This window comes from Candoia aspera, chromosome 1 (genome assembly GCF_035149785.1).
Source record: "Candoia aspera isolate rCanAsp1 chromosome 1, rCanAsp1.hap2, whole genome shotgun sequence".
Lineage (NCBI taxonomy): Eukaryota > Metazoa > Chordata > Lepidosauria > Squamata > Boidae > Candoia > Candoia aspera.
The window spans coordinates 154,983,989-155,056,077 of record NC_086153.1 but is presented as its reverse complement, the minus strand read 5'-3'; positions in this window follow the sequence as shown (position 1 = coordinate 155,056,077).

Below are 72,089 nucleotides of genomic sequence, written 5' to 3'. Positions count from 1 at the left end.
AGATAGATTATGGCGCCCTCTAGTGCCTCAGGAAGGTAAAGCCATTAATGCTGTAACTGAACACTCTCTCCAGCCTTTTTATCTCCGGTGTGGCCAATTGGGAAAATAAAAAGTAATAACAAACAACATTCCCATGGGAAAGTGAAAGCAAATAGATCAGAACTCCAATCCACAGATTCAACAAAGAAGAGGAAGTTTTATATTCCTCAAAAATCACTTTAATAAAAAAAGCAATAAGGAAAAACGAAATTCTTTAAATCTCAATTTAACAAATTATATATAAGAAGCCAAATTACCAAGTTAATAATTTTCAAAAGTAATGAGAATCACCAAGAGATTCCGCATTTCTTTCTTGTAGAAAGTGTCTCTTTGGTAAAATTCAAACAAAAGAAACTTAGTGCTGTAGAAATGGGGGGGGGCAGCTTTAAGGTCCATTTTGGCTTCAGAGCAGTTTGGGAAGAAGATGATGGCCCCGCCTCTCAGCTGATCGCTTACCAGTCGATCGCAAAACATCATTTTGCGGTCTTCTGGCTGTGACCAGCCACCTGGAGAACACATGGGGTGATTCCTGGGGTTCTCCTTAATCTGGAGAATGCTTCTGGGCTCCAAGGAAGCCTGCTTGAGCCCAAGAAAAAAAGCCACTCTGACAGGTCAGTCTGCAGACAGTGGAAAAAACCAGATCAAACTGCCATTGTCCGCACCAGAAGCCAGCACGGTGCACTCCTGATGTATTGCAATCCAAATTGCTAATGGAAGCTGTAGTCCCAACAGCTTTGAAGGGCATCAGGTTGAGTAAAGGCCTTTTATCAAGATATGTGAGCCTCACTTATCCAGGGCCTGTCTGGAAATGATGTTTGATACATGGTACTGGAAAGCTGATTTTTGTTAATCTAATAACTGGTATGAATATGGCATGAGAAGATAGGCCCTTGAGTCCTTTGCCCATGAATACTTTCCAAATCATTTCTCTTTCTGTTACTGGTATTCACAATGAAAGTAATGATTCCATCGGCACCAAAGGGTATTTTTGTTCCATTCTGCCTAAAAAGAGGAACATTCCAACTGAGTCTGTGAAGACAGCAAAGGTTAAAGCCTGTCTCCCCCAAGTCATTCCAATTCAGCTCAGGAGATATGAATTCATTAATTAAGGGGGGAAAGTCAGCTGTACAACACAAAAGGATCTGACAACTGTTTTATCTCATTTGATTCTTACAGAGTCATTCAGTTAAGCACAAATGACATAAATTATGTAATTTGTGTCATTTTCTCAACAATGCCATGATGCATCTGATGCAAGTTACAGAATTCATAGCATTTGCCCAATAATACCATGATATGAATGGTGTCATTCTAGCTTCTACTGAATGCCTATGCATGTAGCTCAAGACATTCCAATTATTCAAAAAAAAAAAAAAAGTAAAACAGGATGGTGGAACAACTTACCCTCAAAACAATTCCAAGTGTGCTTCCCTCTCCCTCCTTCTGTTGCTTGACCTTTGTTGCTTGTGAGCTACATGGGACAATGATTTCTGCATGCCTTGTAAAGTATTATGCATATTATCACCCCTAAAACCAGTACCCCAAAATAACAATAATGTGATTAGAGAACCAGAGAATGTAGTGTTTAAGGCAGTGGATTAGGAACAAGGAGTCCTACCTTAGGTATGGAAGCTGGCTGGGTGACTGGGCCTATCACTCCCTCAGCCCTAGACTGGGAAGTCAAAAAACATCTAACCACCAATCTGCATTTGACCTGCATGGTAGATTATGGTTTGTAACTTCAACAAAGAGGTCTTAATGCTGCAGTAGATTGCCAGAGACAACCAATCCTTCGAGCTCTCAGCCATTGCAGAAGAGTCCTTACCTGCACTGGATGCCTTTCCTGTAGCCAGAGTGGAACCAGTGCCAGTGTCTTCTACCTCTGCAGAATTGCCTTCAGCACAAGCTTCTCCAGTGGATCCTTTTCTTGCCGTCCCTGCCGAGCACAGCCTTGCGTCTAGCTCTGGACCTCATCGCTGCATTTTGAAGCAATCCAGGTGTGCATCCAGTCTTGCTCCCAGCTCTCAGCCTTGCCTAGGATTTCCAGTCCAGTCCAGTCCTGCTTCAAGGCCCCAGCCTTGCCTAGGATCTCTAGTCCAGTCCAGTCTTGCTTCAAGCTCTCAGCCTTGCCTAGAATTTCCAGTCCAGTCCAGTCCAGTCTTGCTTCAAGCTCTCAGCCTTGCCTAGAATCTCCAGTCCAGTCCAGTCCAGTCGTGCTTCAAGCTCTCAGCCTTGCCTAGAATCTCCAGTCCAGTCCAGTCCAGTCCAGTCCAGTCCAGTCTTGCTTCAAGCTCTCAGCCTTGCCTCGGATCTCCAGTCCAGTCCAGTCCAGTCTTGCTTCAAGCTCCCAGCCTTGCCTAGAATCTCCAGTCCAGTCCTGTCCAGTCCTGCTTCAAGCTCTCAGCCTTGCCTGGGATCTCCAGTCCAGTCCAGTCCAGTCCTGCTTCAAGCTCTCAGCCTTGCCTAGAATATCCAGTTGAGCCCAGCTTAGCCATCAGAGCCAAGCCTTGCCCAGCGGTTCCAGTTCAGTCTTGCCTAGCCTCCACGTGTCAGCCCGGTCCTATCTGCATGCCAGCTCACAGAACCTTGCCTCCAGCTTCTGCCTTGCCATGCACTCTAGCTTCACCAAGCCTGACAGCTTCAATCAGAGAGTTAGCTGAATTCTGCCTTGCTGTTCTGCCATAGTCTGATCCTGCAACCTTGCCTGTTCATCCGTGCTCTTGATTGGAATTGCTTGCCTTATTTATTCACCCAGACTTTACTACTGTAAATAGTTGTTTTGAATAAAGAGTTTTGATAATAATTCTATCTGGCCACCCCATAGTCTGAACAGGACAAAACCAAGGCCTACAGTCTGAAAGACAGTCATTGGTATTAGTAAATCTCTCCCTAGTCATGGAGAACGGGAAGTAGACCTACAGAAAGTTAACTGAGATGACACCCACACAGTACTGAGCAGAACAGCCTAAGAATGGTTGCTTCATAGTAAAGCATTCCAGCACAATGCTGAATTGTGCTTGAATGGCAAAAATAATAAAATAAATAATACAATAAATAATAATAATATAAAATAAAATAAAAACCATCCATTAGTTTTAGACTGTAGAGGGAGCAATTTCATTATTAGCCAGAACATAGGTGTATACCCATAAGCAGACAGACACACACCTGATGGAATGAAATGAATGGGTGATCACAGTACAGATACTATTCAACTTCTCTGTCTTGGCCTGATTCAAACATCTTCATGACAAACCAGAACTATGCTGCTAACAAAAGTCAGAGCCAGTTTGGTCTAGTGGTTAAGGCTCCAGGCTAGAAACCAGGAGACTGAGAGTTCTAGTCCCGCCTGAGGCATGAAAGCCGGCTGGGTGACCTTGGGCCAGTCCCTCTCGCTCAGCCCAACTCACCTCACAGGGTTGTTGTTGTGGGGAAAATAGGAGGAGGAAGGAGTATTAGGTATGTTTGCCTCATTGAGTCATTTATAAAAAATAATAAAGGAGGGATAAAAATAAATAAAATATTCTCAAGGTAGCAGAGGAAGCATATTCTATTCATTTCCTCTGTTACCTTCCATTTCAGTGAAAAAACAGCATCTTTCAAGAACAGGGGAAGCAAGTTACATTTGGAAAATATTTGGCTTTCATAATGCTAAACAGACAGACAACTGGAGTCAGCTTTCAAAGCAACTGCATGAACCTTGCAAATGTTATAGCTCCTTTAACATCAGAGAGTGCTTTGCTCATGCTAAAGAATTTTGCAAGCTTCCCTTGCCTGTGTTCTGGGCAGCCCATAACATCAGTTTCCAGATTCATGCAGCTCTGTCTTGAACTCCATATGTTCTTTATTTACAAACCTGATCAATTTATAAGCAAATTTATATGATATGTTCCTCATGTTTAAATTATTAACTTTTTACTCTGTAGCAAGGAAAATGTTCAGAAGTGCACTCTTGACTTAAAGAATCTAATCTAATCTAATCTAATCTAATCTGTTCATCTGATAACATACCACTCCCCCCACATGCCATTTCTAACCTTATGACAAACCTGTCAAATAGTTTAGGCTAAGGAGAAAGAATTTTGCCAGGGCCCTCAAGCAAATGTCACATCTGTCGGGTAATATTAATTGCTAATACCTTTAATTATTAGATTTGGTTGGAAACACATTAATCTAAGTAATGGCAAACTAGTATTCCAGTGCAGAAAAAGGCTTTTTTCTGGAAGTGGGGAGACTGTATTTCCCTCCCTCCAAGTACAAGAAAGTAAAAGTTGCAAGTCACATAAGGATTCCAAGAAGACAGAATAGTTAAGAAGGGTGGTTTGCACTTAGCCAGCAGTGGCTGATTTCAAAAAACCTAAGCAGAGTGGTAGGCTAGATTGGGGAAAAAATGTGTGTGTGTGTCCATCCCAAAAGAAAACATTGACAAACCACTTCCATATTGCTCCAAAGAATGATATATGGATGCGTTCATGAAGTCACCAGGAGTTGATTGAGACTTGAAGGAGACTTTGCCTTTAATGTAATAAATGCTGGAAGCAATGTATAAAATACCTAAAGTGGTCCCTGTTGCTGTCTAGACAGAAAGTAGTCAATTTGTACACAAAAGCCCTAGCTTTTTCAAATGATAATATCCCTTTAAGAATAATTTCAGACAGGTAAGGCAGGATGCAATTTTGGGGGGATCCAATTTTGCATATCACAAAGGGTCCCTATTTTGAAAGGTTTTTACAGTGGCTGTGAAAACTGCAGCAGTTTGCGAACTTTGCCCATGAACGCAGGAAATGGCAAATTACAGGGCTGTTCTTTAAGAAGCAGAAATAATCCTCTCTTTGCAGTGAAACAGCACCAAGTGGAGAGGACATGGTTGAAGGCAGCTTATTTTGCGGCAGAATTGTTTCTTCTTTTTTCATCATACAGATTTGAAATAGGCCAGAGTTGTTCTCTGTAAGCGGTAGCTAGTTGTTCATGGCTGCCAGTATTGTTGTTACTGTTGTTGTTGTTGTTGTTATTATTCATCACTTTATACAAAACAGCATTCAATCCAAAGTATAGGATTTCAGACACATCATGTAGCAGTGTCAAAGAAATATAGTCCATTACATTTAAAGAGTTTTATTCGAATGATGGCAGTGCAGGGACAACTTGATTTTCCAGACAACCTGAGGTATGTAGACTTGGAAATTTGTTCCACTGTGTGCAACAGGTCTTACTTCCAGATAACTGCATGTGGGCAGGCAGGTAGCTTTAATTTCAAGCTATTAAATGGACTTGGGATACTGTGGTTATTCAGGATTTTTGCATCCTGACTGAGATGGACAGCCTCATCTTCTTCACCATGTCCCTCTTCTGTCTTGCCTCAACCACTTACTCCCGGTTAGTATATATTAAGTCCAGTATAGCTGCTTCCTTTAGTTCCCTCTTCCACTTTTTGGACAATGAAGTTCTCTGCAAGGGACATCAAGAAACTGCCCACTTGCTACAGAGTTTGATTCCGAGCTGATATTGGGGTAGCTGAAATCTTCCATTACTACAGTGGTGTGTTCCCTGGACATCTCAGCCATCTGATTTGCAAAGATGTCATCTAAATCTTCTGTTTGGTTGTGTGGCCTGTAGTATATGCCAACAACTATGTCATTATTGTATCTTTTTCCTTCAATATCCACCCAGAAGAGTTGGCAGGCTTTTCATCCTTGGTGTCATAAATTTCCATACAGGTGTAGTCATTCATTGCATATAATGCAATTCCACCTCTCCTTTTGTTGGATCTGTTTCTTCTGAACAAATTATATCCTTCCAGTACTATTCCAATCATGTTCCATCCCACCAGATTTCAGTAATACCAACAGTGTCATATTGGCCACCCCAAACCAAGCCTTCAAGTTCTCCCTGTTTGTTCCCCACATTCTCTGCACTGGTATGTAGGTATCTGAGTCTGTTAGTACTGTCCTTCTTGGTTTGCCTACTACATGTCCTGGTGTATTCTTAAGAACCTCTTCCTTCTAACCCCTTCCTTCCTTGTTCTAAGGTTTACTGCCTTTGGGCCTATGTTTTGAGAGTGGTTCTGGGTATTGGTCACCCTTCTGCTTCAGATTTAGTTTAAAGCCTGCCAGATGACTTGAGTAAGATGTCTTCAAAACATATTCTTCCCAGTCTTTGTGAAGTATACCCTATCTCGTTTCAGAAGCACCCCCTATAGACAATGTAGACCTTGATCCAGAAATCCAAGTTCCAGGGCCATGGTTTACATTATATGGTCCCTTGAGCCAGTAGTTACTTCTCTGTTTCTTCCTTGGGCCATGACCTTCATTTGGAAGTAGGGAACAGAAAACCACCTGTGCTCCAGACGCTTTTGCCTTCCTGCCTAGCATCTCGTAGTCATTTAATATTCTTTCCAGACCCTTTTGGCAGTATCATTTTTTCCAATATGACAGAGAAGAAAGGGATAGCGGTCAGTAGGTTTGATTAATGGAATCAGCCTCTTTGCCACATTCTGAGTCTTCACCCCTGGGAGATAATGGACTACTTTTGATACCATATCTGGTCTGCAGATTGTTCCTCTCGGTAGTGAGTTTCCCATCACCACCACATGCCATTTTTCCTTTTGGACAGCTGATGGATTCCTCACCTTCAAGGGAGCTTGAGTTTCTCTCCTTCTTGTCCCTGGGAAAAAACCCTACCCCAGAAGTTTGTGAGTCAGTCTCCTGGGGGAGGACCTGAGATTGACTGTGCAGCTCCAATGACTGTCTCTTGGTTCTCTTGGTCCCCTGAGTAACATGCTGTCAGCTCACCTCCTCAATAGGTACCGCTTCGGCGGGAAGGTAACGGCGTTCTGTGTCGTCATGCTGGCCACATGACCCGGAAGTGTCTACGGACAACGCCGGCTCCAAGGCTTAGAAACGGAGATGAGCACCGCCCCCTAGAGTCGGACACGACTGGACTTTACGTCAAGGGAAACCTTTACCTTTTTACTTCTAGGTTCAGTTTGCAGACATCCATCTGCCTTGTTGAGGAACTCTTCATCTTCCCTGATCAGTGTCCCTGTCACTAGATGTGTCTCTAGACCCCCCACTTTTTCCTCCAGCAACATAAAGAGTTTGCACTTGATGCAGGTGTAGTTGGAATCCTCCTCAGGCAGGAACACAAACATGGCACATACCTCCCACAGTACTTTCTTCTTTGTTTGTGTCTATATGTCTTGTGAAGGTTTTGCAACTCCAGACAGCTCCTTCTTTTGTATATTCCCTTGTCTAGACTCTCCTGGGAAAAAAAAAAGGGGGGGGGGAGGGAAGGAGAACCTACATTGATTTGTTAAGTTATGTGTGCCATTCAGCAGTTTGAGCTGATGAGACAAAATCCAACTTCTCTGCTGCTTGCAGTGATCTTCTGCTGCTTCCCGGAATACTCTAGGAGTATGTAATTTATCCCAATGAGTTAATTCCATTTTTTTCTCTTATCCCTGCTACTGTGACAATCCTTTTTTTCCCCTCACATCACCATGGTTCTGTCCTTTGAAATTTGTCCTCTGCCACAATGTATCATAGTAGTGCAGTTATAGACCGTGAATTCGCTGCCATCCAATAACAGGTGAAGGAGTGAGCAGTCTCATGCCCTCCAAATATGTTAGACTCCACCTTCTATAGTCTTGTCCTTTTAATCATCCTGGGTGGGGCTGACGGGAGACAATGGTTCTTCTGCAGAGCAACCTTGCTTGTCTCCTGTGCTGGAAATAAAGCCAGTTTAAGAAACCACTGTCCTGGTTTCAATCTGATCTTCAGATTTGGTAACATACTGACCAGGTATTCTGTCTAGATGGCAGTTATCATTACCATTCCCCATTGGTAGATTCTATTTCTTTCCCCTCCTACTTATGCAAGAAAGCAAATGTCAATTAGCATTCCACTTCATGGGTAGATCTTTGAGGACATGTGGCTTCCACTGACAGACCTCTTGTAAGAATCCCATTCTGCTGACTCACCCTTGTACTTCATACTCTTCCATCTGGCAAATCCACTGATGAACCATTGGAAAAGCTACATACCAGGTTTTATTTTTCTTCCTGTTACTTCCACTAGAAGGAGAGACTGGCAGAGCTCTTGTGAATTTCATTTGGTTAAAAAAAAGAAAAAAGAAAAAATGCCATTATTTCACGGGTGGGCCAGGACTTCAGACCTTCACTGATCCTTTCTGATCAGCTATCCCTCTTCCTAAACATATATACACACCTGTAAAGCTGTTGCACATGCAAACAGGAAATGGTGACCCAGTGTTTCAGAACACCACTTACCAGAGTTACAGAAGGAACCAATGTAATCCTAAGACTTGCCTCACAAAGCACAGTGGGATTCAGGATTTGATCGGCCTCATTCCTTTCCTCAGTTTCAGACATCCTGAAAATGGCAGTGACCACTGACAAGAGGGGAGGGGCACAGTGGCAGCTCCATATAGTGACCAGTAGGAGCACTGATGTTGCCTACATTGAATTAAAACGAGTGATGTTGTCCATTCAAGTGCTCTCAGCATGACTGCTGAAGCCCTGCCAGCTGTTGTTAGCAAATCATTTGGAAGAGTCCAATTTCCCAAGCATCTCTGATTTAATGGATTCATTTAAAACACCAATGCACAACTTTGGGGGGACACTTTGCCTTTGAATGCTGCACTAAGTCAGAGGGCTAGGACAAAGAAGTGAGTGCTGCCCTGACAAAAAAAATTAAATCTGATTTCAATTAAATACATTAAATAAAATTCCCCCTTCTGTCACATTACAATTTGGTGCCACTTTTGGAGTGGTTTGGACTGCGCTTAATTTTTTCAGAGAGTGACCTTGGACACTCAAACTATGCATCTCTGATTTGAAACTGGAATGTGCCAAAGCTGTCGATATATAATATTTAACATCACTGTACTGCTGCCCCATATGCAGAATTAAAGTACTAAAGGCAATGAAGCATAGAATTATTGTGCAATGGGTGTTTATATTTTGACTCCTTGGCAGATTTTCCCTCTCAGAGTAGAGGAAGACAAGTTGAATGTTAAGGCTTTCTTGATGCGTCAAGAGAGAAGGAAAAATGTCATGTTGCCATAAGGAGACATGGCTGTTTTACAACAGCTTGAATTAGCAGGCTTACTGAGTAGCAGTTGCTATGGTTTGTGGCAATTGTAAATATACCCTGAAAGGAGAAATCTATTTAACTTTCCTGAAATAACTGTGAGCACACATTATGGATAAAGGATTAGCTTACTTGTATTAAGGAGACTTGGGAATATACCTTTACAGTTTTGCTGAAATATTTCAAACGACAAGTGCAACAGGAAGTTCCTTTCCTGCAAACACATAGAGGGCTTTAGCTGAACCTTGCTGGGGTAGGCCTTGATGTCTGAATTCCTTCCAATTTTATTCCCAAGGGGAAAAAAGAAAGGACTGCAGGACATTTTTCTTAGGACCAGTGTAAAATCAAGTATATGTTCTGCTATCATGGGTGCCAATATACAAGACACTGACTCTGTTAGGTGAGCTGTGGCCTGTAGTGAACATTGACATTTATTCTTCATTTCCTTCAGCTGTCTTGTCTTCCTGCTCTCTCAAGTTACTTATTTGTTTTCATATTGAAAAGGAAGAGGATGAAATGTTGGTTGGATACATGCTTTGATCAATGGTGTTCAAATGTTGATCACTCTTGGACAAGACTTCTTCATCACTACAGATTTATACAGTGGAGTAGATTAAATTGGAAACTGCATTCTCAAGACCTTTAAATACAAAGTTATGGTAGGGACACTTCCATATTGTTATCCCCAGATGCTCATAGCTTTTTCTGTGTGGTCTCCAGGAGCTCAGACTTTAGTTACTTTTACTTAGCACTAGAGTGTTTTTGTATTCCAAGCTACCATAATAGGTGGTATTGTAGTGGCCATAGAAATGGAGTTTGCAGCTTTGGATTGCTCTCCTCTGAGTTGTAAGGGCAGTGCAATACACATGTAGGTTTCTGGCAACTCCTTGTTATAGATAGGTATAAGCTGCCAGCTACCAAATCACATTTGTGTTTTAATTAGGCTAGAACTGTCTGCACTTTTATTTGGGAATAAATCCTACTCAAGAGGAATTGTGAGTTAACAGCAGTAGGATTCAGCAATTAAATTGCATTGTGAGGATAAAATGGTGTGATATTAGATATAACTGCAGGCTGCAAATACAGCACCTGGGCTTTCCTGGCTAGCAGATTGTATACATTGGCAATCAGGTGGTGGTGGTCTTCCTCACAATCAACCCTCCTAGTTAATATGATATAGTGGGAGATGTATAAATTGAGTTTTACTGGCTATAATATTCACAGTCAAGTTTATTTAGCAAAGTACATTATAGTGACAAAGAAAGTTTAGAGATTCAAGAAATTGTACTCCAGTTTGCAGATTTCCCATGCATCCCTTGAAATATCAGCTCCTAATTCAAGTTTAACTACAATTAAGATTTCCATTAATAAAACCATAGGATTACCATTTGTATCAGTGGGATGCCCACCCACCCATTCAAACATAAACTTACCACAACAGAGACAGAATAATTGAATCATTGGTATCTTGATGGCACTATTAGTGTTGACATGTTCTTTGTCACCTACTTATCACAGACCTATGCCTATGTGTGTGTGCCATCTTAGAAGCAGATACAGCCAAAATGGTTTTCAACTGGCAAAAAAGTAGATACCTGTAGGGGTACATCACAGCTGATCAAGCAATTTTTCTTGCCCCCTTGTAATGAATGGTTGCTAGTTTCTTCCCTAAACTAGGACTTTCCAGATATGCTGGAAATCAACTTTCAGACTGAAGTTCAGCCCATCTCTCCAGCTTGACTGGGCTGGTTAGGCAATACCAGTTGTACAGAATCCAAATCAAATCTTCATTTAGCATTAAGTGAGAATTAAGGACTATGTGGTGCTAAGTAGGAGACAGTCCACAAGGGCAGAGTTGCCCTTTGGAAGGCTGTTGAAGCAGCTTCTCTTGGCAATGAAGAATCATATGGCACCCACAAAATTAACATGTTTCTTGTGTCATTACATGTTCTAATTACATTTTAATGCATTCATGTATTCATCTGGCAGTAGGCTTATTGTTTTGCTGTAAGAGACTAACACAGTTCTCTGTTGGAAATCATCACAGTCAGGTTTCTCACAGGGTAAATTCAGGGACATGCCTCAAAGAAAAGTTGACGAGCCAATTATCCATATGAAATATGCAAAAAATAGAGTCATTTTATCTGAAATCAACAATTTAGATGCAAAATAAAAATAAGTCAAGACAAAGGTGAATATTTTTCTCACCTTAGCCTTAGTGGAATGTAAATTTTGTTCACTAATGGGTGGGCGTCTAAAAAGAGAAGTGTTGATAGAAAGTATAACCCTGTCTCTCAAAATAACCATGCAAAATGTTAACAACAGCATACAAATCATGCAACCCTCCCATTTGACTTCCATGTGGATTCCTAATTGTTCAGGATCCACCAAAAATCCAAAGAAATATTGCTTGTTGGGTTTTTTCCTTACATACTTCTTGCCCCCCCCCCCTCCCATTTACAACTGCTTAAATTTGTCCTTCAGTTTCCTGATTATTTTCTTCCTCTCGGAAAGATGCTTCTCTTTTGATGCCTTATTCTCAGAGGCCTTGAATTTGAGTTACTTTTGACTGTGACTTTAGGATTACTTCATTGTTGCAAGGTGGCTGAATATCCTTCCTTCCTTCCCCATCATTCTGAAATCTCCCTAAAAGCTCATATTGCCTGATATGGAAAAGGCTGTTGGAAGAGATTCCTCATGTGTCTTCCTTGAGCTTTAATTGAAGGGTGAGCAATCAAGGGAGCTGCAGACTTCTTGAGAGATGAATTTGTCCAATGAGACTGTTTGCATTCTGCTTCTACTCTGCAATCTCTTATAAATTAGCTTGATACTTACCAGCAATCATCTTCATCTTCTCAGTCCTGGTATTTTCAGAAGAGGCAAAGAATACCAAGAGCTTCCTCTTGTTTACCAAGAGAGTGCAAAATCAATCAATCAATCAATCAATCAATCAATCAATCAATGGTCTGCTCCCTATAAAGTGGGAGGATTTATGTTTCTTCATAGTGGCCCGTAAAGAAACATAAATCCCCTCACTTTCATTCAACAAAGTGGGGATTGGAAGAAATTTTGAGCAGGCCCATTAAGTTTTGACTACATATTGTGTGCATTGTCTGGCCATTTATTGAAAAATCTGGCCAACTGATATGGTGGGAGTTGTCTAGCACAAAGCCTCCTTCACTCTCTTTCATATAAAATTCATTCTGAACAGTGATGTTTTAATAACAGTGTGTTGGCACCTCTTACAACCAGGAGCTGAAATCATCATGAAAGAGGCTGGAGTGAGGAGATACTGTACATTCTAAACCAGTGTTTTTCAAACTTGGGAACTTTAAGATGTGTGGACTTCAAGTTCCAGAATTCCCCAGCCAGCCATGCTGGGGGTTGAAGTCTACACATCTTAAAGTTCCCAAGGTTGACTAACACTGTTCTAAACAGTAGGCATCAGGGACAGCTTCCTGTAGCTCTGTGGCAAGGGGAGGGAATTTTGTCCTGAGTCTAGGACCTAGAAAAATGGGTGAGGCAAGAATTCCCACCAACAGGAAACCAGGTTGTTCACAGGCCCAATGGGACCACAGCACCATAAAAAGCCCACCAGCTTTGAGCTGATCTCAGGTAATCTGGCATGACACAGGAAAAAAATCAACTCAGGACCCTAAATGGCCTGCGATCACACAATCAGGCAGGGTCAGAATTCCAACCTGGCAGAAAACTCTCATATGGAGATATAAGTGGAAAAAATTCCACATCCCATTTTTTTACACACTTATGTACTTTTAAAAATGCTCTCTGGGTGCAAAGAAATAGGGTGGCAGTATAATTTGTTATATATCACTCACCTGCTGGCCAAGCTAGTGGCGCAGAAAATAAGATCTCCAAGGCTGAATACTGGCAGTTCCTTGTTGGAAACTCTCTCTCAAAGACAAGGCTTGAAAGCTGTTCAGAGCAAACTGAATAGTGAAAGTAGACATTTTATAGCAGTTTTTTAGGGAATACATTATAGCAGATGAAATATAATTTGCAATATTTCCCCAAATGTTAATATAGAAACCCAATCATATCATAAAAAATGACCTAAATCCAGACAAGACTCTTTTGTTGTTTATTCGTTTAGTCGCTTCTGACTCTTCGTGACTTCATGGACCAGCCCACACCAGAGCTTCCTGTCGGTCATCAACACCCCCAGCTCCCCCAGGGACGAGTCCGTCACCTCTAGAATATCATCCATCCACCTTGGCCTTGGTCGGCCCCTCTTCCTTTTGCCCTCCACTCTCCCTAGCATCAGCATCTTCTCCAGGGTGTCCTGTCTTCTCATTATGTGGCCAAAGTATTTCAGTTTGGCCTTGAATATCATTCCCTCAAGTGAGCAGTCTGGCTTTATTTCCTGGAGGATGGACTGGTTTGATCTTCTTGCAGTCCAAGGCACTCTCAGAATTTTCCTCCAACACCACAGTTCCAAAGCATCTATCTTCCTTCTCTCAGCCTTCCTTATGGTCCAGCTCTCGCAGCCATATGTTACTACGGGGAACAGCATTGCTTTAATTATGCGGGCCTTTGTTGTCAGTGTGATGTCTCTGCTCTTAACTATTTTATCGAGATTTGTCATTGCTCTTCTCCCAAGGATTAAGCATCTTCTGATTTCCTAACTGCAGTCAGCATCTGCAGTAATCTTCGCACCTAGAAATACAAAGTCTTTCACTGCTTCTACATTTTCTCCCTCTATTTGCCAGTTATCAATCAAGCTGGCTGCCATAATCTTCGTTTTTTTGAGGTTTAGCTGCAAGCCAGCTTTTGCACTTTCTTCTTTCACCTTCATCATAAGGCTCCTCAGTTCCTCTTTGCTTTCAGCCATCAAAGTGGTATCATCTGCATATCTGAGATTGTTAATGTTTCCTCCAGCGATTTTAACTCCAGCCTTGGATTCCTCAAGGCCAGCTTGTCGCATGATGTGTTCTGACTCTATGTCCTTATAAAACCACAAGCTTTGTTAGAATGAAAAAAACAGTATTAATTCTAAGTCTCCAGGAAATCTCTGGATTTTGTGTATGATTGCTCTTTTTAGTTTATATGTGGGCAACCAAAATGTGAGCCAGTTTGGTGTAGTGGTTAAAGGCATCAGACTAGAAACAGGAGACCATGAGTTCTAGTCCCACCTTAGGCACAAAGCCAGCTAGATGACCTTGGGCCAATCCCTCTATCTCAGCCCTAGGAAGCAGGCAATGGCAAACCCACTTCTGAAAAACCTTGCCAAGAAAATTTCAAGGACTTGTCCAGGCAGCCTCCAAGAATCAGACCTGATTGAACAGATTAAAAAAAACAAAACAACAAACAAACCAAAATGTGTCTGGAATACAATTGTTAGAATTTGTAATCATGCTCCATTACAAGCATTCTAACTCCTTCTAAAGAAGAAGTGTTAACTGCAGTGTTTTCTCTAATTGTTCACCCTGTTTATAATATTTTCCATGTTTTCTATAGTTGGACCTTCATCAGCTAGGACATTCACTATCATTTTTTATTGAACAACTAACAGCTTTATAATTAATTCAGATGAGAGTTCCCCCCTGATTTTTAACTAATTGCTAGGAAATAGCAAGTTCTGTGTGTAGACCGTTGATTCTGATTGACACACAGGAAGGCATCCGTGCCTCAACAGACACAAACTGAAACATGAACAGATGGAGCCTCTCAGTAATTCTAAAAGGGGGATCCAAATGTGTAGGAAGTCTGGCTGATTTTGCATTTCAAGTTTTGTCTAGACTAAGTTGTCAAAATGAATGGCTACGAAAGAAAATTCCAGCAACCTCTCACATAATTTTATTTTCAAAGGCAGTTGGTTTGCAGGCATTAGAAGATATGTGAATATTCTGAAGGTAGAAGTGGAACCTTCAGCAAAGGATCGTTACCTTGTCGTGGTGCTGAAGCTTGAGCACCTCAATGATGCCATGAGCTAAACCGTGAAGGGCCACCCAAGACGGGAAGGTCATGACAGAGTGGTCAGACTAAATGCGATCCCTGGGGAAGGTAATGGCAACCCACCCCAGTATTCTTGCCGTGAAAACTCAATGGATCAGTACAACCAGAGATATGTCGGTATACCATCGGAAGATGAGACCCCCAGGTCGGAAGATGGTCAAAATGCTACTGGGGAGGAACAGAGGATGAGCTCAACTAGCCCCAGACGTGATGACGCAGCTAGCTCAAAACCGAAAGGACGGCTAGCTGCCGACGGTGAACGGCGAATCCGATGTTCTAAGGATCAACACACCATTGGAACCTGGAATGTAAGATCTATGAGCCAGGGCAAATTGGATGTGGTTATTGGTGAGATGTCAAGATTAAAGATAGACATTCTGGGCGTCAGTGAACTGAAATGGACTGGAATGGGCCACTTCACATCAAAGGACCACCAGATCTACTACTGTGGACAAGAGGACCACAGAAGAAATGGAGTAGCCTTCATAATTAATAGTAAAGTGGCTAAAGCAGTGCTTGGATACAATCCAAAAAACGACAGAATGATCTCAATTCGAATTCAGGGCAAGCCATCTAACATCACAGTGATCCAAATATACGCCCCAACCACAAATGCTGAAGAAGCTGAAGTAGAGCAGTTCTATGAGGATCTGCAGCACCTACTGGACAACACGCCTAAAAGAGACATTATTTTCATCACAGGAGACTGGAATGCTAAGGTGGGCAGTCAAATGACACCTCGAATTACAGGTAAGCATGGCGTGGGAGAACAAAATGAAGCAGGACATAGGCTGATAGAATTTTGCCAAGACAATTCACTTTGCATAACAAACACTCTCTTCCAACAACCTAAGAGACGGCTTTATACATGGACTTCACCAGATGGACAACACCGAAATCAGACTGATTACATCCTTTGCAGCCAAAGGTGGCAGACATCTGTACAGTCGGTAAAAACAAGGCCTGGAGCTGACTGTAGTTCAGATCACGAACTTCTTCTTGCACAATTTAGGATCAGACTAAAGAGATTAGGGAAGACCCACAGATCAGCTAGATATGAGCTCACTAATATTCCTAAGGAATATGCAGTGGAGGTGAAGAATAGATTTAAGGGACTGGACTTAGTAGATAGGGTCCCGGAAGAACTCTGGACAGAAGTTGGCAGCATTGTTCAGGAGGCGGCAACAAAATACATCCCAAAGAAAGAGAAAACCAAGAAGGCAAAATGGCTGTCTGCTGAGACACTAGAAGTAGCCCAAGAAAGAAGGAAAGCAAAAGGCAACAGTGATAGGGGGAGATATGCCCAATTCAATGCAAAATTCCAGAGGTTAGCCAGAAGAGATAAGGAATTATTTTTAAACAAGCAATGCGCGGAAGTGGAAGAAGACAATAGAATAGGAAGGACAAGAGACCTCTTCCAGAAAATTAGAAACATTGGAGGTAAATTCCAGGCCAAAATGGGTATGATCAAAAACAAAGATGGCAAGGACCTAACAGAAGAAGAAGAGATCAAGAAAAGGTGGCAAGAATATACAGAAGACCTGTATAGGAAGGATAACAATATCGGGGATAGCTTTGACGGTGTGGTCAGTGAGCTAGAACCAGACATCCTGAAGAGTGAGGTTGAATGGGCCTTAAGAAGCATTGCTAATAACAAGGCAGCAGGAAACGACGGCATCCCAGCTGAACTGTTCAAAATCTTGCAAGATGATGCTGTCAAGGTAATGCATGCTATATGCCAGCAAATTTGGAAAACACAAGAATGGCCATCAGATTGGAAAAAATCAACTTATATCCCCATACCAAAAAAGGGAAACACTAAAGAATGTTCAAACTATCGAACAGTGGCACTCATTTCACACGCCAGTAAGGTAATGCTCAAGATCCTGCAAGGTAGACTTCAGCAGTTCATGGAGCGAGAATTGCCAGATGTACAAGCTGGGTTTAGAAAATGCAGAGGAACTAGAGACCAAATTGCCAATATCTGCTGGATAATGGAAAAAGCCAGGGAGTTTCAGAAAAACATCTATTTCTGTTTTATTGACTATTCTAAAGCCTTTGACTGTGTGGACCATAACAAATTGTGGCAAGTTCTTAGTGGTATGGGGATACCAAGTCATCTTGTCTGCCTCCTGAAGAATCTGTATAACGACCAAGTAGCAACAGTAAGAACAGACCATGGAACAACGGACTGGTTTAAGATTGGGAAAGGAGTACGGCAGGGCTGTATACTCTCACCCTACCTATTCAACTTGTATGCAGAACACATCATGCGACAAGCTGGCCTTGAGGAATCCAAGGCTGGAGTTAAAATCTCTGGAAGAAACATTAACAATCTCAGATATGCAGATGATACCACTTTGATGGCTGAAAGCGAAGAGGAACTGAGGAGCCTTATGATGAAGGTGAAAGAAGAAAGTGCAAAAGCTGGTTTGCAGCTAAACCTCAAAAAAACCAAGATTATGGCAACCAGCTTGATTGATAACTGGCAAATAGAGGGAGAAAATGTAGAAGCAGTGAAAGACTTTGTATTCCTAGGTGCAAAGATTACTGCAGATGCTGACTGCAGTCAGGAAATCAGAAGACGCTTAATCCTTGGAAGAAGAGCAATGACAAATCTCGATAAAATAGTTAAGAGCAGAGACATCACACTGACAACAAAGGCCCGCATAGTTAAAGCAATGGTGTTCCCCGTAGTAACATATGGCTGCGAGAGCTGGACCATAAGGAAGGCTGAGCGAAGGAAGATCGATGCTTTGGAACTGTGGTGTTGGAGGGTGCCTTGGACTGCAAGAAGATCAAACCAGTCCATCCTCCAGGAAATAAAGCCAGACTGCTCACTTGAGGGAATGATATTCAAGGCCAAACTGAAATACTTTGGCCACATAATGAGAAGACAGGACACCCTGGAGAAGATGCTGATGCTAGGGAGAGTGGAGGGCAAAAGGAAGAGGGGCCGACCAAGGCCAAGGTGGATGGATGATATTCTAGAGGTGACGGACTCATCCCTGGGGGAGCTGCGGGTGTTGACGACCGACAGGAAGCTCTGGTGTGGGCTGGTCCATGAAGTCACGAAGAGTCGGAAGCGACTAAACGAATAAACAACAAGAAGTGGAACTCGTGCTTACTTAAAATGACAAAATATATATATTTATTATATTTATGAGGCTAATTCAGTGCAAATACTTTCTCTCCAGGCCTAGATTGATTGATCTTCATTGATCCCATGGGCAAAGTAGAAACTTGACTTCCATTATAAATAAACCAGTGTGATGTAGCAGTTAGGTGCTGGTCTAAGACCAGGGAGATTGTGAATTCTAGTCCTCTCTTAGGCATGAAAGCTGGCTGGGTGACTTTGGGCTAGTCACTCTCTCTCAGCCTTTGACTGGGAAGTCAAAAACTTCTATCTCCCAACCTGCGTTGGACCAGCATGTTGGATTTTAGTCTGTAAACTTCAGTGAAGAGGCCTTCATATTGCAGTGGATTGATTCAGGCTGATTATTGGTATTTCTATGTATACAGTTTTAGTTTCATTATCATCAGAAGCAATTGCTAATAACATGGAAGGAGATAAAATGCTGCCCTTTTAGATAGCAGTAATTACAATAATGACTCCATAGTCCCACAACAGACAGTTTTTTCATCCTTAAAGTGCCATAGTTTAATTTGTACATCAAAAATGAAAACTTGATAGGAATTTCATTTACTCCTGGCAGACTTCAGACAAGAGCACTCTGAAGAGAATCTACAGTAGATGTGGCTTTGCTAGGAAGGAACTGCAAAGCAGTGTTATGGCAAAACAGATTCCCCCAGCATGGTGCCCTCTAGATTCCCACTCTTCTTGGTAAGAAGTCCATGGGAAGTAATACAAGTTGTTATAATCTGTAATGTGTGACTGTAACCCTTGTATATTACCAAATGGCATGGCCAAGCATGCGGGATAGTTTTGTATTGTTGTAAAAGAAAAATTAATGGCCATCTCCAACCTGCATTCACTTCTATTTATGTCTATTGAGGTGGGAGAGTCAAAAGAGACTTTCAGTAGAAGATACAGACTCTTTATTTCCCATGCTGCAAAATTCTCTCACTTTTTGTTGTCTGAAATAAGAATGAGTTAGTTAAAAAATAATAAAGATGATCATTTTAAATTCCTCTTCTTAATCTTTTTTAAGATCTTTTTTTCCTCCTTTAGAAATATAGAACTCTTAATTCTGTTGCTTAGTTATTGCTGTTCCCATTAATGTGTCTCCTGGGCCAATACCTTGCTTTTCCCATCTGCTACTTTTGAAAGGAAAATGATAAATCCCACCTGACTTCTTTTAGAAAACACACACACACCGTGTATAAGTCAGTAGTTTATCTGCAGGTGTTTCAAATGACACCAACACCACTTAGCACACAGAGAAATGTATTTTTTTCCCCTCCAGAAACAACAGAAGTGTTAAAAGGAAGACATTTTATTTAGAGAAAATTGCATTGCACCCACGAGCCTTGGTAGAGCCCTGTAGATGGCCAAACGAAAGGACTGTTTTTTCTAAGAGAAAACTCTTCCACATGTCTTCAGCTTGATTCATTTCACCTCATACTGGGGCATTTGGAAGTGTGAAAATGGGCACAAACAGGCTGGTAATGTTAATTAGACCCAAGCTTTGCACTACTATTGTTCATGGATATTTATTTCCATAGTGAATGTCTCTGGTTCATCATTTTGAGGAGTCTCAGTGTATTAATATACAGGTTTTTAAGAAGAACACTTACTGTTTAGCATGTTCTCCAGATTAATAGAGAAATCAGTTATCCCAAACATTTGTTTTTACGTACCACGAAGAAAGGCTTTGGAAGGCAATAGTGATGAATTCAGTATCTTGCAACCTATCTCTTTGTACTAAACAGAAAGCTTCTTTTTAGATTTAAGACATGTTGGTGTAGTCAATTTGCCCCCAAGTGATGCATCTGAGAATACCCTGGAGTGCTTTTGCACAAACGTTCTTCTTAGTTAAAGGACTTATAGTTTGGCTGCTTGGAGCTGACTGTTAAGAGTGTGAGTGTGTGTTTGTGTTGTATAGAGCTGATACCAGAATGGTAAAAAGTACTTCTGGGTACTTTCAGGTGCACCTGTGACTACTTAGGGCTTTTATCTTTATTTTTATTGCAACCTTACAGCCAGAAGAGGACTATTCAGATCTTACTTTCTCTACAAGGAACTGTCTCTAACAACAGTTGATGTGATTCACTTGGAGGAATAACTAGATTAGGTGAACCTGCTTTGTTCTGGCATCGCTGGCTGGTTTGGTCTCTGGCTTTTCCAGTGAAAAAACAAAACAAGTAGTGGGCAATGAAAAAGACCTTCTTTTTTAGCACTAGAGTTCTTCAGTGTCAGAACAAACAATATTGGGGTAAACAGGTAAATACTTGGGATAAAACAACAACTGACTTGGGATAAAACAACTTTTTCTTTATATTCATGCTTTGGTCTGATTAAACACTATGGCCCAGATGTTCTAGTCTCTGAGGTCCCTGCAATCCTAGGACTTTTAAGAGATGAAGTGATTGAAATGGAAGTCAACAGTTTAGTTTTATAAGGAATTAAAAAATAGAATGATTGACATTAGTTATATATCTGAATTGTGGAATGAAGAATTGGAATACCCAACCTTGGAAAATCAGTGGATCCTGATCTTTAGAAATGTAAAACATACTTTTTACAACGAAGAATGAAATTAATTCATCAGACATATTCATCATTATGTATCTATTGGATCCCCCAAAGAATGCTTAAAAAGGCTGGATATCAGATATTTTGTGCTGGCATTGTAAAAAACTGAGGGCTCTAACTCATACAATTTGGTTTTGTCCAACCATAGTTTGATTTCAAATCATAGCATATATTAACACAACTTTGGAAAGAAATGTAATAGTTAAGGATACAGCTGTGATGCTAAACTATACTCCTGAAATACGGAATTTATCACCTTGTGAAGAGCTTGAGGTCTACCAAGGCCGGGTCTCAGCAAAGAGGATAATAAACAAATAAAAAGAAATGTATCCTTCAGATACTAAGAACTGAATCCAGGATATGAGACTGTTTTCTATTTCTGAAAAGTCTTTATGTTCCAAAAATGAGAAGATGAAGCAATATGTTTCCATATGGTCTAGATTTAATGATAGTTTAAGGATTAAATTAATTCTATTTCAATACTGAATGGATATTTATGGATCTTGTTTTTTCTGTTTCTTTTTAATTAGTTTTTCCTTTGTATTTTTACTATGTTTAGGTAATTTTAATCATTACAGTATATGTAGGTTCTTTTCTTACTGCATAACTGCTGTTTTTTTTCCTGCTGATGGCGTATTATTTTATTATTATAAACAAAGTAATAATGAAAAAGGATATACCTGCTTTGGTTTTCCAATTAACAGAGATGCTGGGAGTGTGGGGAGTGGGGACCAGGAGGAGCAGTCAGGTTGGATCGCTTGGTTAGAGGGCAAGGCATTCATACTCAGGCACTGTTCACCAATTCTTCTTTGTGCATGGAAGCAGATGTAAGGCCATGGGCCATGCAACTGATTGCCCTGTATGGATGGCACTCCCTGGCAGTTGGAGGAATTGGCAGGATGGTGCAGCCACATCTTGGATCTCCTGTGCTGAGGGCTTAACTGTGCAGTTCTCATTCTTCTGTTGCAACCCTACAGGACAACCTTAGGATTAGGTTACATAATGTCCCAGGGATTTCACCCTAATTTCTGCCCTATCATGCTGCCTAAGCAAAAATGCTAATTGTGAGGAGGTTTAAGCCAGTATTTCATAAATCCAGCCAACCTTCCCCCCCGCAAATCCCACACCAAACAAGCAAAAACTCAAAGGAATTTTAGAAATTCCTGAGTAGAAAAACAACAACAACCAAACCAAACCAAACAAAAAAACAAACAAGCAAAAGCTCAAAGTAGCTTTTAGAAATTCCTGAGTAAGGTTCAATGAAGCAAGAATTTGCTGAGCAGAGGAATTATAAAGTACCTGGGGTTTATGAGGATGAATGGGATGAGGAAAATGATCCAGGTTTACTATGTGCTGGTTTACTGACTGAGGTGTGTGTACTTTATATAAGTAAGTTTCCTGAGCCAAGTGACATTGCACAGCAAGAGATCAAAAAATATTTATACAGCCAGGTACGTATACCCTTGGCTGGAATGTAGTATGCTGGAAGATGCTGTATTTTGCCTTTCTTGTTATCATTTCATTGGAAAGGATGCAAGAGAGAAACAGAGAGAACTTTCTTCTTCCCCTCTCAGGATCTTTGTCCCTGCTGGACACAGTCACCACAGAAGGGAATAGTACACAGTACAACAATCGCACAGGTTTATCGAATCAAAGCTAGAATTCAGTTGTCCCTTTAATAAGTTTCTCAACTTCAGCACAGCTAATTAGAGGTACTCATTGCTGCTGAACACAAATTTCCCAAATAATGTAAGCCAAGAGGTTATCTAAATTAGTAATCAGATAGTCACTTACCAAAATTTGTCTTGTAGCTCCTCAGTTCCAGATTTCCCAATATGGAAAAGACAAAAAAGAATTAGTAGGCAAAAAGCAGCAAACAAACTAGCAAGCTATAGATTGAGATGCTTTTACACACTATACACATTCCCTTACACATTTCACATACTTTTCCCAGCTTATACACACAGTTCCTTTTTGTCTTCTATTTTATAACCTAAAAGTGTTGGATTCTGAGCAGCTTATCTACATCAATCCGGTCATGGAATATTTTTATGATTTAGAAGACAATTTGGGGAGAGGTCTAGGTATTCTTGGGCAGTTCATGATCATGGCAGTTTATGTCCAAATTCTTGGTGCTTTTTCCCATCAGTCATATTACGATCTTTTTCTTGGTCTTTGGCACATCATTGCTTTAGTCCACCCTACATACTGTTGCATTTCCATGCACCTGTGAGTTCAGATGGACTGTATGTCCTTCATTAGAGTGGATATTCATCATATAGTTCATTAAGCCCATTATCCATCATGATCACTAGAAAAGGTCACTTGCTGGGCAAGCCTGCATTCCATTCAAACAAAGATTCTTTCAGCTAGCCTTTGGTTTCTATATATCCATAGTACTGCCCCCCCCCCTCATGCAACTGTTTAGCAAACATTTGTTTACTCACAAGGCATGCAGCAATGGGGAAAAGCTATTCAGACAGAAGTCCTTTTGTTCACCCCCAAACCAATAATTGCTCAATTATTCACCCCCAAACCAATAATTGCTGGGAAAATAAGTGACAACAGAAAAATTTCCTTGTAGCTGAATGCAAACCATGACCCCAAGATTCAGTGAAAATAAATAGTTCAATCAAGATTACTTGGTATGCATTATGAGTAGAATGGTTCTAGTGTCAGTTCCCATGAAATCATCCCCATAGATTTTTTGCATTAATTGCTGGTGAAGCAAAGAACACACATACAGAAGAACACATTTTGTGATCCTCTGTAATTGCTACAGAGCTAATATATTTGAAGGATTTGTGAGTTTTCATCCATGTCATTCACTGGATGCTACTTTACTGGTGAGTTATATAAAGAGCAGCTTGGCTTTTGCAGCACAGATATCAAAACCTGCACAGCACAAACCTATGATTGTGCCAGTATAATGACTGAAGCATTAAATGGTGTGCACAGTTTCTGAAAGAGGTGCCTAAAGCTATCTATGTTCATTGTTATGACCACAATTGTTACAATATTGTTAATACTATATTATTGTTAATTGTTAACAGTATTGTAGAACTGTTAACATATTGTAGGATACTTAAAATTGTAAAAACAGAGATGTTGCACATTTCTTTATTCTTCTTCAACACTGTATGTGTTTGTGTGATGTTCCTGTGTGCATTCATTACATTTCACTGAATTGTAAAAAGAAACTGGGAGCAGAATTATTGAATTGAAGAAATTGTCAGGCACTCACTGGGTATGTCAGATAGCATCATGTTTAGCTGTGAAATCAACACTTTCATGATTTTATTGCTTCTGAGTAGAATCAGCAATGAATCAAATTCTGCAATATGTGTAGTGGCACATGGTATTAAAAAACATATAGACTTTGGCTTTGTGCTTTGTCTGAATCTTCTTGAACTTGGCAGAAGTTGGTTTGTGATATGGCTCAGGTTGCTTTCATTAACTCTTTGACTGATAAACTGCAAGATCTGAGGGATCATGAGGAGAATTTTGAGAAAATTAAGACTGATATAAAGATTTTCGCAGAAGAAAATTCCATGAAAATGAAAACTAAAGAAAAGAGAATTTGCTGTATACCTCCTAAATTTCAAAACTCTGTTATTCTTGTACTTGACGCAACAGAAATTATACTTCCAAAACCACATCATGATTTTAAAGTAAAGCTGTTGCTTCCTATTTGTGATTATACCATTGATGGACTTAAACCAGTGTTTCTTGAAGTGTATTCCTAGGACTCCTGGGGGTCCCCCAAGACCCTCTCAGGGATCTGCAAAATCAAAACTATTTACCAGCCTATGTTGAAAAATAATACAATATTAAAATCCCATCAAACAATCATGAAAAGTAGCAGCAGAAAATGCAACTATTTTAATTTTTAATAGAGTAAATATTGATAACTATAATCCATTCAAACAAAAGCTCTTTTGGAGTTTTTTAAAAAAAAAATTTAAAGTGGGGAGGGTTCCTGAGAGAAAAAAATACTTAAGAAACACTGACTTAAACAATACCTTATGGACAGCTTCTATGTTTTAAGTTGGGTTGGTGCATTCAGTCCAAAATGCCATTATTTTCTTGATTCAGAGAAATTCAGACCATATGGATCTGATGCAGAACTGAAACAATTTACAAAAGTTTTCTATAGCTCTGGACATGAGAGAGAAGAGAAAATTGCCACAGTGAAACAAATGCTGAAAATGGCTTTCAGAGTTCTATCAGTTGTGTGCTATTGCCATCACTTTACCCCCATTAAGTATAGGTTGTGAACAAACATGTCCATGTCTGTGTCAAATGAAGACTGATTGGAGGAACAGAATGGGTAATGAATACCAAAGCAACAATACCATATGGGCAACAGAAAAGAAACTCTCCAAAGCCTTAATCTTGAAGCTGTGTCGATGGCTTTGCAGAGTTGTGCACAAATCATTCTTGGATGTGTCTGTGCTAGTACTTGCTCAGAAATAAGCAACTGTATTTTTGAAAGAAATCCATTACCAATGGGTTTTGTGCTGCCTAATTTGTACATATAAAATTTACCTACCATTTTTATTTGGAAGTAAACTTGTTTGGGATCTGTTTTCTTTAGTGTAATTTAGAATTTGGTTAGTAAATCTTGCTTGCAATATAAAGAGCAAACTATGCCTAGGCTGACCATATTTCCTTGAGACAAAAATGAGACATTGGGATGGCAAAATGGAATGGGGTTAAAAATGGGACATTGGGATGGCAAAATGGGACAGGGTTAAAAACGGGACATTGGGATGGCAAAATGTGGCAGGGCTGGGTGATGGGCTGGATTGGCAGGCAGGAACTTGTCCGGTTTTCTCAGGCTGGGAATCTTCGGATTCCTTCATTTGCGAGAGGCAAGGCTGGGCTGGAGAGTCTAGTGAACGGTTGTCCCCGACGAGCCATTCCTCCTCTGGCTGTGCTTTTACATTCTTTTCTTCCCACCATTTCAAGGCAAAAGCCAATCAGCTCGCCCTTTGATCACCGCCTATCAGCTGATCCTGTTTTTTTCTTTTTAGGTTTCCCACTGGGTTGAGCTCTGTGGCTATTTTCCTGCCATTTCTGCTGAGCTCCCCCTCCTTCCACTCAAAGTCAGACTGCATTCTGACAGGTTTGTGGGAACTTTCAAATTTTTAAGTAAGGTTTTTAAGAAAATGGGACAAAATGGACATTTATATTAAAAGGACGGGACAGTCTGAAATGTTAAAGAAAGGGACTGTCCCGTTCAAAACGGGACATGTGGTCAGCCTAACTATGCCACCTAAATTAACTTGAATCAATAGAATTTATTTCAGATAAATTTAGGATAAGTGCTTGCCCATCTTAAAACTCACTGTACCTCCTCTATTCCCCTTCCCCCAAAACACAGCTGCAGCTGTCTCTGTTTCCAGTGTTTTTAACATACAGACAAGTGAGACAAAACTGTAATAAAGTTATGCAAAGTATAAATCTGAAACTCTCAGGCGATATGTCTTAAGACAGGAGAACATAAAAATAGCCATGCAAGATCAGAGCAAAGTGTGCCCCCAGAGGGCAATCAGATACTTATGGGAACCCCCAACCTCATATTCCTCAGGAACACCAATTCAGAAGCCTACCGCTTCTGATACAAAAAGTAATATATGATAGTTAAAATGACCTCTAGCTGCTGACAGCCTTCTTCTACATGAATTTGTCTAATCCCTCTTTAAAATCATCATTAAATTGGTGGACATAACTGTATCTTATGGTTGTGAAGAAATACTTCAACCATTGCTATCTTTCCTTATAGGGCAATTGCTTAGCCCCCTTCCAATTATTTTTCCCTCCTTCCCTCTTTTCCAGCTCTTACAATATACTTTTTGAATAATGACCAGCAGCAAGTAGTACTGTATATATTGTTTATTTATTAATCAAATTTATCACCGCCCATATCCCCCCAAGAAGGGACTCTGGGCGGTTTATAATAAAACACAATTAAAACAATGCAATATAAAACTATAGAATAAATATACATAATGAAATATAAATATGATGGGAACCCGATGGGTAAAGGTTCTCTATAAACCCGCAAGTAAAACAGAGCCATTCTAGGGAGCTAGCCATCCCCAGAAGTAACTGTTCTCCCTCCCACCCCAGGCATGGTGACAGAACCAGGTCTTTAATTGTTTCCTGAAGTCCAGAAGGGAGGGGGCCAACCTCACTTCTGGGGGAAGGATGTTCCAAAGAGTGGGAGCTGCTGCAGAGAAGGCCAGCCTCCTGAACCCCACCAGATGGAATTCTCTTGCAGATGAGGTCCGTAGCATGCCCTCTTTGCATGACCGGGTGGGACGGGTTGATGTAACGGGAATGAGACCTTATTCCACGTTCTTTGCACCATACTGTACATATGTATGAAAACATTACAGTTGGCAGTTTTTAAAGTTCTTCAAATAAAGCAAAACAGCTGTAATGCACAGGAAAGTTTCTGCCAAATTATAAGTCAATAATAGAAATCTGTGACTGAAGTTGAAAAAAGAAATGAACCAGCAGATCTCGCAGGGTGCTTTGCTGCTACAATGCCAGTCACAAAGGACTAAGACTGTAAAATATTCTAATACATCAGGGTTAATTGGATGATATGAAGCAAAGACATTCAGCTTTTTAAATTCATTGTACCAATTCAGCTCTTTTCAAGTATAAACAATGTAAGATTTGTTGCCACCGAACAAGGATCAGAATGCATCTTGAATATACATGATCTTTAAAATGATGCAGTGTGGAGTGTCTTTTCACTGAAGTGCATTTGAAGGCATATCTGAAAGGCCTAGAGCAAATCCTAATACAGGAAGCATTTTGTGCATGGAACCCCTCTTTGGGTGATATTATCTGGATGATGGATGGAATCCAACCTCTGGCTTCCATTAGAAAAAGCAGTTCTGACTTATGATTAAGATGACCTTGCAGTCAAGGGGCATTCTGGCACTCTCTGCATCATCCCCATCATCACAGTCTAATTGCCACTTACTGAAATAAGAAACAGCTGATTATATACTTTTTTTAAGTCATAGGGAGGGGTTGGCTTTTTGACACCCAAGAAATGCCAGCCATCCTTTCCCCTCTCCCCAAGGACAATCTCCCCAAGGGCAGAGAAAGCTGATGCAATTGCTGTCTTTATGGTGATGCAAGAGGACATAAAAGTTATTGAAGTTATTCTTAATACTAAAAGTACTAGACTAAATGCAGCTGGGAGCAGAATATCTCAGTTGGAAGATCGTGGGAAGTCTGCTGAAACATCCATAATTGAATTATCAAAGGCTAATAAAATCCTTCAGGCTGAAGTAATGTCTTTCAAATCTCTGCTTCACTGGCTGGAATTCCAGAGCAAGAGGAGAAGAGACAGCCGGATTTCTTTCTGGAAGCCCTAATAATATGTGAAAGATTGGCTCTTCCAGGAGATTATCAGCTGGATATTAAGAGAGCTTGGGTTCCAATCCCTTCTTATTGTAAAGCCTATAAGCTTTGGCTATTTATTGTGAATTTTCTTAGATTTCTCACGAAAAATAGCAAAACATGCTTCAAAAAAGCACAATCGATGGGGAGAAAATAAATCTGGCACTCTCTTTTCCCCCCTTGATTTTACTAAGAAAATTCAAGATCATAAAACAATGTTCGCTATAACAAGGCTTATTTATGAGAGGAATATCATTTTACCTGATTTTCAGCTGTCTTTGTTCTCATACAGTCAAGTGGCATCCAGAAATCTATTAACAATCCTAGAGAAACCTAAACAACTCCTACATTTTAAAATTCCACTTTCCATTTTCAGAGGGCTGGAAACTTTCCCTATTTTGCCACTGTGCCTGCTTCCAACATCAGGGTGCCAAGCTTCTTATCTCTAGCTCCTAATTAGTCTATTGCTTGTTTCATGTATTTATTTATTTCTGCAGTATTAATAACCCACCCCAATCCCAAAGGGCTCTGAGAGATGTACAACATCAACAAAAAGAAAACCTAAAGACATAACAGTAAATCAGAAAATAAGAACAACGTCAGAACCAAAACAGAAGCATAGAAAGCAGAGATAAAACCCAAAATGGCTGCACACAGTCAATCAGCTGGGACTGGAAGCAGACTGACATAAACCAGCTTCAACCTGTTTATGGAATTGTAGAAAGGTGGGGGCTGCACATACTTCTGGTGGTGGTGGGGAGATTGTTCCACAAGGTGGGGCTATTTCAAGGAAAGCCTACTGCCTCACCCATGCCCTGTGGATCTCATGAGGGAAGGGAACTTTCAGCAGGCCCTTTCTTGATGACCAGACCAGATTTTGGCAAGGCATTGCCTAATGTATCCCGGTGTTGTGCCCTTTAGGGCCTTAAATAATGACTAGCACTTTGAATTGGATCCAGAAGCCTACTAGCAACCAATGCAGCAATTTTAACATAGATATAATTCTATATTGGCAGGGCTGTTCTGCCAAAAATCTTCCTGCTACATTTTGCAGAAGCTGCAGCTTCTGGCTTATCTCCAAAGGCAGCCCCACATAGAACATGCTGCACTAGTACAACTGAGTAATGATCGAAGCATGAATTACCATCATCATCACGTTTATTACAGCCCTAAGGCCAGACACAATAAAACTATACAATAGAAACGATCTTACATTGATACATACATATAAAAACAAAAGCAATTAGTATACTACGATCCAAAATTAATTAAGAATGAAAATACTAAAATGAATTGAAATAAAATACTATGTTAAGAAATTCAAAATCTAAGTGATGGTGAGGCGTATTGTGCTGATGGTAGCACAAAATCGGGCAACCTGGGAGGATATTTTCGGGTCCTTGTCCGAAAGAAGTAGCATTAGATAGAAATCACTCCCCCTGCCAGGAAATTTCTTCAATAATGGATATATAAGGATCTGTCAAGAATCCTTATATAGGGAACAATATAACAACATATGGCTTAGGGTTTCTATAGAGCCATCACCACATGGACATAGCCAAAGGTGCATTGGAGTACCCTTAAAACGTCCAAAAAGGACTGCTGAGGGCAGTGCGTCCAGCCTGGCTAAAGTGAAAGTTTTACAAAATTTCGAAATTGTGATAGATGATAAATAAGAAGCTGGAACGAACCCTTCTGGAAGAAAATGACAAATATTGGGGTGTAGCACCTTGCTTAAATTTGTTTGGAGATCTATATCCCAGATTCATTGTTTCAGGGCAGTTCTAGCATTATCAAATCCTGATGAGTACAGACTTTCCATAAAGAAGCCCAACAATTTAATTGGACTTTTTTTCCTAAGGCTTTTTTTTGCCAAGATGACTTAAAATGATCTCTAAATATTAATGGGGCTAAACCTATAGGCAACAGAATTAACTTTAGCCAGAAGGTAAGAAGAAGGAACCATGCTCTGGCATCCAATGAGACTATACCTATTTCTACCTGTAGGATGGCATTTTTAATACCTTTTGGTACCATCAATATGGCTCTAATAAACTTATTCTGCATGATTTCAATGGATTTGAGCTTAGCAAGGGAGCAGATCTGAGAGCCATAGAGAAGCTGAGGGACTACCTTAGCTTGAAAGAACTTGCAAGCTGCAGGGATATAACGGGCTCCTTTTGAATGGTAGAATCTTGCAACAGCTGATGCGGTACGCTGTGCAACACTTGCCTGGTACAGAAAATGAGCGTTCCAGGATAAGGAAGCAGGGAACTGCACTCCAAGGTATTTATAGGTGTGCACCTGTTCAGTTGCAGTCCCATTTATTTGCCATTTGTGAGCCTTATAATGGTGTCAGGCAAAGCATGAATTGCTGTTTATTCCCTATGAATAAATGAAATGAAAGGAAATTTAGACCAATGGCCTAGAATTCCTTTGAGAGTTAGGGGTTATAAAAGTGACGACACTGAATTTAATGATGAGGCCCAATTATTTGAAAATGTCTTCCAATTTTTCTAAAAATATTAAGATTAATTGAATAAGAATTATACACACACACACACACACACACACACAGTGTATACTCCCCCCCCCCAAAAAGAACTCCATGGAAAACTTCTTTGCTTTTTCCCTTGGTGGATGATACTAGTTTTGATGAATATCCACTGAGTATCATTTTTGACAATATTATTTAAACTAAGACAATAAAAGCAAAGAAGCAATAAAAAATTATTCTACAGTTCCCCCTAACTTTGTAATATGTAAAAATTTGGGGTGAATTTGTTGCGATTTGCTAGACTTTTAAAACTGGCTATTAATAGTGTCAACATCTGTCAATAACCATACAAGTAGGGTATAGGGTATATAGGGACGCGGTGGCGCTGCGGGTTAAACCGCTGAGCTGTCGATCGGAAGGTCGGCGGTTCGAAACCGCGCGGCGGGGTGAGCTCCCGTTGTTAATCCCAGCTCCTGCTCACCTAGCAGTTCGAAAACATGCAAATGTGAGTAGATCAATAGGTACCGCTTCGGCGGGAAGGTAACGGCGTTCCAAGTCGTCATGCTGGCCACATGACCCGGAAGTGTCTATGACAACGCCGGCTCCAAGGCTTAGAAACGGAGATGAGCACCGCCCCCTAGAGTCGGATTCGACTGGACTTTACGTCAAGGGAAACCTTTACCTTTAGGGTATTGTATACACAGTCTATATATGGTTTTTCTTTAAATGTATTGCTTCATCATAAATTGGCAACAAGAGCAGCCTTATCAGTATGTATGGGAGTGTGTTTGTATTTGGTGACTAGTGATGTTACTAATAAGAAAGATCTTATTCTCAAAAGGGTCCACTGCCTTTTCACAAGCTATCACCAAAGTATGAACTTGGTGCCCTTATCTTGGTAAGTCCCTCCAGAAAAAAAAAAAAGGTGAGATTGATTTATTTGGCAAATTAACCCATTTATGAACCACTTTTGTGGTTCCTTTGTATGTGACAAAGCAGGTTTAAATGGAGCTTGTTTTCCCATTTGATCTTATTTGAAATTCTGATATTATGTCAGGGGGGATTGTTATGTTTTGATTTTAATGTTTCCCCCCTGATATTATGCATTTATTTCAATAATACTTCTCTAATCTGTATATATTTTTTGTTTTTTCCAGTACATCCATTGATTTTGGCCTTTTTATCAGGATATAATGGGTGATGCTTGGAGCTGCATGAGAAACTGTAGAACAAATACATGTTGTGGCTTTCTTTTCAGTTCAACATTGTATTATAGGAATGCTGAACTCTCAATCTTCTGCAACTACAAAGGAGCTTGAAAATAAAATAAAAAAGAACTGAGCAGAATTCCCTTTGTTTCTAATTTCTAGCTGTTTGGTGGCCTCATTATTAACTAAAAAGACCGGATGTCCCAGGAAATTAGGATCATAACACAGTGCAACATTGGGAATATCCAAACCTCCTTGGGAGGAATGAGTATACAAGAAACAATGTTTAATTCTAGTTCTTTTTAAAACTCAGAATAACTTGGTTGAATGTTTTCTGCTGATCACAACAAGACATCAGAGGCAGGAGTAGTTTTATTTTTTCTTGGCTGCTTACTCTACTGATACCTCTAAAAGAACTAACCATTGAGTTTGTAAGAATTACAACATATACAGGCAGCCCAAGGTGATCAAATAGCAATACAAGATTTGATCATGACAATGTCATTATGTGTATGATGTAAACTGCATTATTTTCCATCATGTGTATAATAATATCATTATGCAAATAACACAAAATTACATATACGTAATGGAAATTTTGTCTGTTGTGTCTGAAGTCTGTTGAATCAAGGATTCATTGCGTGTAAATACTTTTTTGTACTTTTCCTGTTACTTATTTTGATATAATAAAATATTGTACATATTAAAAAAAAAAGGCTAGTCCCGCCTTGGGCATGAAAGCTGGCTGGGTGACCTTGGGCCAGTCCCTCTCTCTCAGCCCAGCTCACCTCACAGAGTTGTTGTTCTGGGGAAAATAGGAGGAGGAAGGAGTGTTAGGTATGTTCGCCACATTGAGTCATTTATAAAAATAATAAAGGCGAGATAAAAATCAATCAATCAATCAATTAATTAATTAAATAATTAAATAAAGGCAGTCCTTCTGACAGAACAGGAAATGGGCAAATGGGCAAACCCTTAAAATCTGTGCAGGAAGGTCTCCCGTACTCTGTTTTGAAGATAAGTAAAGATGTTGGAGGGGAAGAGGAGGAAAACATCAGCTGAATACCAGTGGATCCCACAGCATGAGAAAGCATGAGTCTTTAAAATATATGTAAGTTTCTATTATGAAAATTTATTTATTTATTTTTTAAAAAGAATGTTGCTTCTTGTACAGAAATGGAGGGAAGGGGATTTGCAGAAATTTTTTTGCAAGCATCCGGGCATAGTTTGTGAAAGATGACAATGCAGTGGCTAGGAATGGAACTGTTGAACCCTACGGGGTATACATCTTTTCTGTATATCTTCCTCTGTGGCCTTCAGTCATGCCCCAGTGCTGACATATCAAGAAACCTGCAGTTTTAAGAAATCTTTTGATCATTATGCATCTTCTAAACACCAAGAACATCAAAATATCCAACTGTCTGCAAAAACATATATTATGTGAGGGAAATTGTGCACAAATGTAGACAAGTGTATGCAAAATAAATAGATTAGCATACATGTTACTGATTTCTGTGAAGCATTTTGCTTAATTAGAGTTTTGATGACCAGAAATGTGGATCTGCCTGCCTCCCATTCCAGATTACTTATTCAAAAAGTAATTATGAGAATGTGTGAAGTGATATATAGAGGAATATTTGCCAACTAGAGCAGTAAAACAAGTATACAGTAAGTCACATTTGTTTCCAGCACCCTTGAAGTAGTATCAAGCATCCTGTCAACACTTACTATTTTCTTTGACAAATATGAAAGTCCCATGTTAGCAAAAATGCTTATGATAAGGCTGTTGCCCACTGTGCCAAAGCAGAACCAATGAGCACTCTAGACTAGGAGCTGGATAACCAAGAAGTGTAACTTTGTCCAGAAAAGGATAAAACACCACCTCCAGTGGCAAATGAACCACTTAGCAGTATCTCTTATTATCAATCTTGATTTTTATTGACCATCATCCAGTCTATAACTGATCATATTTTCACAGCTTCACCTAAAAAGGAAAAACAAAGTTACAGTCAGGTGTCATCAGCATACTTCAAATCCCTGGATAATTTTCCTGAGGAGCTTCATGTAGGTCTTGTAGGATATTACAGCATAGATACCACAACACTGAGCACTTCTCCTTGCACCTCTTTCTGGAACCAACCCACCTTCCCATGGCTCTCCTGCTCAGCAGATACAATCATTGGTTGCAGTCTGAAGAAAAAACCCAGCTTGAGAGAGAGCACTTGCATTCTTACTTTTTCTACCATGGATTCTCAACTTGACTAATATTTTGCTTATTCAATGAACATGCTTCCTGCACTTCTCAGAATTATAACAATAGCAAAACATAAAACAGCAATAAGTGCAAATGATCCCTTGTTTTGTACAAGAGTCTCTAGACTGTTAGCATCCCATGATGAGATATTGGTCTCCTAGAATAAGGAGAACAACTCTAATGGTTTGATGCCTTTCACTTCATAGGAGATTTAAGCTTGAGTTTGGCTTTGAGCAAACTGATTCTCACTTTCTTTCTACAGGGCAACTGCTGCTTATTCTTACACAACAGTGGAAGACGTATATTAGGTCTCACTCACTACCTCTAAGGCACCCAAGGCATCAGTGCTTTAAAAATAACTAGGGAAGCAAAGTGGGGAACCTACCTGTCAATGATACGTTCATCTCCAGGCATTGGCCAATTTTCTGCAGAGAGGTGAAAAGAAACCTGATAATTGGCCAATAGCATTCCTCTCTGAATTCTTATTTATATCTGAATCCATATTAGAATGAATATAGAATTTTCATTTAAGAGAAAGTGGTATTCAGTCCATTCTTCTTTGATTTCTGCTGACCTCTTTATCTCTTTGCTTCTGCACCAATGCACTGACATATACACCATGTAATGGTGCTATTCCCACAATACACTTAACCCAGTCAGCCACTAACCCAGTTAAATTTCCTTAACCAGTGAATCTGGAAGAACACAGTCACACAAACGGAGTAAAACATTAACATGTCAGAAATGTAGAATTCTGTTCACTTTCTGCAGGAAGTGCTAGTAGCATGAGTGCATGAACCAGGAGGATACTGGCAAGACTTCATGGATGTCACTATCACCTTTGCTGTTGGTCGGTCAGGCAGCAGGTGGCGTGGTGTGAACAGGCCAAGCAATGTTGAGAAGTGTGTTACTTGTGGCCAAGTCTTACCAAAACATTCTGCATTAGAGAGGCTTGTTTCTGTGGCCAGTCTCTGTCTCCAATTCTATTTCTGGAAAAACGAGGCAAGCAGAAGGGGGCAATGGACTAGGTTTTAGTGTTACTGGAATATATCTAAGTGAAGTGATTTAAATGTATGCAAGCCTGGGCCTGTTAAGGCTAAATCTAGGCCTTTGGGTTGGGGTTAGTTGACTGGGCCAGTTGACTCCTTTTTAGTGTTCCCACAAAACAGTAACCTCCCAGTTGACCCTATTCAGCATATTAGTGATTATGGTGTATGATTTATTCTTGGCTGTTATGTATTTTAATTTTTGTATTATTGTAATTGTTTTTAATTTCGTCTTAATTTTGTTTGCTGTTGAGATAGGTGGCCATACAAATTGAAAGAATGAATGAATGAATGAATGAATGAATGCATGAATAAGTAAATAAATAATCAAACAAATATTGTGGGAACAGGAGCTGAGTATAAGACATGATTGTACCAGTTACATGTGCTGGTGTGCCACCTCCAGAGCTGATCCAATTTGCCATGTAAAATTCTTTCCTGAAGTCATTCCATTCTGACAGAATGATTAACCAACTTATTTATTTATTTATTATTCAAATTTAATTACCGCCCACCTCCCCCAAAAGAGGGACTCTGGCAAGACTTAATCAGCATGCTCCTCCTTCAACCTTTATGTGGGGTTTACTTGCTCTAGCTAAGGCTTTTACTTGATGGCAACCAGACCTCCTTCTGTAGGAGCTGTATTCCCAGCCCATCTACAGGTTGTAGATAGATGAGTGAAGCTTTAGAATCCTTTATACACAGTCTTGTTTATAATTCAGCCACTGTAATCTACCTGATCCCTGCTGCCAAGTACTGTATGGGTGAGGCTAAGTGTTTAATGTAAGGTGTCTTTTTTTTTTTATTATTCTTACTGCTGGAGGAACTAATGTGGTGGTGTCCCTTATGCTTCACTAATTTTAAACACCCCTTGAACTAAGTGCTGTAGCTAAAAGAGAACATTAACGTGATAGTTCAGGTAGGGAAGGCAGCAAGAGGGAGGGAGTTTGGGCTGACATTTTATGTCTTTTAAAATGTTGACCTTTTGGAAATATCACTGTGTACATTTTAAATATTAATAAAGGGGCTGGCTGTTAGATAGCAGAGTGGCTGTTTGTCAGGGGGTGACCTTTCATTGAAGCAAAAGAAAATTGACAGTTTTATTAGCTGTAGAGGACCATGGGGTGGGTAAGCAGGAGGGAGGAGAATCCACCACTCTAATTAGTTAAACAAGCGATATATTCCAAATGAATCATAGCTTAAGGCTGAGGTTTGAGGCTCCTGAAGGCACAAATCATGCTTTCTTTTTTTCTTTTTTGTTCTTTTTGAGCAAATATTTGCTTTGCTAATAAGACAGCTCTACTTGTCTGGTTCTCTTGGACTGAAAAATCACACCAAACACTAATTCCTACTATTTTATTATCAAACCACAGATCTGGGGGACTCATCATAAAGCAGGAGAACTGGGATGCTAAGCATCTCTCCCAGCTTTAGCGCCAGGTGTATATGAGGTGGGCTTGCATATGCCAGCACTACTTTTGGCTCAAGATTCCTGAGTTATCCTTCTAGATACCTTTCCTTGCTTTTGGAAAACTAGAATTCAGAATGATCTATGCCTAATGTCAGGGTCAGCCTCGTTCCGAATAAGACACGGACTCACTTAATAGGGATTAAGGATTTCCGGTTTATTGAAATGGTACCGACAGAGAGAAAAACGGGAACGGGGGTGTGGTGGTGAGGTGCCCTGTTTATACCCTCTTGCGGGGTCCTGTGCTCCTCCACCCTTCATTGTCCCCAATCCCCCTTGATGGGTTTCTTGATGGCTGTGTGGGCGTTTTCCCAGTGGCTGTCCTTGTCCTCTTGGTTCAGGTGTGTCCTCCAGGGCACCAGGTGCGGCTTATCGCTGCTTATCTGAAGTCCTTCTATTCAGCTGCATGATTCCATGGATGTGGGTGCTTTGGGTGCTTGGTTTAAGCGCTGATTTAATTATCTCCTTCCTCTCTTTCTTAATGATCATGATCCACGTTGTGAGGCTCTTTGTGCCTTGCAACGGGGTCATGACATGCTGCCCCCCGAAGATGTCTTTAGGGTGCTGGTTTCTCTGGGTATGCCTCGTGGAAACGTCTAGTCAGTTGTTTTGCTAAGACGTGTTGTGCCTGGACCCACTCTGGGTGTGGGAAATGCTTCCATTTAATGAGGTATTGTAGAGTACCCCTTTGCCTTCTTGAGTCCAGTATCTCCTGTACCTCAAAATGCTGTTGTTTATCTATCATGATGGGTGGGGGTGGTGGGTCTTCCGCGTGCCATTTGGATGGACTTGTTGGTTTCAGCAAGGCACAGTGGAATACCGGATGGATCCGTTGTAGATTGTGTGGCAGTTCCAGTTTGAATGTCACCGGATTGATTACCTCTGTGATTTTGAAAGGTCCGATGAATTTCGGTGCCAGTTTCTTCGAGGGTTGTGAGGTTTCTTTGAACTTAGTGGAGAGGTAGACCCTATCTCCCACTTTGTAGTTCGGTGCCTCCGCCCTGTGATTGTCCGCATATTTCTTGTACGTGGTTTGTGTGTCTGCTAGGGCCGTTTGGATGATTGGCCAGGTTGTCGCTAGTTGTGCCACCCAGTCGTCTGGTGAGCAGGGTGGGGCATCAGGTTGAGGTAGTTCTGGTATTGGCACAAAGTCCCTTCCATAGACCACCTTAAATGGGGTGTGGCCAGTGCTCTGGTGCACTGCATTGTTGTAGGCTACCTCTGCAAAGGGTAGCAGGTCCACCCAGTTGTCCTGTTGGTAATTTATGAATGTCCTCAGGAACTGTTCAAGGGTTGAGTTTAGGATCTCCGTAGATCCATCTGTGTGTGGATGCCACGCAGTGGACAGTGCCTGTTTGGTGCCAATGAGTTTTAAAAATTCCCTCCAAAATTTTGACGTGAACTGTGTGCCCCTATCGGTCACCAACCGACAGGGGGCGCCATGGAGCCTGTATATGTGTGTCAGGAATAGGCATGCCAGCTGTTGCACGGTGGGGATGGTCGCGCAAGGGATAAAGTGTGCCTGTTTTGAAAAGTAGTCTTTTACCACCCAGATGACTGTTTTCCTTTGGCTGGGTGGGAAGTCTACAATAAAGTCCATGGAAATTTCTTCCCAGGGGTGAGAGGGGCTGGCTACTGGCTGCAGCAGCCCTTGAGGTTTCCCCCCCTTCCGTTTGGAGGTGGCACATGTGGGACAGGTGGCGACGTAGTCTTTAATGTCTTTTCTTAGGGTTGGCCACCAAAATTGTCGTCTTGTTAAGTGTAGGGTTTTTACGAACCCAAAATGTCCCGCAGTTTTGTCATTGTGTGATCGGTTTAAAACTTCCCCCCGCAGTGACTCTGGTACGTACAAGGCTTTCTCTTTCCAGGCTACGCTGTCCTTGATAGATACAAGGTGTCGGTTGTTTTGTAACCATGTATCTGTTTGTAGTGCTTGTGCGAGTCTTTGTTGCCAGTTGGGTGAAATTGAACGGCGGCTCCGTTCGTTTTCTTGCATTCGTGCTGGCGTGCGCTGATTCCTCGTCTGGCTGTGCATGACAGCTGGGCAGCCCAGTTGTTTGTTGGTCCATACCGTCCCCACGATGTCTGAGGCTTGCGTGTCGTTCTGTGGCTGTCGGGAGAGGGCATCCGCCAGGAAGTTCTTCCTGCCCGGTATAAATTTCAGCATGAAATTGAACCAGCTGAAGAACTGTGCCCAGCGCACCTGCTTCGGGCTGAGGCGTTTAGGTGTGCTGAGAGCCTCCAGATTCTTGTGGTCTGTCCAGACCTCGAAGGGGCAGGCGGCCCCTTCCAGCAGGTGCCTCCATGTTTCCAGAGCTGCTTTCACTGCAAATGCCTCCTTTTCCCATACGTGCCAACTCCGCTCCATTTCGGAGAATTTGCGGGAGAGGTACGCACAGGGTTTCAGCTGGTTGTCAGAGTCCCTTTGGAGCAGGAGAGCTCCAATGGAGAAGTCGGAGCCGTCTACCTGCACCACGAAGGGCTTGGTGGGGTCGGGGTGTTGTAATACTGGCTCAGCTGTGAACAGGTTTTTTAGTCTCTCAAACGCCGTTTGGCAGTCAGCTGTCCAGTTTAGCAGCGCCCCCGGGTTTCTCGATTTGCGGGTGTCCCCCAAGCCCTTGGTCTTTAGGAGGTTGGTCAGGGGCAGTACAATCTCTGCCAGCCCCGGGATGAACCCCCGGTAGAAATTCGTGAATCCGAGGAAACTTTGAAGTTGTCTCCTCGTGCGTGGGCGCTCCCACGCCAGTATTGCTTGGACCTTGCTCGGGTCCATTTCAATCCCTTTTTCCGAAATCCTGTACCCTAAATAGTCAATTTGTTGTTTGTGAAACTCGCACTTGGAGAGCTTGGCAAACAGCTCTGCCTTGTGAAGTTTCTTGAGCACTTTCCTTAACAGCCGTTCGTGCTCACGCTCTGTTTCAGTGTATATTAGCACATCATCGAGGTAAACCAGCACCCCCTTAAAAAGGTGGTCACGCGGGACCTCGTTGATTAATTGCATAAATACACCCGGTGCCCCTGCCAGTCCAAAAGGTAGCACCTTGTATTGAAATGACCCCAATGGGCAGTTGAAGGCCATTTTCCACTCATCCCCCTCCTGTATCCTTATGCGGTAATAGGCTTCCCTTAGGTCTAGTTTAGAGAATACCTTGCCCTTTGCCAGGTGGGACAATATGTCCTTTATTAGGGGCAGTGGGCTTTTATTGGATACAGATGCTGCGTTCAGGCCCCGGTAATCTGTGCAGAGCCGCAGTGACCCATCCTTTTTTTCACGAAAGAGGCCTGGCGCTCCTACTGGGGAGTTTGCAGGCTCGATAAAACCCCTCGCCAAGTTCTTATCTATAAAGTCCCTTAACGCTGCCAGCTCTCTCGGGGTCATGGCGTATATTTTGGGTTTGGGTAGAGGCACCCCCGGGACCAGTTCGATGGAGTAGTCTATTTTTCTGTGAGGGGGGAGTCTGTCCGCTTCCTTCTCGCAGAAGACGCCTGCAAAGTCCATGTAGTTTGGTGGCAGGCCGTCCGGCAACGCTGTCGCTCTGTGCTCCGAGGCCGTCGTTGCCCTTCCCATTGCTGCCCGGGGGACCCTGTCCCCTGTGGGTGCTTGGTAGCGCCCGTCAGCAAACTTGATCTCTCTGGTTTTCCAGTTAATGACTGGGTTTTGCTGCACGAGCCATGGGATCCCTAGTATCAGTAGGGGTTGTCCCACCAGTGCCATGATGAAAGCCAATTTTTCCTTGTGGCTGCCGAGCCGTAGCGTGGTTTCGCCGGTGTATTGGGTGACCAGGCCCCCTCCCGCTGCTGATCCATCAAGCTGAGTAAACACCAAATGGTGCTGAAGTGGATAGCAGCGGAGGTTAAGCGCGGCTACCAGGTCTGGGTGCATTAAGTTTTTGGAGCAGCCAGAGTCAATCAGTGCCCAGACCTTTTCAGTCCTTTCCCCATGGGTGAGGGTGACACGGACATAGAGGGTGGGGCATTCCTCACTCACCCCTCTGTCGGTGCACCTGTTGCTCTTCTCCACCTGTCCTTTGGCGCCCATTAGGCCAGGTGGCTGGCGTTTCCCGTTGGCTCGTCGGGATTGCTTCCCTCCTCCTCTGAGCTGTAGGGGAAATGTCTGGCTTGATACTCCCCCCTCGCTGCTGGTCGCTTTCTTGGCGCTGGGGTTGGTGCGGCTGGTGCCCTCCGCGTGCTCTCTCTGGGTGTCTGTTTGGGGCAGGCTGCCACCTTATGATCATCCCTGCCACACGTGAAGCACTGCCCTTTAGCGAAGCGCCGGTCCTGTTCCTCCTTCCACGGTTGGGATCTCACCTTCCCCGGCCTTGTAGCTGTCCATGATGGTCTCGCTGCCTCTGCCTGCTGTGCTTCCCTCTGGGCTTGGCAGAACGTGTCGTGGGCGTCCTCTGCTTCCCCTGCCAGCCGGATCCACTCAGTCAGGGAGTTGGGGTTGTTGTGACAGAGTGCCCACCGAAGCACGTTCAAGTTAAGTCCTTCTTTGAATTTCTCAATCAGGGTCGATTGAGACCAGGCTTCCACTTTTACGGCTAGGGCTTGGAACTCCATGGCATACTCTGCCACAGAGTGCTGTCCTTGCCGTAGCGTTTTCAGAGTCCTTTTTGCTCTTTCTTGCTCCAGGGGGTCCCTGAAGTGCAGTTCCAGCGCTCGAAGGAATTCTGTGCTGTCCTGCAGCACCCGGGCGCCTGATTGGCACAATTGGACATACCAATCAGCGGCCCATCCTTTTAGTTTTATGGTGAGGGCGTTGACTTTGCCCCTTTCAGTCCTGAAACAGGGACCCCATTCTTCAAGGTAGTATCTCGCATTTGTCAAGAAAAAGGAGAGTTTCGAGGGGTCCCCGTCAAACTTTATGCCAAAGTCCTTGGCTGCCATTCTGGCCTGGCTCCAGGTCACATCTGGGCCATGCAGCATGCTGCGTGGGGGCTGGTGTGGGTCGAATCGGCTCCAGGCGTCTGGCAGTGTCGGTGTCGTCTCTCGCTGGGTCTCCTCACAAGTAGGTCGTCTCATCGGCAGGGTGGGAGGGTGGGATGTTGTCCATCTGGTGGCCTCTTGGAACTGGGCTCTGCCGTAGCCGCCACCGTCCGCTGGGTCGCCGCTCCGCCTCTTGTCCAGGTGCGCCTCCAGTTGTTGGGTGGGCTCCTTGGACCGGGCTCTGCCGTGGCCGCTGCCGCCCGCGAGGTCGTCCCGCCGTCTCTTGTCCGGGTGCGCCTCCATGATGCTGCCGCCGCGGGGTTCCTGTGCTGCCGTCAGCTGCTGGAGCAGCAGCCATATCGCTTGCACCCCCTCCTCCAGCGCGTCCAGCCTCGCCGCCATCTGCAGACTCCCACTGGTGAGCTCGGCTCTCCTCTCGTTCTCGCCTCTGGCCGTCATGGATGACGGTCTGTCCTTCGGTCCCGCCAGGGTCTCGGGCGAACCTAGAGGGGATCCCCCCATCTCGCGCGCCACGGCCTGCTGGCCACGGGACGCCTGGGTGTCCCCCCCCCCCACTCCTCTTCCTCCGAGCTGGATCCCATACTTACCTGGGCATTGCGCCACCGGGACCTCAGGCACATCCCTCCCGAGGGGAGGGGAGCCTCTCCGTCGGGTGCTGAGTGGTTGCGTTGCCGTGCTCCGTGGTTCTTCATACCTAGCTGGGTCCCTCACAAGCTGGTTGGATTGGTGCTAGGTAAAAAATTTTTTGTGGGTTCCTGTTTTTATGTCAGGGTCAGCCTCGCTCCGAATAAGACACGGACTCACTTAATAGGGATTAAGGATTTCCGGTTTATTGAAACGGTACCGACAGAGAGAAAAACGGGAACGGGGGTGCGGTGGTGAGGTGCCCTGTTTATACCCTCTTGAGGGGTCCCGTGCTCCTCCACCCTTCATTGTCCCCAATCCCCCTTGATGGGTTTCTTGATGGCTGTGTGGGCGTTTTCCCGGTGGCTGTCCTTGTCCTCTTGGTTCAGGTGTGTCCTCCAGGGCACCAGGTGCGGCTTATCGCTGCTTATCTGAAGTCCTTCTATTCAGCTGCATATGATTCCATGGGTGTGGGTGCTTTGGGTGCTTGGTTTAAGCACTGATTTAATTATCTCCTTCCTCTCTTTCTTAATGATCATGATCCACATTGTGAGGCTCTTTGTGCCTTGCAACGGGGTCATGACACCTAAGCAGATTCTCATGTCAACCTTTCCTGACCATGGGACTATCAGCAGTAGGTGTTTAATATAGTTTTTAGGTAGGTTGGGGTGTCCTAGGCAACCAGTGTTGGCAGGATATAAACAGGAGTCCTTCATCTTAGCAAATTACCTATCCAACATTATCTGCCCAAAGCACTCTAGAGTTCTTCTTTAGCCCACTTTAATGTATTGCCCCCTGGGATTTGGAAAGAAGGTGTAACAACACCCCTCTTGTAGGGTAAAATTGCCTTGTGATGTGGAGGAGCCTGAGCCTCTTGCCCATGTGTTCCTTCAATGTCCTTTCTACAGCTATTTGCTCCCCACCTTCATAACTCCACTTGCTAGTAGCCACCTCTTGTGAGGATGATTCAATTTTATTTTACTAGAATCTTAACATCTCCAGAAGAGTCACAAAATTTGATCTGAAGGGGTGGATTGAAGCCGATTGCTGGAATCAGGAAATAAATTAAATAACATTCATCTGGCTGTCGAGTCTGTTGATGGACGAGGGAAAGAAAGATGCAGACAGTTTACAAGGTTACAATACATGAAAGTTTGAATGACTACCATTGTGAAAACAGTCCCCCTGCCCCCAAAGAAAGACACCCCAAAAGCCAGACAATATTTAATTTTAAGGCTACGCCTGCTGGACAGAGGACATGAGGACAAAAGAGAGGACATGTCTTCCTTTCGCCAGACATCTGGTAAACCTATCCGTGTCCTCTGAATCTTCTCATCCTCCATATGTTTTCCTTGTGACAGAAGTACTGGATATTCTACTTATATTGTCATCCTAAACTTTATGTGGAACTCTCCTGCACTGAAACTAGAAGGCCCAAATTTAATTAGGATTCCTGTTAGGTCTTCCTTCATGCACTGGTATGGGCCTTTGCTTTAATATTATTCCATGTAAAGAATAATTGTGTGGGTAAATCAAATATCCCTCTAGATGGAAATACATTTCCAATAGACAATAAATGGCAACCCACTGGGAGTAAAAAGTAGTCCCATTAGGTCAGGGAGTGGCCCCTCCAACACTTGCTTCTAAACAAGCAACCTGAAGTGACTGAAAGAGAGAACTAATACATGCATAGGAGATTTACCTACCTTTTCCCTGCCCCTGCTCATTGTTTTAAATGTGACCCCAGAGCACATCACTCCAATGCCAACTCGCCTCTCCCCAACATTAGGCGCACTTGAATTAGATCTTTCTGCTACCTGTGTTTGCTTGGTCATACGTGCTCTCCAAGGGTATAGAATCAAAGAGAACAGCTTCTACAGTACTGGCAGGTGTGTGAGAGAGGGGGATTTAGACTAATTAGGCAAATTTGGTCCTACTGTATATTCATTGAGTATGGAGTGGCAAAGTGCACTCTCAACTCTTCCTAGCCACTATACAAAATATCAGTAAATGAGAATGAACTCTTTTTTTGCTTGTGCATTTTAGATTTTATACATACACAACAGGAGCATAGTTCCTTCAGCTATCATCACCTTGTCTAGGCATGGAAATGCATAGTCAAAATGCCAGTGGGTCCCAGTAGCCATGGACTTCATAATGTCACCTTTCTGTTTCCAGTTGTTACTTCTGGAGGCATAAAGAGAAATATAACACGTTACAGTTTGTCAGTGTTCACACTTTCACACATCAGTGAAATTTAATGAGGTATAAGGATGGTGCAAAATTCAGAAGAAACTTTGCTACCAGTAGCTCTAATTAAAGAGTTCTCTGAGACAAGATGGGGCATTACTGTTGGGTATAACTGATTATTTTTTGGCAGTATTTCTTTGTCTTTCATCAATACTAAACAATGGCCACATATTGAGGGTGGGGGGAACACCCTGCATTACAGAAAGGAATAAGGAACCTTTGAGGAACAAAGCTAACTGGGAATAGAAGGTCAGTGGTTTCCTGGTTTACTGAAAACCCGAAGTTTCAACTTTTCCTTGACCTGATGATCTTTGTTTTATTGCTCCTGTTCCCTGTGTCCCAGTCTTTTGGTGGCTACGGGCTAAACCTAATTTGGGGGTGGGGTGAGAGAAGTGATGGGCTGGAAAATAATAGGCATAAATGGGATTTTTCCCTCTCCACCAGCTTTTGGAGGGCAGGGTTTGTATGGTTCGTTTTATTTAAAACTATTTTAGGGTTTATATCACAATGTTGTATTTTTCACACCACAAACTTTGTTCATCCCCTGCCTTATCCTAGAGAACCTCCCTGATTTTTTAAAAAAAGGAACAAGAAATAAAACAACAAAATTAAAAGCCGGACCACTCTTAATCAGCCATGTTCAATTAACATAACTCTTTCAACTGTGTTATCATTCAGGGAGCAAAGCTTTCTGGCTACCCAGCCATGGTCTCCCTGGGTACCACACTGATGGCTGCCCAAATTGTTCTCTGGGCAAGGGAGATAAACCAACAATCCATCTTGAACATACAAAGCTATGCCAGGCTATTGGAGAAGTGAGATCACTGTTATTAAAGCTCTGTGGTTCTTCCATGCTGTGGGATTTGACAGCATATTCTATGAGGATGCATATAAATCATAGGTAGACCTCATGCTGTATATATAGAAGACCTCAGTTTTAGTGTTTGGCATCTCCAGAGAAAGAGTTGGATAGCAGTCTTGACAATGGGCTTAGAAAGCTGCTACTAGTCAATGTTCACTTTATGGAGGAAGAAAGGCCTTAGAAAGCGAAGGGACTAGGCTTTGGTGGGAACTAAAAACTTTCATGTTTTTAGTTCCCACCATCAAATAATCTTGAAAGCTAGAAACTTAGGTTTTATAAGAGGAACTAAAACATATTTGACAAATTTATGTCTAGTGACTATGATAGCTCAATGTTCAGATGGGGTTGCTGCCAGGGCACAAAATGTCAGGGGAAGGTTTTGGTCTTTATACCCTACATAGTTGGTTTTTCTGAGACACACTGCTGGAAAGAGGCTGATGGACCAATTGGATTCTTGGTCAATTCTAGCAGGACTCAATTTATGTCACTGGCTGTCAGCCTTGTGAGGTAGTCCAGACAAGAAGCATACCCAGTAGTACTAGTTCTATCTTTATTGTAAGGTTACATTAACAGAATCTTGCAAGTCTGAAAGTACATTTCTCCCCCCTTGCCTTTACAGTCCAAGAAACTGGGGAGGGTCCCTTCTGAGATGTTTGCCGCACTCCCATTCCCTCTGTGGGCTCAGCTGCCTCTTACCTGACCATTGCCTAGTCTGTGGCTCTTCCTTCTGTCTCCCAAGGTCATTCCCACATACCATTACACTGGCATTATCCAGAGGATTGAAAAGAAATTAATCAGGAACAACATGATGATTATAAAGCCTATGGCCTCTTCCCTTCTTGAGAAGACATCCACACACTAGCAGTACACTTAACCAGGTCACGTAGTTAGTGTGGGCATCTGTGATGGAATGTGTTGGGAACCTTGGGGATCAGAGGGAGGAGATGCTGCCTAGGGAACCATCAGATAAAAGGAAAGGGAGTCCATGAGAGGGTGACGGTCTAAAGAAGAAACTTAGGAAAGACCCGCCCTGACCACTTGAGTGATAAATAGGGAGGGCGGGAGAAATCTTTCATACTTGCAAGATTGTTGTCAGCCCCTCCAGGTAAACCAGACAGGAAATAAAGTAGATGAACTAATTCTACTTTATTGTAAAGCTACTTTAACAGAATCTTGCAAATCTGAAAGTACAAATCTCCCCCCCTCCCTATTTATCGTTCGAGTGGTCAGGGCGGGTCTTTCCTAAGTTTCTTCTTTAGACCGTCACCTTCTTTCAGACTCCCTTTCCTTTTATCTGATGGTTCCTGAGGCAGCATCTCCTCCCTCTGATCCCCAAGGTCGCCGTCACATTCTATCACAGCCTCTGCCCAATATCTTATGTGTGATTTATTTTAACTTTGGTTGTATCACTAGCTATGCAAACTTGGACTGTTAATTCAAAGGATATAGTTCAATGCATGGTGCAAATCCAGAAAATAGGTTACAGTAATTTGGTAACCTGGTTAAATGCGAACCAAGCTACTACGAGTGGCCTTGCTCAAGTGATTACTAATGCTTCTGTAAGAAAACCTATCTTAAACAAATAAATGTCTGTGTTGTTGGACCAATCTATGTGAAACTGCTATTTATGTAACTTTCATAAATTACCAAGCTGATTCTACAATGGTATTAAGAGTCTGTGTAGAAGTGCTCCAAGGTATGTAATCTTCATGATGTGTCTATGTCCTATTTTAATCTGCTTTTTTTCTTGTCCACAGGCTGACTCTTGGAACTTTCTTCCTTACTGATCCAATCCAGTTCTAGCTGTACTGCCTTTAGCCCTCTTATTACATTCTCTTAGCACACAGCCTCCCTCAACTCTGCAACTCTGGTGAGAAGCCAAGTGCTTGCTCTTTCATTCTACTTTCCCACCCTAAGGTAACAAACAGCTGAACATTTGCAATGTGAAATTTTGCACATCAAACTCAGCATGAGGTAAGACACCAAGATTCATGTTATTAGGGATCTTCTGCACAGCACATTAACCATGGCAGGAAGCTGCTTTGATGACACTGTCTTCATCTCACACCTGAGAAAGGCAGCCTCTGGTCATCTTTTTCTGTCCCACTTTTAAAGTAGTGTTTTCCATCTTCTGCCAATACCAGTCTTGCAATTTGGGCCTCTGCAGTACCTTTTATTGAGATGAGGTTAGGGGAAGGGGACCTGCCCCACACCTATTGGTCTCCCTGCCCTCTAGTCCCTGGCTGTTGTTTTCCAGGACCATACCATACCCCTTTTGGCAATGGGAAAGCCATATCTCTCACTTCTCCTGCCAGCTATAGAGGAATATAGAACTACCCTTGAAGAAGGAATGCAAGAATAGTTAAGTAAACATCAGCTTAGCCATTGGAAGGAAGAAGGGGTGAGAAAGAAACTCAAGATAACCCTGACTTGATTCTGTTTGGTACCAGAGGGGGTGGGAGAAACTCTGACAGGTTTTCAATATTCTGTTACAGTATTATACCCCACAACAGTAGAGTTCCAGTGGTCTTGTGGTGTCTGTTTCCTGACCTGGCCTACCTCAAAAGGCTGTTCTTTTGGGGAGATGCTTCAAAAATGCAGATTAGTCTCTGCAGTGTTTAATTCTTGAGGGGGGCAGTTTTACTGGAGGAAAGAAGAGTGGCTCTTCTAATACCAGTTCTTTAATTCCATGGATTGATACCCCTGAGTGGTGGAAGAAGATGGGGGTAGGGGAGGGAAAAGAAGAGAAGCAGGGCAGAATAGGTCCTATGCTGCCAGTTCACTAAACCCATTGAGGGATTACTCTGTGGGATCAGAGTACTAAGAGCAGAAGTGTTGCGGTTAAGTAGCACCAAAGCAGGTGTTTCCCACACCACCTTTCTCCTCACCCACATGCTGTGGAGAGAACCCCTGATCTGCTTCCCTATTGTGTTGAGGCAGAAAGCTGTTGAAAATGTGGTCAGGACATTTTAAGCTGATATACAGTACTTCCATAGGCTGCAGAAAACACCCTGAAATCTGCAGCTTGGATGTGCTCTAAAGAACCAAGGGACTCCACATTGCTTCTAAGGCCACTAACTCCGTGGGTATGCGTGTTCACAGATTTAAATGGTGGCTTAGTAATTTATATCCTGCCTGTGTTTAGCAAATACTGTAAATACAAAGCAGCTTGCCATTAAAAATCAATAAAATATATCAAAAGCCAAGAATATCCACTTATGGTCCACTTAAGTATGGTTATAACACTAAAATTGATATTCATTTTGACAGTTGCTATTTTAGCTAATTAGAAAAGATTAAGCTTGGTTGAACTGAAAATCCTGCTCTCCTATGGCCTAGAGGGATGCTTGATTTTATCTTGTAAGAAATTGAGTTCTTTGGTATCTTGTGAGATCAACCAGAGTTGATCACAATGGGAAGACCAAAGCTACCTTATTGTGTAAGGTAAAGGTAAAGGTTTCCCTTGACATTAAGTCCAATCATGTCCGACTCTAGGGGGCAGTGCTCATCTCTGTTTCAAAGCCGAAGAGCCGGCGTTTATCCGTAGACACTTCCTCTGTGGTCATGTGGCCGGCATGACTACACGGAACGCCGTTACCTGCCCACCGAAGCGGTACCTATTAATCGACTCACATTGGCATGTTTTCAAACTGCTAGGTTGGCAGGAGCTGGGACTAGCAACGGGAGCTCACCCCGTCACGCAGATTTGAACTGCTGACCTTCCGATCAGCAAGCTCAGCAGCTCAAGATAATGATGGACTTTCTATCTCCATCCCTACACTAGAGTTGATGCCTATTTCAGTATAACCTTTTTGTAGAAATGATGTCAGTTCTCTTCCCTCCCTGCCTTCTCTTTCACACACCCAGAAATTCAACCTATTTTCAGCACAGCCTTCTGGTTTCCCCTTCTGATTATTTGTGGCTACCTGTTGAAATTTGGCACCCTTCTGATATCTATCTTCCAGCCCTGCTTCCCAATTTCAATCTGATTAAATACAAGCTTGGAAAGATAATTGCCACTTTAGTAAATGATGCACTGCTAAATCACACCTGGCTTACTTAGGAGTTTATAATTTGACTTTTTTTTTTAGCTTGATGCGTTCTGCATTAACAGAGTAGAACACTACATTAATGTGAAATGATTCAAAAGAACAAAGAGTTTAATACTCACGGCTGTTTAAAAACAAAGCACCAATTTTGTCCTGTAAGAACGAGGTTAATTGGTTATTGCCAGTTTACCTGGCCAGAAAAATAGATATAGTAGGGTGGAGCCACATTCTAAGGTTATTTAAAATACTGTGTAAACACACTCTCTGAAATTAAAAGTTGTATATCTCCCTAGCAGAAATCAATACCCTCATTAAAATACACACGCATGCACATACACACACAAGCCTCAAATTGCCGTGTTTTCCAACAAGGAACCTGACCCTGAATTTAAAATGACATGACCCAGAATAATATTAGAGATAGAAAAAAAGTTGCAAATACAAACAAAATTTTGTTCAGTACTCCACTTCCCCCAGGGGAAAGGAAGGAAGGAAGGAAGGAAGGAAGGAAGGAAGGAAGGAAGGAAGGAAGGAAGGAAGGAAGGGAATGGAATGGAATGGAATGGAAGTTAATACTATTGGTTAAAACTAATTGCCTGTAAAATAAAGTACCTGTTTATAAAATTAATTGAGAAGTTGCGCTGGCAAGAGATGAGAGCTGAAGCATAAGCCTGCTTCACCCCATGACTGAGTATATAACCAGACTGTCATGTCATGCTTTGGACCTGGGTTTAGATCCCAGACCCTGACCATGCCATCACTGGCATCATTAAGCTCAAAACTCATTACTGGCACAGTTAGAAAGCCATTGTTCGATTCCACTGTTGTCTTAGCAGGATTTGGATTCTTGTTCAATTGTCTTTTGTGCATTAAAGGCTGCAAGACAAAAATGGATAATACTGAGAAGGTAACATAAATCCTGTCCTCATTTTCATTTATTTTATTTTTTATCCGGTCTTTATAATTTTTATAAATAACTCAAGGCGGCAAATATGCCTAATACTCCTTCCTCCTCCTATTTTCCCCACAACAGCAACCCTGTGAGGTGAGCTGGGCTGAGAGAGAGGGACTGGCCCAAGGTCACCCAGCCAGCCTTCATGCCTCAGGCGGGACTAGAACTCTCAGTCTCCTGGTTTCTAGCCCGTTGCCTTAACCACTAGACCAAACTGGCTCATGAGCTGTTGATATTAAGGGATAATCCCAGCTTGAAAATGGCTGGTAAGTATTTCTTCTGGAATTCCTGAGCAGAAAGCAGTATTAATAATTCAGATATTTTCTGTCAATCATTAAAACATTTCATGCAATGCAGAAACCATGTGGCTTGGTTAAAACTGCCAAATAGCAATATAATAAATTAAAAGATCCTTTGAATTTACAGTTTGGGACTGATGTGCTAGCAGTATCTGAAACTCCTGAATTATTAATACAATTTGGAGGATCCCAAATCTATGATTGATTTTTATGTACAACTGACAAGTAGTAATAAGATGGATATGGGAAACTATGAGTAATTTGGAATAAAGAGTTAGAATAGTCTTTTTAACAAACCAGTGGGCTATAGTTTTAAAGAAAACTAAATTAATATTAATATCTAATCTTAAGAGGCAATTAATTCAAGAAAATAAACGAGATGTTTATTGGACATTCTAGGCTTCAGCACTGCATGCTGGATAAAAAACTGACATATGTTTTGGGATGTTCTGTGGTTGTATCTTTTTGGTTAAATATTCATGAGGTTGTTATTAACTTTTGGGAAGAAAAGTAAGGATTAAAGATGTGACTGTTCTGCTGCTGTGGAAAGACTTTCTGTTTCTGATTTAAAAGTTGAAATGACAGTAAGTGAATACTGACTGGCTGATGATTTTCGGTGCTCACCTATTGCCCAGAGAGGGCAGGCACTGATTGGATGATGGTTATTTACAACTGTCGACTAACATATAACTGTGCTTGATATCCAAGTAGATCTGCAATCATCCCAGTTCAACCTCAGATGCATTTTAAATTGTTTTGAGAATAGCTGGAAGATGGAAAGGACTGGTTGTCTGGAAGAGCTTTTATAATGCACTATGTCTGCATAAGAGAGAGAAAGAAGATAATGTTGACTGAATATGATCAGCTTTATTAGAAATCAATCAGCAGAAAACCTAGAAAGAGCTGTCTGAGAACATTCCTAACAAAAGAAGAATAAAGAAAGAAACAGGTTCCTAAATTAAAAAGAGTTCCCAGTTCTAGAAAACGTGTTCTAAATTGAACTTGGGCCAGCAGCCGAAGCAGCAAAATGTATGCTCTATTCATTGTGGTCTAATACTGCATACTTCCTCTGAGGAAATATCCATCAACATTATCCTGAAAATTTATTCTCAGTTTTCTCATCATGGTATTGGCTTATAGCTTTCCAGGTTTGAGCCTGCTTCTGACTCTGAAACGGAAACTTATTCGGAGTCAGAAGGGGAAAACCAAACTTATCAGGAGGGACGTGGAGAAGCTGAACCAGGAAGTGACTCAGCAGGGCGGAAGAATTGGCAAATGCAGATTGGACAAACTCCGGAGGGGGATTTGAATCCTCCAATCAGTGCGCCAGACCGGAGAGCTGAGAAGTGCGCGAACCAGAAGGCGGCCTGATTGGCTGCAGAAGAGAAAAGGCACAGAAAGGAACGTGTTAAAAGGCAAGTGCGTGTTGAGCAAGCTGATGGAGACAACCGATCCTCCAAGCTCACAGCAACTGTGGAAGAGTCCTTACCAGCGCCAGCAGCCTTGCCTGTAGCCAGCATGGAACCAGTGCCAGTGTCTTCTGCCACCATGGACCCGCCTGCTGCACAAGCTGCTCCAGTTGAGCCTTTCCCTGCCTTTCCTGCAGAGCAGTCTCACATCCAGTTCCAAGCCTCGTTGTATCGCTCCAGTGCATTTCAGGTGTGCTCCCAGATTGAAGCTGTCCTGACTCCCAGGAAACACTCTGAGACAGGGAACTGTTCTCTAATGTTTATTTGCTCATACATAACAGTAATCCTAACAAACTGAACAAGCGTGGGAAAAACCCAGCCATATAAACCCCGCAGGTTAAGGCGGTCCCAATCTGTGCCTCTTGGAATGGCTCACCAATTCCTCAGAGCTACGCATGCGCTTAACAGTCTGGAAGGGAGCCCCCTGCTCGCCATCCTTACTCATGACAGAAGCCTTGCCTAGTCTCTCCAGTCCAGTCCAGTCCAGCCTTGCTTCCAGTCCTCAGCCTTGCATAGACTCTCCAGTCCAGTTCAGCCTTACTTTTAGATCTTAGCCTTGCCTAGAATATCCAGTCCAGCCCAGTTTAGCCTCCAGAGCCAAGTCTTACCCAGCGGTTCCAGTTCAGTCTTGCCTAGCCTCCATGTGTCAGCCCGGTCCTGTCTGCGTGCCAGCTCACAGAACCTTGCCTCCAGCTTCCGCCCCACACTCTAGCTTCACCAAGCCTGACAGCTTTGATCAGAGAGTTAGCTGAATTCTGCCTTGCTGTTCTGCCACAGTCTGATCCTGCAGCCTTGCCTGTTCATCTGTCATTGCCTGGGTGGTCTTGATTGGAATTGCCTTGCTTTTATTCACCAGAACTTTACTACTGTAAATAGTTGTTTTAAATAAAGAGTTTTGATAATAAGACTGTCTGGCCACCTCATAGTGTGAACAGGACAGTCCTATCTCCTCTTCCCCACATCCATGTTGAAACATGGCAAAGACCTTCCTTTTTGGACTGTTCTGATTTTAGGTCTTTCTGTAGTTGAGATGAGAGGAAGATCAGCAGAACAGTCACCATCTCTCAGGGCTATCCATCTATTACAGCCAGTGCACATGATGTATGTTCTTAGTGTTTTTCTGCTTTTAAAGTTGTAAGACGCTCAGTATCTTGTGAAGCTGGATGACCTCTAAATTGTAAACAAACAAACAAACAAATGCCACCAGTCTAAAATACCAGGAGACCAAAGAAAGAATTGACTACCCACCTGCTCAGTAGACTACTCTGAAGTCATCTATTTGTGCTTGTATGTGGGATGGTGATTGTGACTGGTGCATCTGCCATATGTCCTGATGGCACCCTGTCCTAAGCCTGCCTTTTCTTGCCCTGAGACTGTGGCCTACTTGGAAGATATGTGATTGGAAAAGTGATGAAAAGGCGACTTTGGCTCCTTCAAAAAAATCAAATATTAAATGCATATAAATCCACTGAACCAGAAATAATTCTTAAGTTCACTTAAGTGACAGAGGAGCTGAACTCAGGCTCAAGTGTTCTTACTGCCATTGCCAGGGAAGAATACAGAACCAAATCCAGAATTAGCTGGCTCTGTCTGATGTTGGCCACTCTCTGTCCCAGTGGACATCAATCACTGCAGCTATTACTCAACATCAGCATATGGTGGTATGTGGTGTATTTTCTTATTAGAAATTTGAAGTGACAGTGTGACTGGGTTTGGCTTCCTTTAGAGAAGAAATCACAATAAACTTAAGAATATAGCTATATTGTTCCATGATGATAATGGGGATTCTAAAACCTATAGCTAGGTAATATAGATTAACGAAATGCTACAGAACAACATTCCAGCTATTGCATCTTGTAGAGTTCTCCATCAGGCAAGAAGCCACCCTCCCCAAAAAAGAGGGGGTGGGAAGAAACAGGAAAATTAAAAAAAAAAAAATAGAGCCAACGTTTTAGCTATAAAGACTGCAGTTCAATGTCCCAAGGTAGAAGTTATGGACTGAATGCATAATTGGTTCTAGATTTTATGGATACTAAGTTATAAAACTAAAGTTATAAACATAAAGAAAATGGCTGCTTCCCCAGCTCCAAAAATATAAAAGCCACTAATTCTCCAATGATTGCTTGCTATTGTTGATGTGCACAGATGCCTTGACCCTGGTGGAGAGCAAAGATAAAGAAATATATCAACATGTTTAGTGCATCAACAAAAATTACCAATGAATAGTGTTGTTTTCTGATATATTAGTTGGTCCTAATACAGCTATGACTCAGCTATGTATTTTGTAAGCACGTGGTATTTTGAAAACATCGTATTTACAATAACATGAACCAAATAAAAGTGAAGACCCGTGGTGTTCAACTATTCCATTGCAGAAAATGTTGTCCTGCAGATTATTGACTTTAGGGATGAGTGATACTGGCCCAGAATCGGAGGGTGCTCATAAATGAGCCCTTTGCTGCCTGCATTCAAGCTATTTGACCACTGGCTCGCTGGAAGGTATCCCCAGTCTTGCTCATGGGCGATAGCTTGTTGATACTCCTAGCAACAACTTGAGGGAACCTATTTTAAGTCCTCCCTTTCTCTGTGATGCCTTCATTTTCCTATTCCTTTCATGTCAAATTAGGTCATAAGCAGACTTAAGATTGGGGTAATAAGAGAGAGAATTAAAAATAGTACATTTAACTGTTGGAAAGATGGTTAGGAGAGAACTTGCAAAAGAGAAGATTGGGAATGTTCAGTCTAATGCACTAAATAATGAGATAAACCAGAAGACACCTAATGGTTACAGTCCCTCAGAGAGCAGCTTGTCCATTCTTTAACCAAAGATGGAACCTCTTTGTGCTAGAGACTTTCCTTCTGCCTTTATTCCAGCTCCATTTTATTTTTCCTCAAACCCCCTCTCCCCTCAAGCATTTGTCTTGGAAATCATCTGCAATCAGTCAGAAACATTGATGTTCTATTGTCATGTCTCATTCACATTTTAAAAAAACCAACAACCTGAAACTCTTCAGTCCACAAGTGCCTTATTACTCATTCTCTCCTCCTGGTTCAATTTCTCACAAAAATGGTTCACTACACCAGAGTTCTTTTCACAGGCCATTGTTATTATCTGGAGGGATTTGCTACCACCCACTCAGTTTATTACCAGAAAATTGTTTAGTGACAAAGAAATAAATGACAGAAGAGATACCATCAGCCGAAGTTGAACCATAGTTGGGTAGGAAAAGGGTGGGCCACTGTGTGGCAATCACAGGCTGTACTTTTATTTTGTGTTTCTGAGGGGATTTTTTTCTGGCAGTTGAGAGCTGCAATAGGCAGGGTAGTAACCAAATTATGTAAGCAACCTAAACAGAAACAAAAACAGAAAGTGGGATTTTAGGGTACCTTTTGTTTTGGGAGAGTTGAATTTTTTTAAGAGTGTGTATATGTGTTAAGTGTAAAATAACACCGTCTCATTTTTCAACATTTGTTTCCCACCTACCAATGGCAGGAAATTGTAACTCCTGACTCCTGATTAGCGACTGTGACCCCATTGCAATTTCTCAGTCCAATTTATGGTTACTCTGAAGAGAAAATGGTGAGAAAAAAAAACACATCTGGCCCTTTGAGCAACTTGGGACATAACTATAATCGACAAAAGTGATACCATGAAACAAAGAACAAGTGGGAGAAAATTTGAAAGAGGGAAAATTGCCTTGTGAAATGGCAAAGAGAAAGTTCTTGAAGGGACAGATTTTCATCTAAAGTAGTTTCAGTGTATAATTGGTAAAATGATGGCTATCCCTTCTGAAACAAATTGTGGTTGAACTGATGAAAGGGATTTAAGGCAGCACAGCTAGTACTTTGCCCTTGAACAGAAGAACTGATCTATTAACCAGAATATAAGAAAGTAGCATTCCCAAAGTAGGAGTCTCCAGATGGGCTGGGTTACAATCCCCGTCTACCAACTATATGCCTAGCATGATGTGTGCTGTAATCTAACACTTGAAGGGCACCAGGTTGGGAAAGTCTAGAATAATTAATGTACTATAATCTTTTCTGAAAGTTTTCCACTTGGGAGATTTTGGAAACTGTTATGTAACAAACTCCCTCTACATATCCATGGTCTGAATGGAGTTAAAGGATGAGAACCACAAAAAGCCAGAAGCTTGTGCCAAGCACCAATTTGATATAAATTAATAAACTTGCCTGCAATAAAATATTGAAAATTGGAAATATTTAACCTAAAGAGGACTTTGTGTAATTAGTTAATGAAGTTATAACATCTATAGCATCTTGAGCACTGATGATGTTACATAGTTGGGTAATGAAATGTCTGCAAGTAAACAACCAAGCTCAGAAAGCACTAAGGACTCCACAATATTACATCTATGTTAGGATGATGTATGCTATTAGGTGCCACAGACCATTGCAAAATGCCACTGAGTGGCTCCAGCATGAGCCTATCCCAACGTGGGTTTGTCCATTCCCATGAATTTACCAATGGTGATACTGCCATGACAAGCAACCAAGCTGGGACAAAGACCCTGATATGACTGTGGCAAGAACTGATGGGCTGCCTGACATTTTGATGATTTATAAAGCCCTGATGGAGCAGTACAGCATAGAATGGGGATAACATCTAGTGTGGCCCTGCCCATTACCTTTGGCTCACTTAGTTAATATAAGCCAAGGAGCATTGGTAGGTAGATTGATGACTCTGGGGTGTTTGAAAGTATACAACAATCCAATTAAGGTACTAGAATGTTGGGACCAGAGATGTGGGTTGGAAATTTTTCTGCAGAAACTGAAAGTTGGGCACTTTCAAAGTTTCCAACAATGTCTGCTTCTCAAATGACTGTTCTAAAAATTGAGAAGCAGGGATTTCATGGCCCTCTCTGATTCTTCCAGAGAAGCTGCTGAGAAATGAGACAAGCTTCTCTTGTCCTTCTCTGTAGCTCCCCTGCAGCCAGACTGAATAATGTTGCCACATGGAAGACTTCCTGCATTCTTCCAAGAAGTAGGTAAAGCCTTAGATATTCACATCACCTCTGTCCAAAAGACAAGAATAAGAAGAAAAAGTAAAACAGCTTTTTACTGATAGACCTCCAAGCTGCTTTCCTTGGTGTATTAAAAATACATTGCAATTGCATATTATTGCTTACTGCCCAACATTGTTTCCAATCTTCTAATAAAAATATTTTTTCTCCACATACCAAACCTTTCAATTTCTTTGACTGTATTGTTCAGTCCTCATAAGGTAAAGGTAAAGGTAAAGGTTTCCCTTGACATTAAGTCCAGTCATGCCCAACTCTAGGGGGCGGTGCTCATCTCTGTTTCAAAGCTGAAGAGCCGGCGTTTGTCCATAGACACTTCCTCCGTGGTCATGTGGCCGGCATGACTAAACAGAATGCTGTTACCTGCCCGCCGAAGCGGTACCTATTAATATACTCACATTTGCATGTTTTTGAACTGCTAGATTGGCAGGAGCTGGGACTACAATGGGAGCTCACCCCATCATGTGGATTTGAAGCACCGACCTTCTGATCGGCACTAAATTTAATGTTTTTTTTTCCACATAAAATAATATAGCCTAAATGAACTATGGATGTTGAGATGAATTTGTGAATTGGAATCGTGCTCATTTGCATAAGAAAAAAAATCCAGTTCAAAATTTTCCAGAAAATCCACAACCTTGGCTGAGACAGTTGGAAACTTCTGAAGCTTCCTCCTGATCCTTTTACAAAAACCAAGTGACATTAAGCATATACAAAATGCTGAATTTTTAACATGATATTAGCTTCATAAACAACATTTGCTTATACAACATCGTCCCAACAGATTATACATGAAGGATGAAATGTTGTCTACACAAGCTACCAAACAAATGGATGAACAAGAAGAAAATGTTTATGGAACGATAAGCATTCTATTATTAACTACTGGTTTGCATACATGCCTCCAATTAATGATAGAAAATGGGATGCAAGTCAGTTGAATCCTAATTACCATCATAACACTTTGTTGATTATGAACACTGTAACAGTAAATTGAGTCTGCTTTATTTGCATAACAACTCAGTAGGGTGTCAGTCATTGCTCTGTCACCCAGAGTTTTTTTTTCCCCAGAGCAGTAATTTTGGGTAAATGTGCTCAGTGCTTCTTGTCACTCACAATTTAATATTTTCTTTTTCTTTCTCTCTTTCTCTCTCTCTCTTTCTTGGTTCTGAAGTAGGAGTATGAACCCATCTTTGTGTTTAAGATAATGATGGAAATTACTGATTAGATAAGGGTAAAAAAAACAAGGACCTCAAGCTAGCAGGAACTTAAAAAAAAAAAAAGAACTTTATTTTTCAAAGCATAGTTAAAATACAAAATAGAGTATAGAAAAGACAGAGTATAGCCCTAAAGAAAAAAAGAGAAACTATAACAGTGCAAAGTTAGAAAGGGATAGAAAAGGAAAGTGACTTCCAACCTTCTCCAGTACAGATATAAATGCATTTACAAATATAATCTCTTACCATTAGTTAAACCTTAGTAACATTATTTCTATAAAATCCGACCTTTTAACCGTCAAAACCCAAGATTAAAGCTTCATTTTTTTCCGACACTAGTAAATAGTCTAAAAGTGGTTCCCAGGTAGAAACAAATCCAGAAGCAGTATTTTTTCTTATCAACGCTGTTAACCTGGCCGTTTGGGCCAGCTCCATCAGTTTAATCATCCAATCCTCCACTGCAGGGATTTGTGGGTCTTTCCATCTTTGTGCATATAAAGGTCTTGCTGCTGTAATCATGTATAAAAGCAAAGTCCCATGTTGTTGCTCCTGCTGTTTCTCCATCAGTCCCAAGAGAAACAGTTCTGGTTGTTTTTTAAGTCCAGTTTAAGAATCTTTTGTAATATTGACACATACTTGGTCCCAGAACTTTTTGGTCTTCTCACAAGTCCACCAGGGATGATAGAAGTTCCTTCACCCTGAGAACATTTCCAACAAACATTTGTCACTCCATTATACATTTCTGACAGCTTATCAGGAGTTAAGTACCAACGATACCTCATGCTAGCAAGAACTTTTTGACAACTACTGTATGTGAAATACTGTGACTGCTGGATGCTACTGAATTAGTGAATAAAAGGTGTTGTTTCACGAAGTTAGGGAAAATGAAATATTTGCAATTCATTCATAGCCAGGAAGTTTGACTTGCTCTATGACACCTGCATTAAAATACAAAGCCTGCTCTTCAATTTTATATTTCACAAAGTAGACCCCTTGGGGGCATATCAGAACTGTGTCCTAATCTAGCATAGAGACAGAATTTGGCATGTTGGGGTTTGCTTCCTGAAGGCTGCATAGGCTTGGCTGACTGGTGACAGACCTTCAGTGCCATCAGGTGTGGGAGTTTGGAGCCTCTGAATTGATCAGGAAGTCAGCAGAGACAATGAGTAATATGAGAACCCAAGAGAGAATTGGGTCACCTCTCCAGGCTAGGGTTATTTACATCCTGATGGGGAAGTGAGCAGAAAAGGTTGGTGAGGGAGAAAAAAGTAGTAAGACAGTGCAAAAAGTTAGAGAAAAATAAGTGCAAGTGTTGAGAAGGGACAAGAGCCTGGAATGGGAGAAGAGGATAAAGGACTGGAGCAGGGTGTTAACCCTATTAAATATAATCCAGAAGATTTAAGGAGACAGATAGGGAGGCAGCTAGTAATTCAGTTGTGTTTGTATACATGGCATAGTTTGGTCTAGTGGTTAAGGCAACGGGCTAGAAACCAGGACTCTGTGAGTTCTAGTCCCGCCTGAGGCATGAAAGCCGGCTGGGTGACCTTGGGCCAGTCACTTTCCCTCAGCCCAGCTCACCTCACAGGGTTGCTGTTGTGGGGAAAATAGGAGGAGGAAGGAGTATTAGTTGTGGTATGTTCGCTGCCTCGAGTTAAAAAGAATAAAGGCAGGATAAAAATCAATTAATCAAATAAATAAATAAATAGGTGTAGGAGCCTTGAAGTTCATATCTTCCAACTTACCCTAATCTAGTGCTCTCTACAGATGTTGGACTACAGTTTAGTGGATGATCTGGATATCTCTCTCCTCAGATTTTCATTTCTCGCCACATGAAAGAACAGCACTGCAAAATTTGTTTTTGAATCCAACACTTGTCAAATGGCGTTTGCTGCTGCACCTTGCTCTTGCTGAAGGAGTTTTGCACTCTCGCTGTGCTCGCTACGCTCCATTTTTTTGCAGAAGGTTCAGTGACGTTGTTGAGATGAACAAAATCATCTGAGAACAGGAAGGCTCTTTGCTGGATGTGTCTTATGAACAACTTGCCAGTGTTACATATAAGAAATAATTTCCAATTTCTTGACTGTGACAGCAGATCCGTGTTTGTGAATCCGTTCTTTTTCACCTGTCTCTATGTTTTTAGAAATCCAGATAAAGTTTTGTTAGGAATTCATGATGCTTTTTGTAGGAAGAGTGAATATAACGCTCTTTCCAGTGTTCTGAAGATTTTCTCCCACTGGGGAGATTTTTAAATGTCATGAAATTAGATTTGAGGAAACAAAACAGGCGTGTGCACACAAGGAAATGCACAGCTGTGTTGAGCTACAGTCACACACTACTCTGTAATTCAAATCATTTTCTCAAAAACAAGCCCTCCTGGAAGAGAAGTATTCCCATCACCACAAAAGACCAGCTGAGGTATTTGTGATTGATACTTTCAGATAGCAGATGGCAGTAGGGTGTGAGTATCCATATGTGCAGGGATGAATATTTTTTTATCATTTGATATGGAAAAGTAGCAGAAAGGCTAGGCAAAGCCCATCTTTCATTAGTGTTTTTTCTTGGGTAGGAAAATGGCTCAAAATCTGTTTTAACACAGGAAGTTGTCAAGAAGTCATCAGTTAGTCTTGGGTGCCCTTCAAAAAGGTTGGCAGAGTGCTGGGAAAAAGCCTTTAGCCCAGGAGAGGTCAAAAAAGTCACACACCAAGCATTTCTATAAAAATAATTTATTTACAGAAAGCAAAACAAAAGCAAAACATATTTAAAGAACGTAGCTCTCATTGAGAGCTATCTAGCTTGCTGACTACATAGCAGCACAGAGAAAAAAGAAGTAAGAAACAAGTCCGGGCAGGTCCTCCTCCCCCCAGGCGATTTGCATGAAGCACGTGAGAGGAGACAATCAAATGCAACCTTTTCACCCGGCCAAAATGACTAGGTACAATAGCAGTCTTAATCGTTAGTAGGAAAACCTCAACCAAAAATGCTTTGGAAGAATGCTTTGAACCTTGTGTAAGCCAGCACTTCTACAGTCTGTCTTTTTTCAGACTTCTGCCTGAGCCTGAAGGAAAAAAAGAGAGTGCTACTTCATGTTAACCATCATGACTGGATTCCTTCAAACAGCAATTTTCAATGCTGGGGTTCTCAAATGTTGTGATAGTATGATCTCCTAAAATTATAAACAAACTTGTATAAAGCTGCATGAAATAAAACCCTTAATGATTCCATTGAGCAAGAAACAAATATACCCAAAATATACTTATGGATGATCTCTGGCTGGAGCGGGATGGAGGCAGTGCATTCATCCTGGCTCTTCTTGATCTCTCAGCGGCTTTCGATACCATCGACCATGGTATCCTTTTGGGGCGGCTCAGGGAGTTGGGGGTGGGCGGCATAGTCTTGCACTGGTTCACCTCCTTCCTCCAGGGCCGGTCCCAGTCTGTATTGATAGGGGAGGAGAGATCGGCCCCATGGCCCCTTCTTTGTGGGATGCCACAGGGATCAGTACTCTCCCCTTTCCTTTTTAACATCTACATGAAACCACTGGGTGAGATCATTCATCACAATGGGATGAGGTATCATCAGTATGCTGATGATACTCAATTGTATATCTCCATCCCGGGTGAAGTAAGTGATGCCGTGACCACCCTTTCCGAGTGTCTGGGGGCTGTGGGGGCCTGGATGGGGAATAACAGGCTTTGACTGAACCCTAATAAGATGGAGTGGCTGTGGATTAATGGCACCTCGTGTCCCAGGAATTTGTCATCTTTAGTGCTGGATGGGGTTGCACTGCCCCAGACAGATCCGGTGCGTAACTTGGGGGTCCTCTTGGACTCACAAGTCCTGCTCGAAGAACAGGTGGCAGTCGTGGCCAGGAGGGCCTTTGTGCAACTTCATGTTGTGCGCCAGTTACGCCCTTTCCTGGACCAAGAGGCCCTCCAAACAGTCACTCATGCCCTGGTCATCTCCCATATAGATTACTGTAATGCACACTACACAGGGCTACCCTTGAAAAATATCCAGAAGCTACAGCTGGTCCAGAATGTGGCCGCATGGACAATCTTGGGTGCTTCAAGATTTGCACACATAATACCTTTGTTGCATGAGCTGCACTGGGTCCTAGTTTGCTTCCGGGTCCAATTCAAGGTGTTGGTTATCACCTTTAAAGCCCTACATGGCATGGGACCACGATATCTGAGGGACCGTCTCATCCCTATTACACTGACCTGCCCCATCCTGTCATGCAGGGAGGGCATGTTATGGGCCCCATCTATAAAAGAATTCCATCTAGCGGGGTCTCGGAAGCGTGCCTTCTCTGCTGTAGCTCCCACCCTTTGGAACATCCTTCCCCCAGAGGTGAGACAAGCCCCCTCACTCCTGGACTTCCACAAAAGATTAAAGACCTGGTTTTGTAGGCAGGCTTGGAATGGGAGGGCAAATAATTACACCTGGGGATGGCTAGCGCCATGAAGTGATCCGGAGGGACTTACCACACTGAAGGTCTGATTAAGATCTCTTCGCCATGTAGATTTTATTATATTTATATTTTTATTGTATTTTGTAATTGTAATGGTTTTATGTTTTAATCTTGTTTTATTGTAAGTCGCCCAGAGTTCCCCCATTGGGGAGAGATAGACGGTGAATAAATTTATAAATAAATATAAATAAATAAATAAATACCCAGTGGCAACTCAAGGGCATATGGTACCCCTAGCCACATTTATTTATTTATTGAATTTATAAGCCACCCATCTCACTTGCATGAGACTCTGGGCAGCGTACACAGTTAAAACAAAAACTAAACAATCAATATAATCTATCCATTAAAACAGTTAAAAACAATTAAAAACTACAATAACAGAAAGACAGAGAAGAATGCAATCAAACTTCTTTTTTTTAATCCATTCAATCGTGTCCAATTCTTGGTGACTGCCTGGACAAGTCCCTGCAGTTTACTTGGCAAGGTTTTTCAGAAGTGGTTTGCCATTGCCTCCTTCCTGCGGCTGAGAGAGAGACTGGCCCAGGGTCATCCAGCTGGCTTTGTGCCTAAGGCAGGACTAGAACTCACAGTCTCCTGGTTTCTAGCCTGATGCCTTAATCCCTACACCACACTGGCTCTCAATCAAACTTATACCAGCCATATAATGAGCTCCATGCTTCCACGGGATACACAGGCCCAATGGCAAAACCAAGTTTTGAGGGCCTTCTGGAAGGCCAACAGGGTTGGGGCCAATCTCAGGGGGAAGGCTGTTCCAAAGGGTGGGTGCCATGGCAGAAAAGGCTTTCCTCCTGGGCCCTGCCAAATGAAGCTCCTTGGCTGATGCGACCTACAACATGCCCCTCCTGCACCATCCTGATGGGGTGGGTGGATGTAGTATTGACTGATGGTCCCACCTCCCATCCATGCAAAGATTTTCAATTTTAGAATGATTTGGTAGGAAGTATGGCATTGTTTCCTCCTAAGCTTTGGCACCCTAGGCCAGTGCCTATTTGGCCTCAGCCAAAAGCTGACCCTGAATATACCACTTACTTTAATTATTAAATTTCGATCTATCTAACAAATAAAACAGTGACAGAAAGTTGTGGCTGTACTCCATGACTTGTTTCCAGATGCTGTTTTAGTCCATTTGGCTTATACTCTCAGTAGACAGCATTTTATGACAAAAAACACTCAGAAGCCATTCCTCAGTAAAAACACACTGGTGAAAACCAGCACTTGTGCAATTTTCACCATACTTCCATGGCCTCCATTGGGAGGGGTGTCAAAATCTGCAAAATGGCAAGGGTTTTGTCACAATTTTTTGTATATGTAGCACATGCAGGAGACTAGTTTTTGTAAGTTTCTTTTCTGTTTTAGGAGGAGCTGGATAAATTTCAGAAGGTTTTGTTTGTTACAAAGTTGGACTTTGCTCCTGTTGATCAGAAGGTTTTGGAGCAGAGCAGAGCAGCGCAGAGCAGAGCAGAGCAGAGCAGAGCAGAGCAGAGCAGAGCAGGCTTGGTTTAGTGCTGGGAGCCTACTCAAAATCCTGCTGCTATGGTTGGTGCAGCTGACTGGAAGGAGCCATGGCAACAGGGAGGCTGACGTCTGGAACAGATTGTTCTTCAAGGAGCAGAGACTCCTTGTAGTGTCGCAGTGATTAGCTGGAGCCACACTGGATGGAGTGTGGGCATTGGACCTGTCTGAGCCCTGCAGCTGCTCAGGCATAGTCCTCCTGTGGGAGTGTTGTATTTTAAGAAGAACCTTTCCGGGATACAGGTAGTCCTCAGGTTATGACCACTCATCCAGCAAATGTTCAAAGTTACGATGGTGCTGAACGAGAGGGACTGCTAACCAGTTTGCAAAGTTGCGACCGTCACAGCTTCCCTGCAATCCTGTGATTGCGATTTGGGTGCTCGGCCACCGGCTTGCAATTACGACGGTTGCAGCGCCCTGCAGTCACGTGATCACTATTGTGACCTTCCCTGCTGGCTTCCCACAAGCAAAGTCACTGGGGAAACTGGCAGGAGGTTGCAAGCCGCTCCTGCTCCCACTGCTTTTTGCCCTGCCTGCCCACTTACCTGCACTCCATAGCACCCACCCACAGCAATCACCCACTCACCCATGCTCTGTAGTGCCCACCCATGGCACTCACCCACCCTCCCTCTCTGTAGCTTGCCTGGACTCCTGCCTCTTCCCACATGGTGGTCCCATGAGGTCCTTGCTTAACGACCCACATGGTCCTAGGATTACGATGGCAACTGGGACTGCCAGGATTGCCATTGCTAAGTGATGCAGTCATGTGACATCGGGCTTTAAGACTGCATCGCTTAGTGATGGAAATTCCGGTCCCAGTTGCCATCGTAACCTGAGGACTGCCTGTAGAAAGCTGTCCTGCTCCACTTTTGATGCTGAATGGAAGGCACTGTGAAACATAACCCTTGTCTAAACTACGCAACTATGTTTGTAACTATCCATTTTGTAGGTTAATCACAGTCTTCCAAGACACAAGTTTCAACGCCTTTGTTTTAGCAGAGGCTAGGCAGAACAAACTTAAATATAGTTCTGCATGCTTACATAAGAACAAAGAAGAATCTTGTTAGGCTTTTATAGATCAAAACATAGGCTGAGGAAGTGTAGCCTTCGAGGTTTACTAGTTTAGTACAAGAACAGACGTATATTGCATAGTATAAACGTAAGCTGGAAACTTCCCTTGGTGCGTTTCCTCTGAAACTGAGTGCCTTGACGTATGTCAATAAACTGCAGTAAGGCTCATTCACCTTGTTGTCCTAATTGTTTCGAGTTTCCTTTTAACTGCCACACTCCTAAACACACGTTATGCTTTCTGCCTACCAGTGTCCCTCTGAAGGAGACTTTTCTTTCAGCTGCTCGTGGAACTGAGCTGCTGGGCTGCTTTGAGAAACTCATCTTGGACCGTTTTGTTATTGGAGCATTGACCGTGTGGTTTGGTGTTATCTCAGCTGCTAACCCTGCTGGAAGCGGGGACTAGCAAGGGGGTAAGGGATGTATAGGGCAGTAGTGAGTGTGTGCGGACAGCCTTCATGAGAAACCTGGTTTCCTCACACCTGCTGAGTGTGCCACAGCAAAAACAGTGTGGGGAAATGTATGTACATACGCATGTATGTATGTATTTCTGCTGTTTTAGATGTATTCATTTGAACTGCATGCTGCCCAGAGTCTTTGGAGTGGAGTGGCCTTTATAAATCTTAAGCTATAAACAAACAAATAAATACTATTACATTCTTTCCCACAGAAATGTCAGCAACCTCCACATATTTCTGAGAGAAGCCAAACCCAGGCATTAGTGATCAGTATCACTAGTTCACCATTATCTGGTAACAGTTTGTCCTGTTTTGAACAGATGTCATGCTCAGCTGCTAACAACAGCTCATGACCAAGGAAGCAAGGTCCGTGCAGAGTCTTGTCAATCAGGTTTCACATAGGAAATTTACAGAATCTTGGAAAGTTAGTAAGAAAACTGCAGCCTTCATTTATGAGCAAGTGCATTATGGTGGGGGCTCGGTGAGTTGTTTGAATTTCTAGATTCCCTAACTGAGGGCTTGCTTAAGAGATAAGGCTGAAATGTTCATCTGTTCCTCATTTGCCATATTTTGAACAACTTCCTTTTTCTTTCCCAGATCCCAAGAATTCCCTTAGGTATCCGTTGTTAATCTCTTTTGAAACAGAAGTCTGGCTCACTTCACCTGCTTTGCAAACTCCAGTCCATGAAAGACATATGTTTTAAAAGCAAATTACAAATCTTTACTGGCATTTTTGACAGGATCGATTTAAGTGGATATGCTTTTTAGTATTAAAAAGTACATTGCAGAATGTTAATGTCCCATTGCCTTCAGTGTGAAATAGCTGGATCAAGAATCAGTCATAATTTCAAATTATTCATTCACCTTTCAAAGACAGTGGATCAAGGACAAAGGGAATGGGGGAGTTGAGGGTTAAACTTGGTTTTCAACATAGGAAATACAGTGCAACCAAGAAACCTCCAGGGGTCTGAAGTGAATAATAAAGTCCACATTTCTAGTGTTATGAGATGAGGGAGAACAGTTGGTTATGAATAATTCATCCTTTGATAAATGTAATGTCACTTTGCGATATATGCATAAACAGGGCATACCACCGTCTTTTTGTGCATCTCACTACTAAACAAGCCAAAGGTCAGTTTGTGTCAATGACATTTGCAGCCCACAACTTAATGAGAAAGAAAGATGTAAAAGGATATTTACGGAAAAGATGTATATTTAAGAAAATTAGGGCAAACATTTCAGCTGGGAACCTGGATATTGCTAACAGTCTACATATTAGGAACCTTTGCTAAGGTGGGCTATTTCAGGTCCCCGACATAAACATAAATGCATTTAATACCCAATACTTTTATTAGGCTTGCCAAGAAAACTGCAGGGATTTGTCCAGGCAGTCTCCGAGAATTGGACACGATTGAACAGATAAAAAAAAAAACTTTATTAGGCAATATCTCACAATTGGAGTAGGAAAGATTTTCAAGCTGGAACTACTGGTATCACTTGAAAAAAGGGATGTTTCTAGAGGTAAGCTATACAGGATTCAAAACGCACACACACAGAGCGTGCAACCATATTTTAGGAATATTTTGGAAGTAAAATTCTATTAAATTTTGGAAGTAAAAGTCTATTAAGTTCTTGGAGAACACTCGGCATTTCCTCATTGCCATGATCTTAAACACTTCCTTTTGTTACAAAATTGAGAAGCACACAGGCAAGATCTTGAGATGTTATAGCTATGTTCACTTCACTTGCCATGATATTTTCCTTCTTAGAGATATAAACAAAATTCACTGTGATGAGTTTCCGGTACATTTCTATGAGTAGCCATATCAGTTTGAGCTGCCCTTAGGCAATACTATTTCAGAGCCTGATAAAAGAAGTCCATTCCTCTTCATATTCAGATGATGTGTTTTTGTGGGAATTAAGATGACTGAAGAGGACAGAGGTGATTGATGCAGTTGATTCTTCCTTATTCCTTACCTCTGTGTAAAAGACTAGCATACGACTGCAGTTTCAGATAGGAGGCCGGTTGCATATTACTTTAATAATGTAACTAGTAAGTAGGCCATACAAACTGCAACCTGGTTTCCAGATAGGACTATTCCCAGTACATATAGCCCACTTCACATTTGGAATGGCCTAGTCTGAGGTTGGAACAACCTGTTCTGGGGCCAGACAACTTCCAAAACAGTGGGAACAGACCGTTCCAGGCTCAGAACATTTTATGACTGAATGATTGTCATATTAATAACCATAATTCTCTTAAGAGTTATCTGGAGTAGAGTTTGACTAGAAGGAGATTTTACGTTTAAAAATGTAATTAAGTTCCCCACATCTCAAAGAATGTACAGTTATATCCATTCAATCACTTGTTACTGGTAGATTCCAAGAAACTGTGTCAAAACCCAAGTGAGGATCCTGTTCCAAGTCTTCTTGGAGGGATAGATCTTAGGAGGAAGGTAAATATATGATGAATAAATAAATAAATCTGTCCTTCCCTACTTCAAATGCTAACCATAGTAGCCAATTCTATCAAGACTCTCTCTTTCTAGAATATATGTTCCCAGGGGTCAGCAGTAGGTTAATTTTTATTTACTTTTGTGTGTGTGTGTGTGTGTGTGCGTGTGCGCGTGCATGCGTGCATGTGCCTTCGAGTCAGTATTGATTCCTGGTGACTGCCTGGAAAAGTCCCTGCAGTTTTCTTGGCAAGGTTTTCAAAAGTGGTTTGCCACTGCCTTCTTCTTCTAGGGCTGAGAGAGAATGACTGGCCCAAGGTCACCCAGCTGGCTTTGTGCCTAAGGTGGGACTAGAACTCACAGTCTCCCAGTTTCTAGCCTTTATACCAAATTTTATACATCCCTTAAGTTTCAAGGTTCCTTAAGTTATTTTTATTGTTTAATTATCACACATATGCTGACAACATACTGCATATACTCTTCATTTATCATAAGATGTCAGATGTATTCTTCTGTCCTTGTTCTGGGTGGGCACACTATAGGAATCCCTTTCCAAATGCCTTGATGGGGCCTTGGACTAGATGTGTTCCCACTGTCTCAGACTGAACATGGACAAGACAGAGATCATTATGCCTCATCCTGATCATTCCACTGCTTCTTTTCCCATCCCCTCTTTCTGTTTTCAGGGTTGACAGCTGTGGCCCTTCTCAGTGGTGAGGAACCTAGGAATCTAAATCAGTGAAGGGTATTTTTTAAAGCCCTTCATTGATAAAGCCATCCAAACAGGTAACTTTAATTAAAGAATGCTTGTAGAATTTCAGTTCTGTACGATGACAGTAAAGCAGCTGGTTCATGCTCTGATCATCTCACATCTGGATTATTGCATCAGTCTGTTGGCTGGATTATCCACTACCTTTTTCTATCTCCTGATCAAGGTCCAGGACAGTACAGTTCCTGCTATTTTGGACCTGCCCCATCTCCCTCTGTGTCAATCCCTACATTGGCTTGGAATTTGGGGAAGGTACCAATTTAGGGTGCTGGTGTTACCTCATCAAACTTTGTACACAGCTACACCTGGTTATTTGGAAAAGGTGGTTATAATTCATGTGCCAGTCTGCTTGACCTGATCATCTAGCCAGGGTTGACTGGTACTTGCTGAAGGTGTGAATCCAATGGCACTGACTTTTCAGCACCTCATGACCTACTGATCACAAGGGGGCAGTGGTGTATAGATAGTCAAGGATTTGCAGTACTCTATTTTTTTCTGTCTATTGATCTGGGGCTATTTGTCTAAGAGGTTGCTAATCTGAAGTCACTTCCTTCTGACTTTCTTCCCAGGCCCATGTGCTTGGGGAATGTGTTCTCTGACTCTCCTGCTAGGTGCTAGGCATTGCCTATCTGCATAATATACTTTCTGACAATAAATCTCCTTTCCGATACAGTTATAAATCTTGTTTCACCAATCTTGGTTCAGGTCACATTCTGTTTTCAGAAATGCTCACAGAATGTTTCAGAGCTTTTCCCCCATCAAGTGCCAGTCCTCTGGAACGAATGTCCATCAGAATTTCACCTGGAGTCTGATTTATTAAAAGTCAAAAAGACACACAAACACACACAGACAATTTTTTAAAATGGGCCTTTGTGAAGCTGGTTTTAAGTGTAATTTCTTTCTACAGAAATGTATTTTATTTAGATAGAGGTTCTAGCAATTGTTTTAAATATTATGGGCTACTCAGGTTACTGAGGCCCAATATTTTAGTTGTGATCTTGAACTGGATTGTAGCAAGTGACTACAATCTACTAAAACTACTGTATTAATTTCTTGATATTGTATTTTATTATTTTGTGCAGTTCCTAGTTACAGATGCATGATAAATAAAACTAATATTACTATTACATACTAAATTGATTTATTTGTTGGTTGGTTTTATTTTATTCAGTTTAGAGGCTGCCCAACTACCAAATGACTCTGGGTGGCTTACACCTCAAAAGTAAGAAACAATAAAATAATGTACATTTAAAGGAAAAAACAACCCAACATATGGCATTTTCCCCAATAGAGGTTCAACAACCACCTTCACCCCAGGCCTGGGAATAAAGCCAGGTTTTCAAAGATATGTGGAACAATTGCTGGGTGGGAGCCTTATGGATTTCCAGACAAAAAAGGTGTGATTCCTAAGTCCTGATAGGTGACATAGTTTAATTGAAGGGACCTGGAGCATGCTAACTTTGCCCTATCTTACTGAATCAACAGAAACTATTAGAGACAGTTGGTCCTCAAATAACCAAGCCCCATGCCATGAAAGGCTTTATGGTGATAACCAGTCTAGTGGTTAAGGCAACGGGCTAGAAACCAGGAGACTGAGAGTTCTAGTCCCACCTTAGGCATGAAAGCCGGCTGGGTGACCTTGGGCCAGTCCCTCTCACTCAGCCCAACTCACCTCACAGGGTTGTTGTTGTGGGGAAAATAGGAGGAGGAAGGAGTGTAAGGTATGTTCCCTGCCTTGAGTTATTTATAAAAATAATAAAGGCGGGATAGAAAATTAATTAATTAATTAAATAAATAGCTCCCAGAAGCCCACTGGTAACCAAGGCAGCTCACGAAGTAGTGATAACACATGGGCATAATGAGGAATACCCATCATTGCCTGCACCACTGCATTCTGGACCAGCTGTAGTGTAATGATTGCCCAGCCCAAATACTCAGACTCACAAGAGGTTGCTAAATGAAATCTGATTTATTAGGGAACTTAGGACAAATACAGAGAAAGCTGAGAATGAACAAAAGCGCGCCAAATACAAACTTAAACCCCTCGGTACAAACGTACCCCACCTCCGTACCAGCAGCACCGCCCGTCCCAGGTGCTGGCAACCGTCAGAACTGCTAGCCTGGGAAAGTAACCTTGAACACAAGAGATAACCCAAATACATTCCAAAAGCACAGCCAAGAGATAAACCCCTCTCATCCTCCCGTAAAAGATGAAACACGCATCCAGCTAATGACATGCGAAACGTTACGATGTATCAAAGACATTGAAACGGCGAACATGACATGTAGCTTCCGAGTGTTCTTCAAGGACAGCTCCATACAGAGCACATTACATTTGTCCATTATGACGTGACCAGTGCATGAGTGACTGTCTGAAGGCCCTTCCACTCTTGGAATGGGCACAACTAGTGCACCAAGTGGACCTGTGCAAAGGCCTTCCTGGCCACAGCTTCCACCTGTTTTCAAGCAGGAACTGTGAGCCCAGGAAGATCCCCCAGATGGCACACCCATCTCAAATGGGGAAGTGGCCCTGGGTCAATAACATCAGTAGATTTAAGAATTGGAACAACACATTCCTATTTAGCTTCTCTTGCAGCTTACAGAACCTGTTTGTTGTTTATTCGTTTAGTCGCTTCCGACTCTTCGTGACCTCATGGACCAGCCCACGCCAGAGCTTCCTGTCGGTCGTCAACACCCCCAGCTCCCCCAGGGACGAGTCCGTCACCTCTAGAATATCATCCATCCACCTTGCCCTTGGTCGGCCCCTCTTCCTTTTGCCCTCCACTCTCCCTAGCATCAGCATCTTCTCCAGGGTGTCCTGTCTTCTCGTTATGTGGCCAAAGTATTTCAGTTTTGCCTTTAATATCATTCCCTCAAGTGAGCA